Here is a 72,089-nt window from a genome sequence, read left to right on the forward strand (position 1 = left end):
TTGTTAACAATTTCAGAATCTGGTGTCTAGTGTGCAGTATCACCTTCTGATGAGTCACAATGTCCTCGGTAATCTTTACAGCCCACTCTGCACTGTCGCATATCAACAGGCACGGATGCTGTCCTGCCATTGAAACAGGAATAGGAGCAGAATAATATCCTACCATCCCATAGGAGTTTCTTCCTGGAACCCTTTGACCCAGGGCCGCTGAATAGGATCGAGTTCCCACCCATGTCCATAGATGGAACGGCCTGCTGGCATCGGCATGACGTAATGCTGGGGAGGAAGCAAGAGTTTCTTTGATACTCACAAACGCCTCCTCCATCTCCTCAGTCCAGTCGATTAGCTCCGATCCAGGTTTTCCTCCTTTCAGCGCCTCTGTGAGTGGTTTAGAAAGTTCAGTGTATTCAGAAACATACTGGCCAGTAACCGTGTTTGGTTTTGGAAGTTCAATGATAGCTTTAACTCGTTCAGGAATGATGCGTCTGCCGTGCACACCCACAATTTGCCCCAAATAAGTCACTTCAGGCAGTGCTAGCTGTGCTTTCTTCAAGTTCACTATGAATCCCCCGTTTTGGAGGGCATTCAAAAAAGTCTGTACAGCAGTCAAATGTTTGAACTTGGTTGGACTATCAATTAAAATGTCATCCACATATTGTAGGACAACAGATCCGTCATATTCAATTTGTTTTCTTACCGGATCGATGAAGGATGCTAGTACCTGATGAAACAGCGTGGGTGAGTTGCAGAAACCTTGTGGCAAACGACTCCATGTCCATTGGCGACCCCTGCTGGTGAAAGCAAATCTGCGTTGGTCCTCCTTGGCTAGGGGACAAGTCCAAAAACTGTTAGAAATGTCTAAAGCAGTAAAAAGACAATGTTCAGATCCTATCTCGTGTAGGATAGTTGCAGTGTTGGCCACCAGAGGGTGCATTTTCTCAGACACTGAATTCAGAGAAGTGTAATCAATGGTCAAATGCCAGCACCCATCCGGCTTTTTGACAGGCCACATGGGAGAGTTAGTGGGAGAGGAGCAGGGAATCACAATCCCCCATTTGCATAGTTCATCTACAACAGTGTCAGCTCCCTCTCGAGCCTCATTTTTCAAAGGATATTGTCTTCTGGCTTCATGCAAAGGACCTGGGATGCTCAGTGGCTGAATCTGTGCTAAACCACAATCATATTTATCTTTTGCCCATACATCAGGAAATTTGGAAATTATAAACTTCCACTCAGGGCGAGTTTCAGTTAGACTAGCAGGTTCAGCCACTGCACATCTCTGCTCATGGTGGGGGCCACTCTGAGATAAGCGAATTGTTTCATTGCAGCCAAGCACTAGCTTATCTTGAGAAAGCAAAACATCAGCTTTGAGTTCTTTCAGAAAGTCAACACCAATTAGAGTCCCTACAGTATCTTTCCCTACCCAAAATTCAGTCCAATAGACTTTTTCAGAGTTAGAAATGGTTAGAGGGATAAGAACAGATTTATGATATACATTTGTGCCATTTAGACCTTCTATATACAAAGTTTCAGAAGTGATCTCAAGATCGAGATCTGTAATTGATACAGTCGCGCCCGTGTCAATCAAAATAAGGCATTGCCGGCCTCCTAACAACGCATGTATGAATGGGCGGGTGTCTGCATAATTACATGAACCGGAGGCCGCTGACCCCTATTCGTCCCCTATCAGCTGCCTCAGCTTTTTGAGCTCAGCTGTAGTCAGAGAGTTAAGCTTCGGAGCATCACTGTTGACAGAAACATCATTTTTAGGACCTTCCTTTTTCTCATTTCTGTGATTTTTTTGTTTACCACTACGACAATGTCTAGCAATGTGGCCCTCTCTGTTACAATTTCTGCATCTGGCAACAGGCTTGGTACAATCTCTAGAGGTATGACCTCTCTCGTCACAATTATAGCAGGTTATGTTATTGCAGGGACTCATTTCCACTTCAACTGACACAGCAGATACTTTACCCACATTAACATCATCATCACGTGTTTGCAAATGGCTCCAGCTTACAGAGCACCAACGAAGCAAACCTCCCAATATCTGATGTCAATGGCACTGTTCAACAACATGTCTCGGTATTGTTTATTCAATCCGCCTGTAGCGGATTCTATCACTATGGCAGAATCAAGATCTTCTGCGTTGTTGTTTGCAGCACAGTACGTTTCATAGGCTATGCGAAAGCGCTCAATGTATTCTAAGGGGTTTTCGCCAGCCCTCTGTTTAATCTGTGTCACACTGGTCCAGGGAAAAGACCCCTGACCCAAAATACCTTTCACGCGTAACTTGTAATCTGAGTAAGCTTCACAAAACTCAGGCCAATCTGTGGGGACTCTGGGGTGGAAAGGAGCAATCTGAACCGCCCTTAATTTGCTGGTGGGAACCAAACCCTCAACCAAAGACTGTATATCTGCTATCCCCAGATTCTGTTGCCTAGCAACGGCCTCTAGCCTGTCCCATAGAATTTTGTTTGGGTTATACAACTTAAAAGGTTCCAACCCTGCAAGCAAACTGTTTTTCTCAGCCGCTGTGAGTCTGACCCATTGACCATCCTCCCAGCCAGCACCCATCTCAGTATTCAATCCTCCCCAAGCCTGATGTCGGATTGGGGCGGCGAATGCTGTCTCAATGGGTTTAGACATTTCTCTGGGGGACAAGTTAAGATTTCCGACCCCCGGTTTTTGCTTAATCTGCTTTGCTTGCACGGCAGGAATCTCCGAAATGTCATAAGGTGGGGGGCAAGAAACAGCCACATTCAACAATCCGCGCGCCTCAGCATATGGCCCATCGTTCTGATTATCAGTCTGATCAACCGCGCTGAAAGCAGCAGCTGCCTGAGCAGTCTGAGAAGAGAAGGTGGGGGCCAAGGGAGCACGGGGAATGGTCTCATTTTTCATAGCATTTTCTGCCTTCTCACAAACAGCCTCGAAACCCTTACTCAAACTACACAGATCACAGTCGACTTCCTGCCCAATAATTTTTGCCACTCTATCATGCTGGGCTATCAAACTAGACCATCCGTCCATCATATTTGGAATTGCCTTTTCATGGCTTAAAGGTATACCACCCAGTTTACAAATCCATGAATAGGCAAACACGGATAGATATTTGGCCCTATCAGCGTCTTTTTTGTTCTGCAGCCAGTCAATCTGCTGCATGACGTTCCAATCAGAATCAAACCCCTGACTGACCATTTTCTTAATGAGCTGTGCACATTTCTTTGATTTGAGCTCGTCAGAGCAGAGCTGTTTACAGCGTGTGCCCTCCTCGTTTTGGTCAGAACTACTCAGAAAATTCCCTTTATCAGTCATTTTTCTTGGTCACAGTTGAAAATCACTACCGAAAAGATTTTAGCAGCAAATATTTTACACGGCTAAATTAACTATAGCAGCAACAATACTGGATTTCTACACAATACACCACAAAGTATTCTTCACAAACATCCTGGTCACATATACTGATCCATACCAATTCGGTCATAATTTATTTATTTACTTGGGACCGCTCCTGATGCATCCCTGGCAAAACAATCCCTATTGTATTTTATTTTATTTTATACCTAATATCTGAATCCCTAACTGCCTGATTCACTAAGCTCGGGTACCCCTATCTGAGGTGGAAGAGATTGAGCAGGTTTACGGTGCCACTGGACCTCCCGTCCGGGGACGCACTCTGCCGGGGTGGTGCTACACCAATGCCCACCTGGGCCCCCCACAGAGCACGCTTCACTTGCGCTGTTTGCTGTTTTAACCCTTAACAGCTCTCTCAGCGACTTCTTATACTTTCAGTAGTATAATTAAATTACTCTTCACTCGCCTCATCGGAGTGAAGCTCTCCCGCTCCCCTTCAAAATCTCTTCCAGTCAGACAGCCCTAACAATTAATAAAAGCTTCCTACCTTGTTTGCTGATTTGCCAGAGATGTCACCACGGAGTGGCTGCCCGCATCCTCCACCAAACTGTTAGGGGTATAACAGTTTGACCCGGACCAGATATGGAGAAAGAAGACCAGGAGTCGAGAAGTTCAATTAAAGAATCAAAAATTTACTGAAGTATAGTCTGCAGTGAAATTGGTAGAGCCAGCGGCAAAGTCTCACGAGGAGATCGAAAGCCAACTCGTACCTTACACAAAATCTTACATCAATTATACCATTTGCAAGGACGTACATTCCATTATTTTACTCCTGATTGGCTAAAAGACCATAAAGTCACAACATATAGACAGCTATGCGGCCTATCAACATTAATCAGCGCACTTGTCGTCCGAGCCCGAGATTTACATCTGAAGTGACCTCGCAGATGGTCGCGGGGCGTCTTCGAGTCGGCCTGGTGTGCATCCCTGGGTTCAAAACCTGGGTAGAAGGTCAAACGCACACACAAAACACTGACGAACGACAGTTCTTCTCTGGGCACAAGAGAGCCAGAGCAAAATGTTATCAGGCCATTTAAACCAAAACAGAGAGATAAAATATTCACTCCTCGGGCAGAGGAGACGGGTAGAAATAACATACATTTCTTCCCTAAAGAAATAATAAGAGAAAATCACACTTCTACTATTCAGGTATTATTACATAGGACTTTAAACCATATAATTAGTCATGGAAAGGTAACAATCAAACACAGAATACATCTGGAACCTATGTTTAACGCTGAGAGGCTGGAGAGCATCACAGATAAGCTTATCCCCAAAAGACCTTCAGCCTACGTGCAGGACAGAGAGAAAGACTCTGGAATGTTCCTAAAAGAGACTAGTTAGCATTCAACACACATATGATTCAAAGTATATTTCAGTTATGCATAAGAAAATAGAATTGATTATGTGATCATGCATATAGTTAATTCATCACTTTATTAAAGAAGTTAAGCAACAGAATACAGATAGATATTGATATAAAAGGTTATATATATATATATATATATATATATATATATATATATATATATATATATATATATTGCTATATCTGAAGAGACAAGGGATTTTGACCCTCACCCTTCAGTATATATATATATATATATATATATATATATATATATATACATAAATCCAACGAGTCTAACAGCCAGCATTGTTTTGGATGTTTGGCAAGTTCCGTCGCAAAATATAAAGCTGTCCAATCAGGTTGTGAACTTATCCTTGCGCCTTTTGTTTTGTATCTTTAGGTTTGGTGTTAAGAATGACATTGTGAATGCTAACTTTGAACCAGGACAAAATGTATCATTTTCTTTTTTGGTCCGGACCAAGAGAACTGAACTACAAGTGTGAACACACCTTTAAAGGTGTAGTTCACCCAAATATTTTAATTCTCTGATAATTTACTCACCCTCATGCCATCTGAGATGTGTATGACTTTCTTCTGCAAAACACTTTTGAAGATTTGTAGAAAAATATCCAGACTCAGCAGGTCCTTAGAACGGGAGAGGATGGTAATAAGACATTTGTGGTTCCAAAAAGCACAGATAGTCCACATAAAAATTATACATCCTGTCTCCTGCGGTGACATTCATGTCTTCTAAAGTGAATCGATCACTTTGTGTGCAAAAAAGAATGAAGTTTAAGCACTTTTTAACATAAAAGATCACTTCCAGTCAGGTGTTGATTAATAGCAGAGTGCTCCTGTGACGTAAGCACAATGGCACATGAACTGACACATACACACAGTGAATCAAAGGAACGTGCCAAATGCGCCTGCATCACAAGTGTGTTTTATCAGAGAATTTAAAATTGTTGGTGAACTATCCCTTTAAAAGGGGTTAAGTATTATTTAATAAATTATAGGGAGTTGGTACCCATGCAGGAAACCTCTAACCTTCCAGGCTTAATTACCTCATTATCATTATGTTTGATTGTTTATGCAGATTACAGCCAATTCAACATCAACATTATTTTACTTAATTTGAATTCAGATTTAATTTGTTGAATCCTTGGATAGGTGTATCATATCTTTCAAAGGGGGTGAACTGAATTTGTTGAATTAATGTTAAATACTTGGATGGCTGTGACATGTCATTCATTGGGCATGTTTTGTGTTTTTGTTTTTTTACATCCCTTAAGTATTAAGTACTGGTATTTAAAGGCTTAGTTCAAATCAAATTTTCTTCCCGTGATGAGTCGTCAGGTGAATCCTTTGTTTGTTTGTTACTGTGTAATTACTGTGTGTTTCACAGCTGACATTTCATTCCTCTTACTGACAGACACGAGCGCTACTGAATATGCATGTGCCAGTATAAAATTGTCATATCATAATTATTGCTTAAGTGTTTATTGTGGGATAAGGTATTATCTTACAATCTTAACTCATATTTGCCAATGGAACAATGGTGCTAATCCCTGTGCAGCTGACGACTGAGTACCTTACATGCATTCTTGCATTGTCCCATGCCCCCGAACAGACCCCTTGACATGCCTCCATCTTAAGCAAAAGGGCACAGGTGGTTCAGTACCCTCCTTTGCAGAATGCAGTAGAGCATTCTCCTCTCAATGTTGTTGTCTCAATTAATGGCGCATAATTGGAAAAGGAAAACAGTCAATTTGTGTTTCTGTGGACATGACAAAGTTGTAGACATGCTCTGTTTTCTTCTAGAGAGTAAAACCACTGACCAAGCCAGGATGATGATGTTTATGCTCCGTTAGCATACTTAGCGGAAGCTTAGCTTTGACTTCCCTCATTTTGTTGATTTTATCCCCTCCATCTGTCCAGTGCAGGAATTGTAAATTTTGGTCTAGGAAGTCCCTCCTCCTCAAGTTAGAGAAGTTCCCATTCTAAACCCAAGGAGGGAGGCTGAATCAGACTTTGAAAAACTTTTCCTTCAAAATGGTCACTCAAAATATATTCTCTTGGTTGTCCATCCAGGAGACTGGTTTGTGACTGATGACCTGAAGTTTTATTTCCAATTTCCGATTTAATCTTCATAACAGGCTAAGATGCTTAGGTGCTGGATTTTGGCATTCTGACTGTCTCTATCCAAGTAAACAAGGAGACAGTTCTTTTGGTGACACTTTTGTGGCTCAACCAGTTGTGGTTTCTGGATATAATTGCATTGCGGGATGGTGCTGCTAGGGAAATCCCTCTTAGGGATCTGCTCTCTCAAGTTCACGATATGCCATCTGCAGCCGGAGAAGTGAAAACTACACGTTTGATCCCTGAATGGCTCCCATTAAAGGACAAGGGTTTGACGTATTCGATCATTGACACAACTGCATTCCCATGCTCCCACTAGGTGGTGGCGATATGCTTTCAGTGGCGTCCATTTGCCATTTGTCCATTTTAGTAGTATTTCTCACAATGAAGACCTACCTGACTGCTCTGTGCAAAGTATTTTTCACTTCTTTAAGAAGCATTTGGATGCTGATCTGACATGTCCACACTTGTTTGCAGCAGTAGCCATGGTTCAGGATGTGGTGGATGTTTTTCAATTGATAAACATCCATTGTTGGCTAGGTTTATAAAGGTGGCATGTTCCATTCTATCTTGGCCAATGTGTGTTACTGTGTGGGACCTATCTATTTCGCTAGAGACGATTGTGGCTTCTCTGTTTGAGCCTCTGGAGTTAGTTTGCTTACGAATACCCTCTCTTTGGACTTGTTGCTGCTGGTTCTTGCTTCAGTGAAGACTTCGGGGACTTACAGGCTTTGTCTGTGAGCAGCTCTTGTCTTGAGTTTGCCCCCGAGTCTTCTTCAAAGTATTGTTTAGGCCACAGGTTGGTTATGTGCCTAAAGTGCTTTCCACCCCTTTCGGTCACAAGCCTTGCAGGCCTTTTTCCCTCCTCCTTTTTTAGTCAGATGAGGAGTGATTGTTACGGAGTAATTTTTTTACGGAGTAGCATTTAAAGTAATTTTTAAATGCTAGTAACCATAATGTTATTGTTTTCTTTCAAAACTTTTTTGTCATCATATCAAAGACCAAATGGTTTATCACAGTAAATCTTCTGAGATAAACCACTTCCTGTTGCCCGAAAAAGAAAAAAAAAAATATATATATATATATATATATATATATATATTTAGTAGGGCAGTCTATTTAACATGTTAATTCAGTGTGATACATTTTATTCAAAATAACGCGTAAAAAAAAATAACGCAATTAATCGCAATGCCCCCGGACCATAATAAGGTAGATTCAGTAATTTAATTTCCAGCTGTGTGGCAACACGCAGTTTATACAGTGAAGAAAATAACCATCCAGCAGACAGCGCAACACATACATGTATTACGTTCTTACGTTCAAAAAACTTGATGGAGCTCTAATTCGAACTAAGAGATCTCAAGATGTAAGTATTAAACTATATTTAACTTGACACAGTGACCTAAAAATTGTATGTTTATGACACATCGTACCCGAGATGCTACACAAGCATGTCTGACGCAGGTGTAAATTGACGGGTCCTTAACCCTCTGGGGTCTGAGGGAATTTTGGGCCCTGGAGAAGTTTTGACATGCCTTGACATTTGTGCTTTTTTCAGTTGCTTAAAAATATATTAATGGCTAAAGTCTGATAACACTGTATTCAGCACAAACTGAGCTACAATAATATGTGAGCAACATGTATGTACAGGTTTGTATTTTTGAGAAAATAACATTTATTCATGGTTTTTGAAAAAACTAACATTTTAAGTCACTGAAATAAGGCCATATAACGCATACTAAAAATGTGTCCACAAGACTTTTGAGAACTGGATCTTGTAGCCTAGAGTTTTTGCTACAAAATGATGTGAAAACCATCCTGATCACTCATTCATACAAAACAATATAGTAATTTAACTTTTGTAAGACAATTTAGTGTTGAAAGGTAATATGCGAGGAGGCGTGAATGATCATGAATATTCATTGTAATTCAAACATGCGAGACAAAGACCCTTCTCCTGGGCCTATCAATGAGGAATAGAGAATGAATGTGAGGAGACTTAATGATCCAAATCAAGTTTTAAGTTAAAAGAAGTAATTTGACTATATATTTTCTTTACACAAAGACTTTACTTAATTTTAGACCTACACTACCGTTAAAAGACGTCTCTTCTGCTCACCAAGACTGGATTTATTTGATCCAAAATAGAGAAACAACATTGATATTCTGAACTCTTTTTACAATTTATAAGAACAGTTTTCTATTTAAATATATTGTAAAATGCAATTTGTGATCAAAGCTGAAGTTTCAGCATCATTGCTGCAGTCTTCAGTGTCAGAATGTATCCTTCAGAAATCATTATAATATGCTGATTGTCTAATATGGGCATATTTAAATCATTTTACTAATTTAACCCTAAAACATATTTGTAAGCACAAGCTTTGTTGAAATATAATCTAAACATTCATATTATTTTTATATCATATTACATATCATATTTATATTATACAGCATACAATTTAAATTTAGCCGAAACAGCATTTAAATGTAACTAAAACTTGCTTATTAGGAGTCATATTTCAAATGTCAATACTCTGAATCCTGGCTGGCAAGTCTGGAAACAGTCCCACTAGTAAAATATGTACATGTTTATATAAAATAGCATGTCAGCTAATGAAAACTAAATTACTTACTCGTCCGAAAATGTATCAAGTCTCTCTTCAAAATACAAACGTTCATCGGAGTCCCGCTCTTCTTCTGAGGAAAATGTTAACTCTTCCATACTATCCTGGAGCTTTCTCGCCTGTGTATCATTGCAAATGAGCAGAAAATGTGTTTACAACCTCACTGTTGGGGGCGACAATTTGCATTGATCGTCGCAGCACATTAGCGTATGAATGGATAATTAGATAGCAAAGTAAAAGCTATACATCACTTTGTTTCATGCAGATTGCATTGCAGGAGAATATTTGAATTGTTTTATTTAAAAGTAGAAATATTAAGCTTTCTTTAGACATATGTTTCATGTTTGTGGGATAAGTATTCGCAGAGTTTCAGTTAATTTTTGTGACGTGTTTCTGAAATATGCTCGTGAACACAGAGACTGCTGAAAGCTCACCCCCTTTTTATTTTCTTTATTTTACAAAAGCACAAGATTTTGTTGTTATTGTGAGTGTGCACAATTAAAAATAGACCCTTTATAGTCTCTAATGATGTCTTGCACTTATCTGTATACCCAAAAATGACTGAGTATTTTAAGTTGTTTCTGCTGTAATGATGAAAATATCCAGCAGGACGCGCCGACCCCAGAGGGTTAAATAACCCTCGTAATTAATCTCAAACTGATTAACAAATTCACTTGCGAAATGGATTGCTGTGAACTGTATGTCAATGATTGGCTTATGTTCAATAATATGGTAGTAAACAATACACTGTCAGAGGTGGTACCATCCTGATCATGTGCACACATATGTACACTTGTCCCATGCCTTCCTCCGGCTGAAGCAAACACTTACAAGCAACATATTATAGGGGTTTAATAATTAGATGATTGAAAAAAAAAATGACAATTATCAATTTATAGCATATTTAATAAAAAAATCTAACCTGTTCAACACTAAATTAATTAAATATAACATAACAGCTAATGTGTTCATTTATAGCTAACAAACAGCAAACTCGATTAACCTCTTAAACCGATAATAAGATCATCTCTGATCTCAGGTATGTGGGTGGGTATGGTGGGAAGGGACGATGTGGAAAGAACAATTGGCCACTTTTTAACCATTTGGATTGGACTGATCGCTTAGATTGACAGGTCTTGTTTTACCATGCGCACAAATGCAACAGTGCTGGATCTTATTACTTGTTACTTATCCTAAGTAAATATGTTTCTGGTTTATTGTGGTATTTACAAATGTAAGTAGTTCTTAGGTTCAGTAAAACCCTCAGATCACTTGTTTGAAGTTTTTGTCTGAGTTTTATTTACTTTTGATAAAAAAGGCTACCTTGGTTCCAAATGCCATAACTTGCTTTGAGATACCAATACAAATTTTTGCCCAGATACAGCTGACACGATTGTAGTCATGTCAATCATGAATAAAAAACTGCATCACTTTCTCAGCAGTGTTGTAACATAAGAGCCTCCAAACATGAGATGTACCCTTGAATTTTTGAGAAAATCAAGATTATGCATGGTTAGTCATTTTTAAGTCACTGAAATAAGGCCATGAATCACATAATAGATTTTGTAGACTCCAGTTTTCGCTCACAAAATAAACTTTTGTGGGACACTTTTGTGTTAGAAAGGCCGTATCGGATCACACTCACCTTCTAAATGTAAATTCACAGCGTGTCTTCTTCCAAAAACGATAATGAGCTCAAACAGGAAAGACTGTACCTCTCGTTGGTTTCATACGGATTACACAATCAGAGAATAATTGTTTTCAATTTAAATTGGTTAATTTTAAAGTAGACAGTTCAAGCTTTCAATAGACATATTTCTCATGTCTACGAGGCAAGCATACGCTGAGTTTTGGTTTATTTTCGTGACGCGCTCCAGACAGAAATTCACAGAGACACAGAAAGCGCATCCTGTATGATTTCTTTATTTTACAAGACCACAATGTTTTGCTGTTATTGTCGGTGTAACCTTTAGTAAACCCTTTAAAGTTTAGAATGATATCTTACTCTTATCTGTATGACCAAAAATGACGGAGTATTTCTTTCTGCTGTTATCAGGGAAAAAGTCAGGTGTTCCCGCCGGCGCCTCCGGTGACCACAGAGGATTGACTATGTTATGTTATATATATATATATATATATATATATATATATATATATATATATATATATATATATATATTAAAACAGGAGCAATTCAAATATTTAATTTTGCGGGCATTTCCGACCCTGCACGATACTATTTTGAGGCAATGCCTGATAAGCTTTCTTGTTGTTAAGCTTAATAAAGTTCTGCTCTATGGAGATTTTTTTATAGTGGTTTAATTTCACAGCAGTGTCAAACAATGTCGAAGTTTAGGGCAAACATTATCCTTACCTGTCTGTCACAAATGAAGGCTGGTCAGGTAGACTTCAAAGTTGTGTGGAGGCTGTGACCAGAGATGGACTGGGGAGAGATATCGGGCCAGGAATTTACATAGCAACTGGCCCAAAAGTTTGGGGGGGTTCGCTGTCCATTTCTGCATAACGCGGCGCCGCTGACCCACCGGCACATTCTCCCAATGGCCAGTCAACCCTTGTTCGGCCCCAAAGTGCGTCGTCCCACCAGGAAAATGCCCAGTATGCCAGATTACCAATCCAGCCCTGGCTGTGACAAAGAATGTCAAAGAGGGGAGGGGCAGGTGCTCATGCAGTCTCGCAGAATTGCAATTTAAATGCAGATGTCGGGCACATGATTAATTGAGAATTGATGCCAAGGGCCAAATTTAAATAAAAACTAAAATATACATTAAAAATGTAAGAAATTACTTTCAAAAAGGGCGATTATCTTGTGAAAGAAGGTGGGTGCTTGAGCACCACTTGGGGTCTGTCTGTGCACGTTACTGCCTGCCTGAGTTTTGTCAACAGTCGGAGGCGGCACAAAATTTGACTGAGGCGGTATATTTTTCAATATTCTAGTATGTTTTTATATATTTTCAATATTCTAGTATGTTTTTATATATCAAAATACTTATATGAGTTTCCAGGCCTTTGTGTGACCCAGGAGAGAGCATATGAGGTTACTAAAAGTGTTGATGCTGCAGAGAACACAAAGAATGGTATATAACCTTGAAAAACAGGTGTATTTCTTCAAAAACAAAATCCGGCTTTTCTCTCTCATAATAATTTTCTGTTCAACATATTAAGCATGTTCTTTGATCCTGAAGGAAACTGCTGCATCACACATTTCTTTGCTAAATTGTACATTGTGGATGTACTGTAGCCCTCCGTGACATGCTGAATACTTTTTTGACAACTATATACTTATAATTTCTACATATTTATGCATATTTAATACAGATGAAGTTGATTCAGAAAATAACATGGTCAATGCATTTTTGAACACTTTTCTCATGTTTTTGATAGGGAGATAGCATGACTATTGTACTTTCATTCTACATAACAGAATAAATAGCAACTCAAGAAAGGAGTTAGAGGGTGTTTTGTTTGTTATTTTTGACATATTCCCCCATTAATCTCAATTTAACCAATTACTTATAATGATTAATGAAGTATATCTTTATTACAATGTACCTAATCAAGTAGAAGTAGTGTTGCTGATGATTATGTTTAAGCAAAATATGGATGTGAAACAATTGCCAAGAGAAGACATGTGAGGAACATATGTGAAGAAAGGAGCGACGAGCACCTCAGTGCTTGGCTGCAAGAGCAAATAGACTCAACTGGTGGTTTAAAAACTCGCTGTCTGCTCCAACACACCATCAGATAGCGCTCCAGGCTATCGGAATTGTCTGTGAGTTCCTCTGGCAACGAAGGATGAATATTACTATGTTACTTTTACTAGTGTTTTGTTAAGCTTATATATATCTTCTATTTAATGGATAATCAGTTGTACTCTACATCACGCAAGGCTTCACATTTGCATGCACATGCTTATTACAAATGAGTTGATTTTTGTCACCCGCCCCCAGGAACAGTGAAAGCTAGAGGACTGGGATCTTTTACTCCTTCCTAGCCAAGTGTGGAGGGAGAGGTTTGGTCCCAAGTTCTGCAGAGTGCAGCCCCATAAAGATGGCATTGGATAGTGGACTGAGTGGCCTACTTTGGCTACATGATGAAATGGGACAGGCTGGCTTGTGTGACTGCACTCTGGTTTGAGGGAAATAGAGTGTGAGACTTTTATAAGTCTCAGAGGTGGGAGTATATAGTATATTTTTCAATATTCTAGCATGTTTTTATATATTTTCAATATTATAGTATGTTTTTATATATCAAAATACTTATATGAGTTTCCAGGCCTTTGTGTGACCCAGGAGAGAGCATATGAGGTTACTAAAAGTGTTGATGCTGCAGAGAACACAAAGAATGGTATATAACCTTGAAAAACAGGTGTATTTCTTCAAAAATTAATATGTATTTCTTCAAAGACAAAATGTGTTTCTGTTAATCAATAGTATACTGATGAGAGTCCTTGGTGTGTTTTTTTTTTTGTGCTGGCATGTATCTTTTCAAAGATACTTTTAATCAGTTATTATATGAATGGTGTCTTGTTCTAATAAGCTGAATGTATGATATATTTGCAGCTGGTGTTTTGCTTTTTCTGATAATCAGCAGTATTCTAACATACTGTATATCCTTGACGATATCTCTTATATGATATGTTTCTGCCATGGTGTTTTGTCTTGATGAGTTAAATATCTTTGGAGCTTGCATTTTCTTTCATTAATCAAATGATAATGTGAAGGAACAAACAAGGCCGCGAAACAAACAAGGCCGCCTCATTGTAAGGGTTTCCATGAACTATGACATATGTCCAAAATATGTGAAGTTACCAGCTGATGTATGTTTTTAAAAAATAGATAGGTGGGGGATTTTCCACCAATATTTAATTAATGAAGGAGATAAAACATATTGGTGGCGAGGGAAAGAGACAAGGGCAATAATCCTTCTCAGTAAATCTCATCAAGTTCATCCACTCCTGGCCCAATGGTACAGTATCTAGTTTCTAGCCCTGTCCCCGGTGGTAGCATTGAAACAGTTACCGTTTGTTTAGCCACGGTTCTAGCTACGGTTCTAGTCATTATTGATTTCAGAATGGGTATAATACAACAAAACAATAATGCAAATAGGGTAAGTCCTATAACTATTATTATACCTATTTTCATTAGCCCCATCTTCCATGAACCAAAAAATCATCAAACCATTGCCCAAACAGCTGATCTCTCCCTGCATTATTAGATTTAACTTCCTTTCGCAGGTCATGCAGTTTCTTCATTGCCTGGGTAAATGCTCCTTCTGGGGAGGTATTATTTGGTATGTATGTACAGCAATCTGCTCTGAACATAACACATACTCCTCCTTTATCTGCTAATAACTAATTCAGTGCTTGACGATTTTGCCATGCCATTTTACTAGTGGCTGCTAATTGGTTTCCTAATGCCTCCAGTGCCTCGTCAGAATACTTTATAAATCACTGTTGGTTATAGAAAATATAATTAATCCATTCTAAATTTTTGTTGGGTGTTACCCATATGAACACTGACTCAAAGCCTGATTTAATCTCATCTCTAGCTTTAAATGTTTGAGGTATTCCTCTTGGTTGGCCAATTGCATCCAAGTAGACATCATGATCTGGGGTGTACGCTCTTTTCACCCTTTGTTGTGTACTAAAGGTTTTGGTGCAGTTTGGATTTCAGAGGGGTCCCATTCTACTATAGTTACTTCTTGTAATTAGCCTTACTCTAGCGCACAGTCCTTTCCAGACTTTAGTAGTGCAGGTTTCAATTGACCTCTCCCACATAACCAAAAATAGTCTGCTATAGTTTACCACAATTTTTGGCATAATATTAAGCGCAATGCTTATAATCATACTGATTCGGGACTACTACCAATTTTTTCAATGGAGATGGTGAGCACATTACACAGTTTGTAATTTTTGCTTGCTTAGCTGTATATCTGGCCCATTTATACCAGTCATTTTGAGTTGCGTGTTCTAATAGTTCCTCTGTTCCTGCTGACTCTATGGGTTCCATATCATTTTCAAAATGTATTGGCTTTTTCAGTCTTTGGGTGATTATTTTGTCAGGTGTCTTTTTAGGCGGATTATTCGGTTTGTTCTGCTTGGCCAAATTGCTTATCCAGATTCTTTGCTTTCTGGGTTCACCTTTGTTTAGTGATCCAAGTGTTTGATTCTTTCTGATTTCTATGTTATCTAGTCTCTGCTCATTCGGGGAAATAATATTGAAGGTCTGAGATGTCAATTGTAGGAAATTAATCATACCATGGTCGTTGTGACAGTCCTTCTTCGCCTGGGGAGTCTGGGCCTTCCTGGATCTCCTCTCCGGTAGGCCCTATATGGGAGGCAATACCTGTCCCAAATATGTTAGTAACAGCATCATCCACACTAATACCTCCTTGAGCTTCCATCTTTCCTCCATGTCCCACAACACTTCGAAGTGCTTGTTGGCCTGTTGCATTTCCTTCAGTTGCTTCTGTATCTGTTTCAGCAGGAAGATCACTTTCTTCTTGTCTTTCTCCTTCCTCACCTTCCTGGTCCTGTTCCTCTTTGACATGTAATTCCGTCTCACTTTCTATGCTTTCCTGCTCTACTGCGGCACTTACTTTAATCCCTCTTTCTGCCACAGCGTGCTCTTCCCCTACTTGCTTTTGTCCTTCTTCTACTTCCTCTTCTCTTTCCTCAGATTCTGTAGCCGGTTCCTGCTGATCTTCTTCTTCCTCGGGTTCTTAGTTTTGTGCTTACTGCTCTTCTTCGTCTGAATCTTGCCTCGTATTCATCGTTGGGAATCCATATTCATAGATACTTCAATACAGTCCATCAAGTGCTCTGTACTTTCTGAATTCACTTTCTGGAGTATTTCGTTTTAGGTCAGCTTCACTGGAAAGGCCATCCAAGATCCCCAAGGCTGATTGTAGGGAACCCACTCTGCAGTATGCTTTCTTAGAATTGTTCATCTGGGAATCCTGGTCCTTCTTGGGACGTTTCTCTGGTAGGCCCTGTACTTGTCCCAAGTATGTCAGTAATAACATCCATATTAATATGTCTTTCTTATTCATTGGTATTGTAGGCCGCAATTGTTTTCCACCTTCTCTCCTTCAGTGGGTCATCCTGTCCTAACTTGCTTCAATTTCATTTTATATGCAGAAAGCACACTGTAATCACCTCATATGGTTACATGTTTTATATTAACTAACAATCATTACTTTCTGCATTCATTTGGTTAGTATATTAAATGATTTCCCTTATTACAGTCATTTGCTACACACACATTTGTTGCATCTCATTTCTAGCACTAAATAACACATGGGTCCTCTCCCTCCTCCAGGTGTTCCATATCTTAAAACTCCCTACTTATTCACTTATCACATACATTTCATTTCCTCCTGTTTCCCAAGGTCTCTCAATGTCTGTATCACATTAATTAATTTTCCGTGCAAGCTAAGCTGTTTTTCATAGTTTCAGACAACATCAGAGTAATTCAGAGTATTAAATCAATAAAATAATTATCAAATATATAACATATCATTTGAGTTATCAGTTTCCTCCCAGTTTGGTCTTTCTGTTGCATTGGACCATTGTCATTAATCAGTACTTCATCTGTTTTTTTATTTAATCAATGGTAACACACAATATAAAATTATTCCCCTCTCAAGAATTGTTGTTTCAATTATTATACCAATTGTAGCCAACCCTGCACCCTATTTCTTAATTAATTCCATTTATATTGTTACAAACAAACAAGACAAGCAATCTTAATCTTTAGTCACCACCATGTATCTTTTCCATTCTTCATTACTTTTAAAATGTACATGAGTTCAATTAAAGCATAAGTAAAAGTAATAAATCATCTTCCAATCTAAATTAATTATCAAACATTCCCATGTTTGTTTAATACTTCTATAAATAGTCAAGCACTCCTTTGTCTGCAACGGTTCTCAAAACTTTACCCCCAAAACCAATCTATAAATCCTCTACACAGGGTATGATCCCCTGACAACACAGTGACAGAATGCTTGGTATTTAACACTGTGATAAGTTATTTTAGTAAAGTGGTTATTAAAATGCAGTCGGGTTCAGTGGAACTTTCAATTTTTTTAGGCAGGTCTCTTCTAGACCTCCCTTTTGATGCTTCTGATCTAAGAGCATTCATCCACTTCCTTAAACCCCTTTCAAACCTTCTTGGTCAGGTCTCCAGGGCAGTGACGCCCCTGCCTTAGCCTTTTCTATTGCTTAACCTTTTATGCCATTGTCAAGTCTTACCCGTCATTGGGTCGTCACCTCTTGCCACTGGTCTTGATACTGCTCTGTCCTCAATCCTTAATAATTTGGTGTCAGTAAACAGATATTTTCTTTTTCAGGGAGTATCACCAGAGAACCGACACAGCCAATGGAACATCTACAAATGCTTAAATATGGAGACAATTCAAAACATGGTTAAATTCAAAAAAGCATTATTAAAAATTCATCAATCTATTAAAATTGTCCAAAGTAAAAGTAAAATATGCTACAATTGAACTCATTTATAGATCATTAATTTCCATTCAGATTTTATTTCTGCTACTTTAGCAAATGTTACACAAAACTATGTATCATGGTGGGGACTAACATCAGATCAAAGCCCTGTCAAGCTTCTAGGAAGCTTAATTTAAAAACATCACCTTAATTCAATAATAGTCTCTAGATAGTTTTTGAACCTACATTTATTCTTTTAGATGAATTTTCAACTTAATCTGCTGTCTTCAGTATAAACCCTTAACTTTAGATTGCCCTCTGAATATATAAAATCTTTAATCATTGATGAGGAGAGCTGTCCCAATGGTACAGTATACATATAAAAATCAAACCAAAATAAAATAAAATAAAACAACTTAGGGATATTTCTTCAAAATCTGCTCTTGTGTTTCTGTTTCAAGCAGACACTTATCAATTTTAGATTGAGAGTGGGAGGGGGTTATTCCACTCCCTCACACTGTTTCTAATCTCATTACAGTTATTTCTTATTTTTTCATTTCACAATCTCACAATAATATATTTAATTTATTCTTCAACAGTAAAAATAGTGATATTTATAATAACTGATTATATTAACTGCTTTCAAACTTTCTCATTTCACACCATTTAAAAACAAAAAAATACTCTCAACTTACTTTCTTCCGTCCATTCAAACAACATACAAATAACCTTCAAATCTTTAATAAAACAGAACACAATGTATTTTTTGACATTCTCTATATAATCAATTCAACTTATTTTTAGCCTTCTGTTCATGCAGAACTTTACATTTACAACACTGGTAGAAATAGGTCTACATCTCAGCTCTGTCCAAGAGGAAAATGCTGAGTTGAGACATTCCATTCTGAATACATTATCAAACATCTGTTTTATGTTAGCATGGCGCTCTCTCTCTCTCTCTCTCTCTCTCTCTCTCTCTCTCTCTCTCTCTCTCTCTCTCTCTTTCTCTGTGTCTATACATTGTGTCTGCGTGTACTTTGTACGATTGTGTATGGAGAGGTCCGGCAGGCTACCATGGAACTTGGAGCCTTCGCCATATGGAATTGTTATCTATGAGGTAATGTCTATTTCTATTGGTTTAGAGATGTGAACTCCCTTCAGTATTGTCATATATATTTGTATGTTATCCAGGAGAAAGCGAGATGCATACTTTGCTCCCCAACATTGGTTTCATTACTTTGTATTGATTCATTCACGACTCAATAAAAGACGGAGAGAAAAGGCACTGCTATCGTTTAGAAGACTCTTTATTTCTAACAAACACCTATCTTATTATTAACATATTATAATCCCTTTTTTATTGTTAAGTAATAATTTGTTATTACTACTTTCTCCATTTCTTACACTTTCTCAGGTGAAGGTACTTCCATTCTATCTAATAAAATAATATAAATCAAGTTTTTAACTAACAGAAAAGTAAAAGTTTAAACAGAATAAAGTCTTAAAGACAAAGATATCTAAAAACACATCTCTTTTCTTGTGTTTAGAAATAATTGCTCAGTAAGTTACACTACGTACTTTTAATTTCTCATGACTCAAATGTTAAAACATGACTCAAATGATAAAACAAATGTTTTATCATCTTTTAACAGTTATCACTATTATACCTCTAAAATGATACTTTCATGTATTAACTATGGCAAATGGAAATAGTAGTAATAGACACTCGATCAACACTTTGTAGCACCCACTATACATTTTTTGTTAATTTCTTTATTATGAGGGTACTCTCTGGGTATCCAATAGGTAACTCTATAACTTTGCCATACGTTTGTAATATTTACTCTTCAAATCAATAAATCAGTGGTTGTAACGATCTAGACACAAAACAGGCAGAGACGATGACGAAGTGGAGATGAACCCAAGTGCAGTTTATTCTGAGAACGTGAAACCAGGATCCCGAACTATAAATGTGAAGGGAGACAAAACAAGAAACCAAGGACCAAACTAATAATGACAAAACTGGAAACGACATGAAATAACTAAGGCAAGGGCTAAGGCTAAGGCTGGACAGGACTGGAACAAAACTACAAGGTACATGGATACAGACTGGACTAAACTAGGCTAGACAACAAAGTTACATGTACACAGGTGAGACTAAACTATGGGTGAACAAGGTACACAAAGACAGGCTAGACTAAACTATGGAAGAACAGCAAGGTAACAAGTACAAAGGCTAGATAGACTATGGGTAAACAACAAGGTGACATAAACACAAAGGCTAGACTATGGCAGAAAGACAAGGTTACAAGAACAATACCTGACAAGTTACAAAGGCAAACATGAGGGTTTAAATACAAAAGACATGGGTGAAAAAGGCCAATAAACAAACTCTAAAACAAGATATCAAGACAATTAACTAAAACCTATGACAAACCAGAACTGAATCAAAGTAATCACAACGAGATGTTGTGTCGCTGAGTTGACACTAGGGGTCGCTCTTGCGGAGCACGGCCATCTCTGATTTTGAGAAAAGGCCAATGAGAATTGGCGTGTGGAATTTGCATGCCACTCCCCCGGACATACGGGTATAAAAGGAGTGACCCTGCAAATACACATCAGGTATCGCATTGAGGAGCCAAGCCAAAGACCCGCTTTCAGCGGATGGTTCAGGATTGTGGCTAGCGGGAACACAACGTCTCGTTCCCTCCATCAGGGAACGGAGGTTACGTCAGTAACCGAGACGTTCCCCGTCTGTCACTCAGTCGACGTTGTGTCGCTGAGTTGACACTAGGGGTCCCATGGAAAACGCCACAGAGCTGAACCGAGTTACGCAGACAAGCGGTGCGAGATGGGCAAACCTCTGTGTGTCTCGTAGCCAGTGCAGCAAGCCATCGCATAACTACCCCAACACACTGGCAGGCATGAAGCGGTCCCCTGCACCTAGGGGGAACAGCTAACTGCTCAGAAGTATAAGGACTGGCTGGCCCGGGGCCTTCTCTCTATTTTTCTCCCCTGTAAAAGGAACGCAATCGTTCGGCTGGGGGCCAATTATAAATGGTCCAAGCTGGGGGGTGTCCCTCCAAAGAGGAGGACACCGCGGAGACCACACCCGGCCCCGAGAGGGGGGGGTTTAGGTGGAATACACACACGGTCTTACCAGCCAGCAGCGGAAGCACATCGTGTGGAACGGCGCCGTGGTAGACCCTACCCAAAGGTGGGGAGTGGTTACTACAAACACGGAAACCCGGGGCCGAGGACCCTCTGTCCAAGGAAGACGCGGTTTGCCGGTAGGGAAACCATTTTGCGGGATATACGTCACACGGGGTTGCCGAAGGGGGCAACCAGCACATGTGGAGCACTTACCTCAGTACGGGGGCCTGGTGACGCCCGTACCGGGGCGGCAGTGAGCCTCTCCGCAGACTCAACGGCCGCTAGGCTAGGGAGGAAGAACGTCCAGGGTTCACACTTCCTGCGAACGCAATTGGGGAAAAGAGCGCACGTCTTCACCTCAAGGGAGGGGAAAGGCGCTATGCACAAGCGATACACCCGGCCGGCTGACCCGAACTTACCTGTTTGTGTCACCTGATAACACATGGGACAAAACTGGCTCAACCCTGAGGTTATAGAACCTTGCAAAGGTGTTAGGTGTTGCCCAACCCGCGGCTCTACATATGTCTGCAACGCCCCTGGTAGAATGGGCTCGTAGGCCAGCAGGGGGCGGCACATGCTGGGCGTGGTATGCCATCGTGATGGCATCAACGACCCAGTGGGCGATCCTCTGTTTGGAGACAGCGCTTCCCTTCCGCTGTCCGCCAAAGCAAACAAAGAGCTGCTCGGAGCTTCTGAAGCTCTGCGTGCGGTCCAAGTAGATGCGAAGAGCACGCACCGGACACAGCAACGTAAAGGTTGGGTCTGCCTCCTCCAGGGGCAGCGCTTGCAGGTTCACCACTTGATCCCTAAAGGGGGTCGTGGTAACCTTGGGCACATAGCCCGGTCGGGGTCTCAGGATGACGTGAGAGTAAGCCGGACCGAACTCTAGGCACAGTTCGCTAACAGAGAACGCCTGCAGGTCCCCTACCCTCTTGGTGGAGGTGAGCGCCGTCAGGAGGGCGGTCTTCAGAGAGAGCGCCTTTAGCTCTGCTGACTCAAGGGGCTCAAAGGGAGCTCCCCGAAGGCCCCGAAGGACCACGGAGAGGTCCCACGATGGAACGAGGCACGGGGTTTAACCTCCTCGCGCCCCTCAGGAACCTGATGATCAAGTCGTGCTTCCCTAAATACTTACCTTCCACTGCATCGTGATGTGCCGATATAGCGGCTACATACACCTTCAAGGTGGAGGGGGACAGCCGTCCCTCCAACCTTTCCTGCAGAAAGGAAAGCACTGATCCAACTGTGCATCTCTGGGGGTCTTCACCATGGGAAGAACACCACTGAGCAAACAGACGCCACTTCAGGCCGTAAAGACGCCTCGTTGAGGGGGCTCTCGCCTGAGTGATCGTGTCTACCACCGCGGGTGGTAGGCCACCTAAGTCTACCACGTCCCGTCCAAGGGCCAGACATGGAGATTCCAGAGGTCTGGTTGCGGGAGCCAGATGGTGCCCTGACCCTGAGAAAGAAGGTCCTTCCTCAGGGGAATTCGCCAGGGGGGGGCTGTCGCGAGGAGCGTGAGGTCCGAGAACCAGATCCGGGAGGGCCAATAAGGGGCCACTAAGAGGACCTGCTCCCTGTCCTCCCTGACTTTGCACAACGTCTGTGCAAGTAGGCTCACTGGGGGAAACGCATACTTGCGAAGCCCCGGGGGCCAGCTGTGTGCCAAGGCATCTGTGCCGAGGGGGGCCTCGGCCAGAGAGTACCAGAGTGGGCAATGGGAGGATTCCGGGGAAGCGAACAGGTCTACCTACGCTTGGCCGAATCGACTCCAGATCAGCTGAACCACCTGGGGGTGGAGCCTCCACTCTCCCCTGGATGTAACCTGCCGCGACAGCACATCCGCTGTGCTGTTGAGGTAACCTGGGATGTGAGTGGCCCGCAGCGACTTGAGTCGGTGCTGACTCCAAAGGAGGAGATGGCGGGCAAGTTGTGACAAGCGGCGAGAGCGTAGACCGCCTTGGCGGTTGATATACGCCGCCGTGGCTGTGTTGTCTGTCCGGAGCAACACGTGCTTGCCCCGGATCAACGGCAAAAGCCTCCTCAGGGCAAGTAATACTGCCAGAAACTCGAGGCAGTTGATGTGCCAAGACAGTCGCGGGCCCGTCCAAGGGCCAGCGACTGAGTGCCCGCTGCACACGGCACCCCAGCCCCGTTTGGAGGCATCTGTCGTAACCACGACGTGCCTGGAGACCTGGCCTAGGGGAACTCCTGCCCGTCAGAACGCTAGGTCTGACCAGGGGCTGAGAGAGCGGCAACACATCTGCGTGACAAGGACGCGGTGTGTGCCGTGGCGCCATGCTTGTCTCTCGACTCGGGTCTGCAGCCAGTGCTGGAGTGGTCTCATATGCATCAAACCAAGCGGTGTAACCGTGGCTGATGATGCCATATGCCCCAGGAGCCTCTGAAAGGATTTCAGTGGGACCAACGTGTTCTGTCTGAATGTACGCAGACAGCTCAGCACTGACTATGCGCACTCGCTGGTGAGACGTGCCAACATTGAGACCGAGTCCAACTCCATACCGAGAAAAGAGATGCTCTGAACCGGGACGAGCTTGCTCTTTTTTTTTTTTGCTCCGCCGCCTTTTTTGGGTACGATGAAGTAGGGGCTGTAAAACCCCTTCTTCATCTCGGCTGGAGGGACAGGCTCTATCGCGCCCTTCTGTAGAAGGGAGGTGATTTCCGCACGCAAGGCAGCGGCGTTCTCGCCTCTCACCATGGTGGGGCGGACGCCGTTGAACCTGGGCAGGCGCCTGGCGAACTGAATCGCATAGCCGAGTCGGACTGTCCTGATCAACCAACGCGACGGGTTGGGGAGCGCAAGCCACGCCCCCAAACTCCGAGCGAGAGGGACCAAGGGGACTATAGCGTCGGACGTACCGGCAGGCGGGGCCTCGCGACGGGGCGGAGCCCGGGGTGCTGAGTCTAGGGACATTGAAGCACTTACCTGGCTCCTTGTGACCGCTCCCAGAACAGCCTGGGACGGGGGAGGAAGAATTTCGTCCTCGTGGCCCGCGGAGACCGTCGGCTCGGGGGCGGGGTTGTGTTGGGCTGGACGCGTGGAAGTGGAAGACCCGGTTCCAGGGCGCTGTACCTGCCAAAGAGAACCGGTGGCCGGCAGTCGTTATAACGACGGACGGGGAGACCGGAAGTGGAGCCCGGGGGCTGAGGAAACTGCTCTTTCTTTGAAAATGTGGGTACCGCAGCCCGTTGGGCGTGCGGTGAAATAAATTTCAAAAGGAAATAAGGATTCTCCACCCGCCCCTACGGCGGGGGAGGGAGTGGTCTGCTTACCAGCTCCCGAAGTGCAGTTCCCAGAGTCCCAGGGCTGCCCGTCTCAGGGGCGCTTTGAAGCCTTCTTAGGGTTCTTGGCGGCCGGCCGTGAGGCGGGGGGCATCGCCGTCCTGCGGGTAGCTCCGCGCCTGTGGCGAAGCTGGTGTTGGTACCGCAGGGGGACGCGCTGGGCGACGAGCAGACGGGGTGCGGGGCCTGTAGCTCCGCCTGGGCAGGATATGCTGTATAGCCTCCGTCTGCCTCCTTACCGTTGTAAACTGCCGGGCGAAGTCTCCAACGGTGTCGCCAAACAGCCCAACCTGGGAGATGGGGGCGTCAAGGAAACGAACCTTGTCAGCCTCTCACGACTCGACCAGGTTGAGCCATAGGTGGCGCTCCTGGACCACCAAGGTGGACATCGCCTGCCCGAGAGCCCGCGCCGTGACCTTCGTTGCCCGGAGGGCGAAGTCGGTCACCGAACGCAGCTCCTGCATTAAACCCGGTCAGGACTACACTCGTGTAGTTCTCTAAGTGCCTTGGCTTGGTGCACCTGCAGGAGTGCCATGGCATGTAAGGCGGAGGCGGCGTGTCCAGCAGCGCTGTAGGCTTTAGCCGTCAGAGACGACGTCAGCCTACAGGCCCTGGACGGAAGCGTCGGGCGGTTCTGCCAGGTGGAGGCGTTTTGCGGGCATAAGTGCACCGCGACCGCTTGGTCCACCTGGGGAATCGCCGTGTAGCCCCTTGCCGCCCCGCCGTCGAGGGTAGTGAGAGCGGAGGAGCTTACCGCTCGTGTGCGGGCAGTGAAAGGCGTGCGCCATGAGCGCGTAAGCTCCTCATGCACCTCCGGGAAGAAAGGAACGGGGGCAGAGCGTGGCCGTAAGCGGCGCTCTGGCCCCAGGAATCAATCGTCGAGCTGCGAGGGTTCGGGGGGAGCAGAGGGTTCCACTCCAGCCCGACACTCGCGGCTGCCCGGGCAAGCATGGCTGTCAGCTCCGCGTCAGCCTGCGACTGAGCCGCCGCACCCGAGAGTGGGAGCTCAGCCGAGTCTTCAGCGTCAGACATGACAAACCCGCTCTCTGATGGCGCGATCGAAATCTCATCGTCGTCAGACGCTCCGAACGTGATCGTGGGTCCGCTATGAAGCGAGCCGGCAACCGCGCCCCAGCGCTCGGTTGGAGCATACGAGCGTGGCGGGGAGTGGGAGGTCCGTGGTGTTGTACCCGGCGGAGAGGTTCCCACTGAGGTCCCCGTATCACCCCCAGCGCTAGCCGACACCGCCTCATACCCATAGGTAGAAGGACCGAGTCGGGGAGCGGCTGGGGTGCCCCGCGCTCTTACGAGTGCGAGGCGTGACCGCAGCGTAGCCATGGGCATGCTCTCGCAATGAGAGCATGAACCATCCACGAACGCTGACTTTGCGTGGGTAGCACCCAGGCACAAGAGGCAACGATCGTGGCCATCAGACGGGGAGAGAGAACGACCGCAACCAGGAAACACACACAAACGGAAAGACATCTTGAAAAAGACGCTTCACCGTTTGTGCCACTCTTTAATGTTTTTTATATTATATATATATATATATATATATACACGAGAGTATAAATGTATATATAAACGAAGTTATTCACTCCGTAACTCTTTTATCAGCTGCTGAAGCCCAGGGGTGTATGCTCAGCACAACGTAGTATGCGAGGGGAGGACCGCTGGAAAGCGCCGTAAAGCCAACAGCTTGCAGAGATGACTGGAACAGCAGAGGAGTTCAGCTCTATGACTGCTCTCTCGGCTCCGAAAAAGATATCTGATGTGTATTTGCAGCGTCACTCCTTTTATACCCGTATGTCCGGGGGAGTGGCATGCAAATTCCACACGCCAATTCTCATTGGCCTTTTCTCAAAATCAGAGATGGCCGTGCTCCGCAAGAGCGACCCCTAGTGTCAACTCAGCGACACAACGTCGACTGAGTGACAGACGGGGAACAGGAATTGACAAGACTAGGAAACAGGAACTAAACAGGAAATTTCAAAATAAAAGTACAAAAAAACAAAAGTCAAATGAGAATGTTACAGTGGTTAGCTGCTGGATTTAAATTTAGACCCTCAGAACAATTTAGACATGGGCATTGAACCCCATTGATGGCATTCTGGAAAATCATAAAGTGATCGTACAAGACTGAAATAAACTTTTCCAGAGAAATTTGAATCCACATTATAAATGGCAAATCAATAATGATTACCAGCAGTAATGAGTGCAGGAGGATATATCAGATCAATCACATCATTTTCAGTCTTCTTTGTCTCCGGATTTCCTCCTGCAGCATTAGTAACTTCTACAAAATCATCTTTCTCAGCCATCTGCAATGGTAAGAAACTAGTTCCAGAATGAGTTAGTGAAACAACACACATAATAATAACAAATGAAACACAGAATAGACACATGAATATGAAGTTATTAACATTCATATTTGAGGAAGTTATAATGTTCAATTTAATCTTAACCTTTCTCCATGGGCTTCACCTGCCCCAAAGACCAATTTTTAAATGATCCAAATCATTCTTAAATTTATTTTCCTTTAATTTTAGTCTCAAATGCATCATTTCAGTGTACCCATGATCAACCAAGACCTATTCTGTGTACTCTCTGAGGGTACACTATGTTTAAAAATAGTGTTTAGATGGCCAGTTTTTATAAAAAAATATTTTAATTATTTCTGGGGATATGTTTTATATTAAAGATACATATATTAATAAGTTATTTTATATATTGTATTCTAAGCTTGTTATGAGTTTATGCTGATCCCCACACAGGAAAAATGTTTATAATTAATTTGTGCCTATTTTGTTGAGGCAAGTCAGTTATTTCGTGCTTTTTTTTCCAAACCAGTTTTCTTATTTGTGTTTATGCTTTTGGCAGACACTTATATCAAAAGTGACTTACAGTGCATTCAGTGTATACATTTTCTTTGTTAGCCCGTAAGCGTCTCTTCGACCGGCGGCATCATTGAATAAACCTGTGTCTCAGCACCCATGAGACGTTGAGCGTACGTTTTTTTCTTTTTTTTCTTATTATTTAATTTATTTATGTTTTTGTCAATATGTGTTTCATATTGTCACCAGTATCAACAAATACTAGGTCTCATGGCGTCTGTGTCCACGGTGATCCCTTTGGGCCTGCTCCATATGAGACCGTTTCAGCTGTAGCTAAAAGCCAGGGGATTTCATCCAAGGGCCAGTCCCAGTGGGGCAGTGGTGGCTCAGTGGTTGAGGCTCAGGGTTACTGACCAGAAGGTTGGGGGTTCAAGCCCCAGCACCACCAAGATGCCACTGTTGGGCCCTTGAGCAAGGCACTTAATGCCAGGTTGCTCCAGGGGGATTGTCCCTGTAATAAGTGCACTGTAAGTCGCTTTGGATAAAAGCGTCTGCCAAATGCATAAATGTCTTAAATGTCCCCTAGGGCTAATAAGGGTTACGTGCTTCGTTCCCTTATTATGTGTTTCAGACCCCGGTTTCTTACCTTGGGTCCCACTCTAGGTGTGTCTCGTCGTCGCAGGCTGCTAACGACAGGTGCCTCCCTGACAGGCTGGGTAGCGGTCTTAAGTGGTCGTCCAGCTCAAGGGGATGGGAGGGTCGTCAGCTCGGTTGTCACAGTAACTGTCTCAAGTTGATGGCTTTATTTCTGGCTACCATGTCTTGGTGTGGGCGGGCAATACAGCGGTAGTCTCTTACATAAACCATCAAGTAGGTCCACGTTCACGTCAGCTAAATTTCTGGAATATCGGATTCTCCTTGGGGCCCAGGGCAAGCCCCTGTCACTCAGGGCAGTTTATATTCCAGGATGCCCGTATGTGGGAGCAGATTTACTGTCCAGACAGAAAATACCGACGGGTGAGTGGAAACTCAACCCCTAGGTAGTGGAACAAATCTGGGTGAGATTTTACAGGGTAGAAGAGGACCTCTTCGCCTCTATGAACAGCACAATGTCTCCTCTACTTCTCCCTGAGTGACCCAGCCCCCCCTGAGTCTGGACATGATGGCGCATACATGGCCCTGAATGCGTCTGTATGCGTTTTTCACCGGTTTCTCTGCTCCCGGGAGTCTTGGCCAGAGTTCGCCAGCAAGGGTCTTGCCTCTTACTGATAGCGCCATGCTGGCCGAACAGGGTATGGTTCTCTGAGCTAAAATCTCTCCTCGACGGCTCGCCTTGGGCGATTCCAGACAGGAGGGACCTTCTGTCTCTGGCGCAGCGGACGATATTTCATCCCCGGCCTGAATTGTGGAAACTTCATGTTTGGCCCCTGAAGGGTACCAACTGAGGGACACAAGGCTGTCACCTGAGGTTATTGAGACCATTCTTAGTGCTAGGGCTTCCTCTACCAGAAGAATCTACACCAATAAATGGGGTGTCTTCGAAAAGTGGTGCAGTTCACATGGTGCAGATCCAGTTCACTGCCAAATTGTTTCAGTTCTGGACTTTCTGCAGGAAAAACTGTCAGCAGGCATATGCCCTGCTACTCTCAGGGTTTATGTGGCCGCCATTTCGCCATGCCTTGATGGACGGGGTGCCTTTGGGGAGGCATCCTCTACTCGCTCTCGTCATTCGTGGAGCCATGCGACTGAGGCCTCCTGTTAGGACCAGAACTCCTTCATGGGACTTAGCAATAGTCCTTGAGGGTCTGGTTGAGACCCCTTTGAACCTCTAGAGTCAGCGTCTGACAGACTTCTAACTCTCAAGATGGTCTTTCTTATGGCGATTACCTCTCTTAAGAGGATTGGGGATCTACAGTCCTGTTTTGCCGGCCTGTTTAGAATTTTACCTAGGTATGGCCAAATCTATTCTGCATCCTCATCCTGACTACCTTCCTAAGGTGCCTTTTTCGACACTATGTCCTGTCACTCTTGAAGCCTTCTGCTCCCCACCGTTTTTAACACCTGAGCAGGAAAGACTTCACAGACTCTGCCCAGTCCGTGCCCTTCAGACTTATGTCCACTGCACTAGCCAGTGGCGTAAGTCAGGGCAATTATTTGTCTGCTATGGGGGATGCAACAGGGGGTGGCCGCCACCAAGCAGACTATGTCACATTGGGTGAGGGATACTATTGCCCTGGCCTATGAGGCGCGTGGTCAAGCTTCGCCAGTAGGTGTCAGGGCTCACTCCACCAGAGGGGTCGGCTCCTCTAAAGCCTTGGCTAGAGGGGTCCCTCTGCAGCAGGTTTGTGATGCGACAGGCTGGTCCTCTCCGCACACATTCATTGAACTTTATGGGTTAGATGTTCATGCTACTCCGGGCTCTTACGTCCTTGAGTCGACATCTCAAGCTCACGTCTGAACAAGTTTGTGATGCAGCAGGCTGGTCCTCTCCGCACACATTCATCAAATTTTATGGTTTAGATGTTTATGCTACTCCGGGCTCTTACGTCCTTGAGTCGACATCTCAAGCTCATGTCTGAGACCTCTCGCGTTCTTGTGAGCACACTTCACAACCGTAGGGGTCCGGACAGCCCCAGAGTGGCGGCGTGGGTATTGCGTTCCCAAAAGCGCTTAGCAAAGCGCAGCATCATAGTGAAGCTTTTTGTAAAGGGAACATCTCGGGTTACATGTGTAACCCTTGTTCCCTGAAAAAAGCGGAACGAGATGCTGCGCTTCTTTGCCGCACTGGGACGTCCCAGGACTGCTCTTCAGCAAAAGATATCTGACGACACGCTGGTGACTATTTATAGCTTGGCCACAGGTGCATCTAATGATCTCACCAGCCGAGGCTATAAATTCCGGTCAATGTTCATTGACGTGTTACACACATATTCACAGCTGGTCACAATGTAGGAGTGTTCCCAAAAGCGCTTAGCAAAGCGCAGCATCTCGTTCCACTTTTTTCAGGGAACAAGGATTACACATGTAACCTGAGACGTTTTCCTGATTAACAACTACTAATGAACCACTTACAAATCTAATACTCTAAACATTGCATTATCCATCAATAACTTAATCCGATGCAAATGAAATGCAAATTTTGTAGACTGCCACCACTGTGGGTCACATCTTGGATCAAACATGTATCTGTGTGGTCTCTTTCAGACAGAATTTTGCATTTTATTTGAAATAAATCTCTCTAAAATATATCATGATTTTTTCTCTCTCTCTCTCTCTCTCTGCTCAGTGTTATGGCATATGCCAAGTTCTCCACAGAGAGGCTTCTCTTATACAGTATTCTGAAAAACGTATCTAATTATTTATCTGCCTCCCAATTATATTTCTTTGAAACAAATTGATTTTTTCTTCATATTGATGTTTTTCTTATTATTCTTATGTGAACATATGTGATGTAATATCACCTGACATTTGCCTCAGGAGCACTTTAAACAAATGCAAATGTAATGGTTGAAATGTCATAATAAACTGTAACTAAGTTTATTGCCATGACAACTATAATTCTTCCATTTAAGCAGAGTAATCCTTCTGTACTTCCCCTCATTATTGCAACATGACTGGGTATTATTGTAATTGGAGAGAGAGTGGAAGATGGGTTGGAATGGAAGGAGAGGGGGTTTATTTGAGCATTCAATAACCCTTCCTTTATTTCTGCCTGCTTGATTGATGCCCTGAAACTGCCTGATATGCTTCTGATAACAATATAAAGGAGACAACAACAAAAAAAAGAAACAAAAAAACAAGAGGTAAATACTCAAGAGCTCAGAGAAGAGGTGCCCATTTATTTATTTTTAAGTTATCAAGGGCGATATGTAGAAAACGACCAAATTTTCAAGAAGAGCTTGATGTTTGTCATCACAAACATGGCATAGTGACAGTTTTACATTAAAGTGGTTAATTATATTACCCCGCTGTCACCCAAGATGACATTTTTAAAAAGTGACACCTTTACAGCCTGATAAATCAAATTTATGCTGAATAATGTACGTTGTGGCTGTCAGCGACACCCCCATTCTCCGAAGAGCAGTTGCAGTCATGCAGTATCTACATTTAAATTTCATCCTATTAGCATTTAATTTCTCTGTAGTCCTACACACTATTATAAGACCAATACACAGCAGCCCTTCCTGCATTCAAGAGCAATCTACAGTAAGCCCTTTAAATCTTCTTTCCCTTTAATTCTTCTTTTTTGAAAAATAAGAGGGTAAAATCTTGTAGTGGAGATATTGGAATTATTTCCAAGCCTTCTTTCGGTGTTCCTGTCAAATTTCTATGTTCTGACCTCATTGCATGTTGACACACATACACATGCACACACACACACACACACACACACACACACACACACACACACACACACACACACACACACACACAGACATCATGGTTTGCTGAGATTTTTTTCCATTTGTAAGATGTGATTTCATCAAGGAATTATTTATTTATTTTTTTTCAGTTTTAACCCTGTTTCTTAAATGCTTAATGTTTTTTGTAGCATCTTAATGAAATGTTCGGAGAGCGGAATGTCAGATTGTGGTTGACTTTTATAATCTTATTTCCTCCTAAACAAGGGTTAAGGCAAATCCATAATCAGTTTCTCTCTTTTCTAGACTCCGACGGAACAGGCAAATGCATGACTCCAGCAGGTGCTCCAAGCTGCAGGTATGATACCGTTTTTGATACACTCTTATTTATACTAATGAGTTAAAAACAAGCCCATGCTCCTTAAAGAGTTCTCAAATCTCCATTCATCAGTACACACCTCAATCGTTTACTGTGAACATGTGTTCTTTGAAGGGGGAGATCAGTACCTGTGCTGTTCTAATATTACTGTCACCGAGTCACAGGTTGTGGCTGTTGAAGGATGATATTCTACTACTACTACTACTTCTTTCTACTTATTTTCATTATCCAACAGAAATGCACCATAGGTACTGAACTTTTTATTTTTCCAGTTTAATGAATGAACAGGGTTGGGAGGGTTACCTAAAAAATTTGATACTGATGAGATACTCATACTAATGTTATTAGAATACTTTTAATTACCTCAAGGTCATTTAGTGAATAAACTAAAGAAAAAAAAGCAATATGATCTCGAATACTTTTTAATTATGCCTTCTGGATGCAAGCAAAACATGTTTGAATAATGTTATGAGTAATGTAGCTATTATGATATATGATTTAATATATATTATTATATAAGACAAAAACATGAAAAAGAGACACTGCCTCCTTAATTGGAAAACGAAATATATTCAAATGTAGAGCAACTCATGTGATTCTTCTTTCTACTTCATGTGGCGAAGTGAGCGGATCAAGGATAAAAAAAAACCCAAAGAGAGTCCTCAGATGATACACCTCTCAGGAGGTTTACCTCTACAGCAAATAGCGACTACGCCACCCTGGTCTAATTACCCAGGGAAATACCCAATAAGGGCACACAGGTTCGGTTTCTCTCACATAGACAATGAGACATGGATATGTTTATACCAAAAATATATTTATTCAATCAAAATAAAATAATTTAAAACACAGAAGAAAAGGGCATTCAATATGATGTAACAGGAATAAAGTCCCAATATAAAAATGCAAACAGCACAAAGCTGCTGTAATAGAACATCACAATACAAATTTACAAAATAACTCTTGAGCTGGGGCTTACCAGTAGCAAGGCAGGCTAGATACAGGGCTTTAATAATGCCCGCAATAATAAATACCCACACGTGCACCAGATCTCTCTCTCTCACACACACACACACACGCACACTCACACACTCCAGTGAGATTCACTGCAAAGGTATGCACACAGCACTCAGTGAAAAGATAAACACCACCACATGGGGACGACTAGCCTGACCACTCCAGACCCCCAGCTCCTGGAAAGACAAAAATAAAAACACAAATTAAGCTCAAAAGCCAGCAGAAACAAAACATAAAAACATTTAAAGCAACCACAACACTGAAACAAAACACTGAAACCCAAAACAGTAAAACAAAGCAAAGCAAAACAGTTAAACAAAAACAAAGCAAAGCAATTAAACAAAACCCCTAAAACAAAACAGCAACATTGATGCTTCAAGCCATGCAGCGACAGAGCAGGAAGAGATGTGCTAATGGGCTGATTTATTCACCTAAAATGTAAGGCAACATTGAAAAATTATCCACATACCTTTAAAGGTGGCCATAGAGACATAAGTGGATTTTACATACCAACATGCAGAGACCATACCATCTATCCAGCAGCAGATACTTCAATGTTCACTGAACGGGAAATTAATACACAGATCATGCACCTCAAAACCTGCGCAACATACTGAACACGCCCATAATAATAAACTGAGGATACACTTACCGAGCAGGAGAGCAGCAGTCACCGAACAACACACAGCATAAGAGCATTCATTATTGCGTAACGATCCGTCTCTAATGAGCAGCGATCAGCTGCACTATATGGCACAGCGAGCACACCCAAGCAGGCACCAGCTTTCCCAGCTAACTAAACGTTACAATTAGCGATATACAATAAGCAAACACATACCTCTGATGCAGAGCAGCGATCAGCCGCTCTATGCCGCACAGGAAACACTCCCTTGTGGACACCAGCTCTAACGAGGAGCAGCAGAAACAGCGATCAGCCGCACCATGCAGCACAGCAAACACACCTGAGCAAACACCAGCTCTAACACAGAGCCTTAGAAATCCGGAAACAGCTATAAGCTGAACAAGTGACGCACCGTCTAGCTGACCTGGTGACGCCTTTTTTATACCCCCCTAAATGCGGCTCAATAATAGATAAATGCCAAAGGGGTGTGGGCATCAAACAGCCTTAAAGATAGAGGCAAATAACTACATTTCACCACAATCTACCCCCCACTTTTGCATCGCCCGACCCGGCAATGGACTAACCAAATGATGACCACAGGAGTCAATTCCAAGGCCTGAAGATAGCAGTCACAGAGTTAGATACAAAATTAGAGGGGAGTAAAGCCCCCACTGTACGAGGAAGATGATGAAAATTAGTGGCGGCCAGCAGTTACTCGCCCCGTCTGTCACACCACAGTCTCACCTACTGCAGATTGCTCTACCGACAACAGGATCGATCCAGATGCGGAACTTACCTCTAACACCTCTGACTCACCGGGAGAATTTTCTGGTTCCACATGAACCAAGTCTGAAGTTGGTACCCTTCAGGGGCCAAGCATGAACGGTTCCACAACTCGGGCTGGGGATGAAATATTGTCCCCTGTGCCTGAGAAAGAAGGTTCTTCCTGTTTGGAATCGCCCAAGGCGAGCCATTGAGGAGAGATATTAACTCCGAGAACCATACCCTGTTCGGCCAGCGTGGCGCTATCAGTAAGAGTAAGAGTTCAGCCATCGCGTCCAGACCCAGGGGGGGCTAGGTGACTCAGGGAGAAGTAGAGGAGACATTGCGCTGTTCATAGAGGCGAAGAGGTCCTCTTCTGCCCTGTAAAATCTCACCCAGATTTGTTCCACTACCTCGGGGTGGAGTTTACACTCCCCCATCGGTATTTTCTGACAGTAAATCTCCTCCCACATACGGGCATCCAGGGATATAAACTTCCCCGAGTGACAGGAGCTTGCCATGGGCCCCAAGGAGAATCCAACGTGCCAGAAATTCAGCTGACGTGAACGTGGACCTCCTTGATGGTTTATGTAAGAGACTACCGCTATTGCCCACCCGCACCAAGACATGGCAGCCTCTGGAGGAAGTATTTCAGAGCCAGAAATACAGCCATCAACTTGAGACAGTTACTGAGACAACGAGCTGACAACCCTCCCATTCCCCTTGAGCTGTACGACCACTTAAGACTGCAATCCAGCCTGTCAGAGAGGCGTCTGTCGTTAGCAGCCTGCGACGACGAGACGCACCTAGAGTGGGACCCAATGTATGAAACCGGGGTCTGAACCACATAGAAAGGGAATGAAGCCCGCGGCGTGTAACCCTTATTTGCCTTAGGGGACCGGCACTTGGATGAAACCCCCTGGCTTATAGCCACAGCTGGAATGGTCTCATGTGCATAAGGCCCGAAGGGATCACCGCGGACGCAGATGCCATGAGACCTAGTATTCGTTGATACTGACGAGCCGTGCAACCTTGACCTAGTCTGACATTGCTCAGGGGGTTCTGAATAGAAATGATTCGTGCAGGAGACAATTGTGCCTGCATCGTGATCGAATTCCATATAACCCCCAGATAAGTGATTCCCTGGGTGGGAGAGAGAACGCTCTTTTGATGTTGAGTCTCAGACCCGGAGAAACCAGATGAGCTAAGACAATATCCCCGTGCTGAACTGCCAGTTCTTGGAACGGCGCTAGGATCAGCCAGTCGTCTATGTAATTCAGAATGTGGATGCCCCGGAGTCATAAATTATCCAGTGCTACATCCATGCATTTCATGAATGTTTGGGTTAATAGGGCTAGGACGAATGGAAGAACCCAATACTGGAAGGCTTCACCCCCGAAAGCGAACCTCAGGAACTTCAGGAAAATTTCTATATGAAGATATGCGTCCATGAGATCGATGGTGAACAGCCAAATGTGATGTTGGGCTTGTGACACGATCGTTTTGATAGTTAGCATCTTGGACTTGAACACCCTGACTAGGCACCCTGACTAGGCAGTTCAAGCCTTGAAGATCTAAGGTCGTATGTAACCCCCCACACTTCTTGGGAACCAGAAAGTATTCGCTGTAATAACCTGATTATTTCACTGGAAGGGGAACATGATCTACTATTTCACAGTTCTTTCGACAGTAGAAATGCCTGCTCCGGTTTAAGGTAGTGGGGACCAAGCCGTTGAAACACGGAGGGAGGCGAGCTAATTGAATTCTGTAGCCCTTTTCTACTGTTCTTAGGACCCACATAAAAATATCTGGTAGAAGTTTCCACGCTGCCAGGTAATCTGAGATGGGTATTAATTTAAGACTTCCTGTTGAGGGGGTGTTGAGTGTTCCGCGTCCTGGATAAATGCAGGAAGCAGCGAAAGACCCAACTTTTTGATGGAAGTCTCTACCTCCCGAAACACCAGAGGTGGCTGGAATGGAGAGGTTTCGTGGGGTACTGGAAGGAGCGAAGAGTGCGCGCCCCGTTCCAAGGGGAGCTACTCCCACAAGATTAAGTGCAAGACCGTCAGGGTTTCTTTCTCTTAGAAATTAGTGTCCTGAGGTCTTGCTTTGGGGGCTGCTGAGGGCGCGAGACTGTCCCCAATCTTTGCAAGGGGGAGCACGACTCGCCACGCTTTGCTTCTGAGCCTCCCTTCTAGAAGGACTGAGGCAGGTCTGGGTGGCCGACGGGCCCACCCCCTGAGTGCGGCGAGGAAGAAACTGCCCAACAGCTTCTTCGTGGCTTTCCGCCTCCTGGAACCTGGAGATAACTGTGTTCCCCGAATAGGCCAGTAGGCGAAGCGGTACCTGCACAAAGGTCCTTCAGCAGGTGATCCTGGTACGCCTGTAACACTGGCATCGTGTGCAGAGCAGCACCAGCCTGACCCACTGCTTGATAAGCCCTCCCCACTAAGAGTTAATTCTGCAAGGCTTTGTGGGTAGAGAGGGTTTTTTTTTATTTATATTTATTTTTAAGTGACAATGCCGAAACCGGCGAGAGATAACCCGCAAGTGTTTCTTCTACCGGCGGCATCACCGAATCCCCTGATCTTCAGCACCCACGATAGTCGAATATGTCAACGCCGAGGGCACGAAGACACAGGAAGTATAAGGATTCCTCCATGAATGAGAATACTTGTTATGGAGGTCATGGAGAAAAAGGAAGGGACTGATATAGCGTTCCCTTCCCTCTTTTATTTATTCATTTTGGCCACCAGACAGAAATGTGTCCTTCTTGTTTGGAGCGTTTGGGGGTGGGGTCTGTTGTTAGCCGCTTTATTATTGTGCGTGGAACGTACAGAGATTCAGCACCCCCCCTCATGAACTGAAGAGGCGCCGAGGTGCGCTTCAGGCTTACGAGAAGGATCAGCTGGATCTGGGGAGAGAGCATGGGAAAGGGACAAACCCGTCTCTAGCTCCTCAGCCAGATCCATGAGAGAGCCCCATGAATGAAGTGTGGGCGCTGACTCCCGGAAGTAAGCGAGGCGAGCGCGAAGCATTTTGACCAAAAACAAATCGCAATGCTCCCACCTGCCGCGCTCCAACGCGAGAGCAGCATGCTCTTCCCCCAAACAAACAAAGCAAAACTGATGCATGTCCCTCTCGGCCATAGAGCGTAAAAAAGGGAACACGCATCGTTTGCTCTGACTTTCAGTCATTCTCTCTCGCTTTTTTTTTTAAGAAAGAAGTGAAAGGAGAAAAGGTTCACTGCGCACTGCCTAACCAATTCTAACTCCTAACAGAGGAAAGAAAGTTTGACAGGCTTGTATAAACACACACACACACACACACACACACACACACACACAGAGTGATCTCTGAAGACAAAGAATCTGACGATGCTCCGGCCAGCCCCAGGTGCATCCAATGATTACACTGGCAGAGGCTATATATTCCGGTCAATGTTCATTGACGTGTTACACACATATTCACAGCTGGTCACACGCATGAAGGTGTTCCCAAAGCACTTCCAGCGCAGCATCAGAAGTGTAGCTTTATGAAAAGGGAACTGCAATCTGATTACATAGTTTTTATGTAACTGTAATTGATTACAGTTTCACATTTTTGTATCCTTATACGTAATAATATTACAAGTATTCCATTATTGCCCAAGACTTCAAATGTGAACAATATCAACTGTGATCTTCTTGACAAACATTCTTGCCTCATTTAATAAAAAAGGAAAATTCACTATAAGATGTAGTAGCATAAGATTTATGCTACTACAATGTATAAAAAAATTCACTAAAACAATATACACAAAATTTTATAAATATTATGAAGTATACAGTATTTCAAAGTCTTAAACAGTACACCATCCTACACACACACAACATTTGAGTTTATTTGCATAATATACATAAACGTCAGGGTTACTGTTGTAACCTCTGTACCCTGAGGGAGGGAACAAGACGTTGTGTTGAATGAAGTGACACAAGGGGTCTTCCTTAGGAGCCTTGCATACCTCTGAACTTGAGAAAAGGCCAATGAGAAATTGGCAAACAGAATTTGCATGTCCCACCCCTGGACATATACTAACTGCCTATTAGCAATTGATAGTATAGCTGTATGTCAACTGTAGCACGCCCGCCGTCCGACTGGCGTTGCTGCAGTGAATGAATTCTGTTTGGTAAAACAATGAGACAGACAAAGTTGTGCTGTTATCAGTAACGAGTCGCTCTTGTAATGGCGGCTTCTTCTCCGCGACTCAAAGTTACTCCGATAATCTCCGATCAGCACACTGTCTCCCCCTACTGTCCACTGAGTGTATTACTCATCACAAATCCAGCATAATAACAGTAATTGAATCAATATCATAAACATAATAAAATAAATCAAATACATAAAGAAAAATAGAATTATTCCTGTGACTATACATACAGGCTGTCACACAACCAACAGACTAACTGCCCATTAACAATTGATTGTATATTTGTACGTGTCCACCAACAGACTAACTGCCCATTAGAAATTGATTGTATAACTGTATGTCCACCAACAGACTAAATAACAATTTCCAATTGATTGTATAGCTGTATGAGTCCACCAACAGACTAACTTCCCATTTCCAATTGATTGTATATTTGTATGTGTCCACCAAAAGACTAACTGCCCATTACCTATTGATTGTTTAGCTGTATATCCACCAGCAGACTATCTGCCTATAAGCAATTGATTGTATAGCTCTATGTGTCCACCAACAGACTAACTGCCAATTTCCAATTGATTTCATAGCTGTATAGCCACAGGCAGAGTGGCTATACACAGGCAATTGCCCATTTGCAATTGATTGTATAGCTGTATGTAAGCCAACAGAGTAAATAACCATTTCCAATTGATTGTATAGCTGTATGAGTCCACCAACAGACTAACTTCCCATTTCCAATTGATTGTATATTTGTATGTGTCCACCAACAGACTAACTGCCCATTAGAAATTGATTGTATAGCTGTTTGTCCACAAGCAGACTAACTTCCCATTTCCAATTGATTGTATATTTGTATGTGTCCACCAAAAGACTAACTGCCCATTACCTATTGATTGTATATCTGTATGTCCACCAACAGATTAACTTCCCATTTCCAATTGATTCTATATTTGTATGTGTCCACCAAAAGACTAACTGCCCATTAGCAATTGATTTTAGAGCTGTATGTCCACAAGCAGACTAACTTGCCATTTCCAATTGATTGTATATTTGTATGTGTCCATCAAAAGACTAACTGCCCATTAGAAATTGATTGTAGAGCTGTATGTCCACAAGCAGACTAACTGTCCATAAGCAATTTATAGTATAGCTGTATGTCCACCAACAGACTAATTACCAATTACCTATTGATTGTATAGCTGTATATCCACCAACAGACTATCTGCCCATAAGCATTTTATTGTATAGCTGTATGTGTCCACCAACATACTAGCTGTCCACTAGCAATTGATTGTATATTTGTATGTGTCCACCAAAAGACTAACTGCCCATTAGAAATTGATTGTAGAGCTGTATGTCCACAAGCATACTAACTGCCCATTTCCAATTGATTGTATAGCTGTATGTGTCCACCAACAGACTAATTGCCCATTAACAATTGATTGTATAGCTGTACGTCCACCAACAGACTAATTGCCCTTTTGAAATTGATTGTATAGCTTTATGTCCACCAAAAGACTAACTGCCCATTTGCAATGTATTGTATAGCTGTGAGTCAACCAACAGACTAACTGCCCATTTGCAATTGATTGTATAGCTGTATGTCCACCAACAGACTAACTGCCCATTAGCAATTGATTTTAGAGCTGAATGTCCACAAGCAGACTAAATTCCCATTTCCAATTAATTGTATATTTGTATGTGTCCACCAAAAGACTAACTTCCAATTTCCAATTGATTTAATAGCTGTATATCCACAGGCAGACTAACTGCCCATTTACAATTGATTGTATAGCTGTATGTCCACCAACAGACTAAATAACAATTTCCAACTGATTGTATAGCTGTATGAGTCCACCAACAGACTAACTTCCCATTTCCAATTGATTGTATATTTGTATGTGTCCACCAAAAGACTAACTGCCCATTACCTATTGATTGTTTAGCTGTATATCCACCAGCAGACTATCTGCCTATAAGCAATTGATTGTATAGCTCTATGTGTCCACCAACAGACTAACTGCCAATTTCCAATTGATTTCATAGCTGTATAGCCACAGGCAGAGTAACTGCCCATTTGCAATAGATTGTATAGCTGTATGTAAGCCAACAGAGTAAATAACCATTTTCAATTGATTGTATAGCTGTATGAGTCCACCAACAGACTAACTTCCCATTTCCAACTGATTGTATATTTGTATGTGTCCACCAACAGACTAACTGCCCATTAGAAATTGATTGTATAGCTGTTTGTCCACAAGCAGACTAACTTCCCATTTCCAACTGATTGTATATTTGTATGTGTCCACCAAAAGACTAACTGCCCATTAGAAATTGATTGTAGAGCTGTATGTCCACCAAAAGACTAACTGCCCATTACCTATTGATTGTATATTTGTATGTGTCCACCAAAAGACTAACTGCCCATAAGAAATTGATTGTAGAGCTGTATGTCCACAAGCAGACTAACTGTCCATAAGCAATTTATAGTAGAGCTGTATGTCCACCAACAGACTAATTACCCATTACCTATTGATTGTATAGCTGTATATCCACCAACAGACTATCTGCCCATAAGCATTTTATTGTATAGCTGTATGTGTCCACCAACAGACTAACTGCCCATTTCCAATTGATTGTATAGCTGTATATCCACCAACAGACTAACTTCCAATTTCCAATTGATTTAATAGCTGTATATCCACAGGCAGACTAACTGCCCATTTACAATTGATTGTATAGCTGTATGTCCACCAACAGACTAAATAACAATTTCCAACTGATTGTATAGCTGTATGAGTCCACCAACAGACTAACTTCCCATTTCCAATTGATTGTATATTTGTATGTGTCCACCAAAAGACTAACTGCCCATTACCTATTGATTGTTTAGCTGTATATCCACCAGCAGACTATCTGCCTATAAGCAATTGATTGTATAGCTCTATGTGTCCACCAACAGACTAACTGCCAATTTCCAATTGATTTCATAGCTGTATAGCCACAGGCAGAGTAACTGCCCATTTGCAATTGATTGTATAGCTGTATGTAAGCCAACAGAGTAAATAACCATTTTCAATTGATTGTATAGCTGTATGAGTCCACCAACAGACTAACTTCCCATTTCCAATTGATTGTATATTTGTATGTGTCCACCAACAGACTAACTGCCCATTAGAAATTGATTGTATAGCTGTTTGTCCACAAGCAGACTAACTTCCCATTTCCAACTGATTGTATATGTGTATGTGTCCACCAAAAGACTAACTGCCCATTACCTATTGATTGTATATCTGTATGTCCACCAACAGATTAACTTCCCATTTCCAATTGATTCTATATTTGTATGTGTCCACCAAAAGACTAACTGCCCATTAGCAATTGATTTTAGAGCTGTATGTCCACAAGCAGACTAACTTGCCATTTCCAATTGATTGTATATTTGTATGTGTCCACCAAAAGACTAACTGCCCATTAGAAATTGATTGTAGAGCTGTATGTCCACAAGCAGACTAACTGTCCATAAGCAATTTATAGTATAGCTGTATGTCCACCAACAGACTAATTACCCATTACCTATTGATTGTATAGCTGTATATCCACCAACAGACTATCTGCCCATAAGCATTTTATTGTATAGCTGTATGTGTCCACCAACATACTAGCTGTCCACTAGCAATTGATTGTAGAGCTGTATGTCCACAAGCAGACTAACTGCCCATTTCCAATTGATTGTATAGCTGTATGTCCACAAGCAGATTAACTTCCCATAAGCAATTGATTGTATAGATGTATGTCCCCCAACAAACTTACTGCCCATTAGCAGTTGATTGTATAGCTTTATGTCCACCAAAAGACTAACTGCCATTTGCAATGTATTGTATAGCTGTGAGTCCACCAACAGACTAACTGCCCATTAGCAATTGATTTTAGAGCTGTATGTCCACAAGCAGACTAACTTCCCATTTCCAATTAATTGTATATTTGTATGTGTCCACCAAAAGACTAACTGCCCATTTCCATTTGATTGTATAGCTGTATATCCACCAACAGACTAACTTCCAATTTCCAATGGATTTAATAGCTGTATATCCACAGGCAGACTAACTGCCCATTTGCAATTGATTGTATAGCTGCATGTCCACCAACAGACTAAATAACAATTTCCAATTGATTGTATAGCTGTATGTGTCCACCAAAAGACTAACTGCCCATTACCTATTGATTGTTTAGCTGTATGAGTCAACCAACAGACTAACTGCCCATTTCCAATTGATTGTATGTTTGTATGTGTCCACCAAAAGACTAACTGCCCATTAGAAATTGATTGTAGAACTGTATGTCCACAAGCAGACTAACTTCCCATTTCCAATTGATTGTATATTTGTATGTGTCCACCAAAAGTCTAACTGCCCAGTACCTATTGATTGTATATCTGTATGTCCACCAACAGATTAACTTCCCATTTCCAATTGATTCTATATTTGTATGTGTCCACCAAAAGACTAACTGCCCATTAGAAATTGATTTTAGAGCTGTATGTCCACAAGCAGACTAACTTCCCATTTCCAATTGAATGTATAGCTGTATATCCACCAACAGACTATCTGCCCATAAGCATTTTATTGTATAGCTGTATGTGTCCACCAACATACTAGCTCTCCACTAGCAATTGATTGCATAGCTGTATGTGTCCACCAACAGACTAACTGCCCATTTCCAATTGATTGCATAGCTGTATGTCCTCCAGCAGATTAACTGCCCATAAGCAATTGATTGTATAGCTGTATATCCACCAGCAGACTATCTGCCTATAAGCAATTGATTGTATAGCTCTATGTGTCCACCAACAGATTAACTGCCCATTTCCAGTTGATTGTATAGCTGTATGTCCACCAACAGACTAACTGCCAATTTCCAATTGATTTCATAGCTGTATATCCACAGGCAGAGTAACTGCCCATTTGCAATTGATTGTATAGCTGTATGTAAGCCAACAGAGTAAATAACCATTTCCAATTGATTGTATAGCTGTATGAGTCCACCAACAGACTAACTTCCCATTTCCAATTGATTGTATATTTGTATGTGTGTCCACCAACAGACTAACTGCCCATTAGAAATTGATTGTATAGCTGTTTGTCCACAAGCAGACTAACTTCCCATTTCCAAATGATTGTATATTTGTATGTGTCCACCAAAAGTCTAACTGCCCAGTACCTATTGATTGTATATCTGTATGTCCACCAACAGATTAACTTCCCATTTCCAATTGATTCTATATTTGTATGTGTCCACCAAAAGACTAACTGCCCATTAGCAATTGATTTTAGAGCTGTATGTCCACAAGCAGACTAACTGTCCATAAGCAATTTATAGTATAGCTGTATGTCCACCAACAGACTAATTACCCATTACCTATTGATTGTATAGCTGTATATCCACCAACAGACTATCTGCCCATAAGCATTTTATTGTATAGCTGTATATCCACCAGCAGACTATCTGCCCATAAGCATTTTATTGTATAGCTGTATGTGTCAACCAACATACTAGCTCTCCACTAGCAATTGATTGCATAGCTGTATGTGTCCACCAAGAGACTAACTGCCCATTTCCAATTGATTGTATAGCTGTATATCCACCAACAGACTAACTTCCAATTTCCAATTGATTTAATAGCTGTATATCCACAGGCAGACTAACTGCCCATTTGCAATTGATTGTATAGCTGTATGTCCACCAACAGACTAAATAACAATTTCCAATTGATTGTTTAGCTGTATGTGTCCACCAACAGATTAATTTCCCATTTCCAATTGATTCTACATTTGTATGTGTCCACCAACAGACTAACTGCCCATTTCCAATTGATTGCATATCTGTATGTCCACCAACGTGTGTCCACCAACAGACTAACTGCCCATTTCCAATTGATTGTATAGCTGTATGTCCACCAACAGACTAACTGCCAATTTCCAACTGATTTCATAGATGTATATCCACAGGCAGACTAACTGCCCATTTGCAATTGGTTGTATAGCTGTATGTAAGCCAACAGACTAACTTCCCATTTGCAATTGATTGTAGAGCTGTTTGTCCACCAACAGACTAAATAACCATTTCCAATTGATTGTATATTTGTCACGAATGAAGCTCGGAAGCAAGTTGCAAGTGACACTAGGTTTATTAACAGTAATTGTGAAACAAGGGAAAAAAATCCAGGGTGAAGGTCTAGTGACGCAGGGACTCCAATGGTCAGATGAATGAGGTGAGAGAAGTGACGAGGAGTGCTGAACAAACACAACGAATCCAGATAACATCCAACGGAACACGAAACAGGAACCACGAAGGCACCGGACTGGAACTCAGAGGGATCAACACAACCGGACATCACAAACAACGATCTGACAAAGGAGATGAGAAAGTGGTGAGTATTTAAAGGGTAATGGAATGAGTTGCAGCTGGTGAAGAGGAGTGATTGCAGCTGATAGTTGATCACGTAAACGAGTTGTCACGCCCACCACATCCACAGACATGTAATGGACAAAGCACGAGACAAGGAAGAGACGTAGGATTTATGACAGTAAATCCGTGACAGTACCCCCTCCTGGCGTTCCCAGGCTCCCTTACCTGCCGATTGTAGTTATCGATAAGGGAGTGATCCAGAATGTCTCTGGCCGGTACCCAAATTCTCTCCTCTGGACCGTAACCTTCCCAGTCCACCAGGTACTGAAATCCGCGTCCCCTTCGTCTTGAGTCCAGAATACGATTGACCGAATAAGTAGGTTCCCCATCTACGAGTCGCGGTGGGGGGAACCGGAACTGGCGGATTAATGCGGGAATAAAAAAACGGGTTTTATTTTGGATACATGAAAGACGGGGCAAATTCTCCTGTACGCCGGAGGAAGGTTGAGGCGGACTGCCACCGGACTAACAATCTTGGTGACAGTGAACGGGCCAATGAATTTGGGTGCAAGTTTATTAGATACGGAGCGGAGAGGAATGTTCTTAGTAGAAAGCCACACTCTTTGACCAGCGACGTATACGGGAGGCCTAGACCGGTGGCGATCGGCCTTGGCCTTGGTACGCGACTCCACTTGGAGTAGAGTCTCACGGACCTTAGTCCAAGTGCGGTGACACCTCTGGATGAAGGCGTGAGCGGAGGGGACCTCGACCTCGGATTCCAGACAAGGAAAAATTGGTGGCTGGTAACCTACACTACACTCAAACGGAGATAGACCCGAGGATGACACTGGTAACGTGTTGTGGGCGTACTCCACCATAGACAGTTGCTGACTCCACGAGGAAGGATTCTTGGATACCAAACATCGTAACGTTCTCTCCAAGTCCTGGTTGGCTCGCTCAGATTGACCATTGCTCTGGGGATGAAACCCTGAGGACAGACTGACAGTCGCTCCCAGTAATTTACAAAACTCTCGCCAAAATTTGGACACAAATTGGGGTCCTCTGTCAGAGACCACATCTGTCGGGAGGCCATGTAACCGAAAGATGTGGTTAATGACAATCACCGCTGTCTCCTTGGCTGAGGGTAATTTGGGCAAGGGAATGAAGTGGGCCGCCTTCGAGAACCGGTCCACCACGGTTAAAACTACCGTGTGCCCCTGGGAGGGTGGGAGGGCGGTAATAAAATCTAGAGCGATATGGGACCAGGGTCTCGATAAAGCCACTGCGGTCTTCCATTCATCCCCCTCCCTGATGCGGACCAAATGATAAGCATTGCGTAAATCCAATTTTGTGAAGATAGATGCTCCCTGCAACCTCTCGAAAGCCGAAGACATCAACGGCAAAGGATAAGTATTCTTTGCCGTGATGCTGTTCAGCCCCCGGTAATCAACACAAGGTCGCAGAGATCCATCCTTCTTCCCCACAAAAAAAAATCCTGCCCCCGCTGGAGAAGAGGAAGGGCGGATGAACCCTGTAGCTAGAGCATCAGAAATATATTTCTCCATAGCCTCCCTCTCTGGAACTGAGAGTGAATATAACTTGCCCTTAGACGGAGACGTACCTGGCAATAACTCTATGGCACAGTCATAGGGACGATGTGGAGGGAGAGAAGCCGCCCGAGACTTACTGAACACCTCCTTCAGGTCCAGGTACTCCACGGGCACGTTAGATAAATTCACCGTCTCCTCCTGAAACACAGGGACAGAAACAGACGGACAGGCAGACACTAGACAAGACTATACATTGATTGTATATCTGTATGTCCACCAACAGACTAAATAACCATTTCCAACTGATTGTATAGCTGTATGAGTCCACCAACAGACTAACTGCCAATTTCCAATTGATTGTATATTTGTATGTGTCCACCAACAGACTAACTGCCCATTAAAAATTGATTGTATAGCTAAATGTTCACAAGCAGACTAACTTCCAATTTCCAATTGATTGTATATTTGTATGTGTCCACCAAAAGACTAACTGCCCATTAGAAATTGATTGTAGAGCTGTATGTCCACCAAAAGACTAACTGCCCATTACCTATTGATTGTATATTTGTATGTGTCCACCAAAAGACTAACTGCCCATAAGAAATTGATTGTAGAGCTGTATGTCCACAAGCAGACTAACTGTCCATAAGCAATTTATAGTATAGCTGTATGTCCACCATCAGACTAACTACCAATTACCTATTGATTGTATAGCTGTATATCCACCAGCAGACTATCTGCCCATAAGCATTTGATTGTATAGCTGTATGTGTCCACCAACATACTAGCTGTCCACTAGCAATTGATTGTATATTTGTATGTGTCCACCAAAAGACTAACTGCCCATTAGCAATTGATTGTTGGTTGACATACAGCGATACAGAATAATAGTCCATTTCCAATTGATTGTATAGCTGCATGTCCTCCAGCAGACTAACTGCCCATAAGCAATTGATTGTATAGCTGTATGTCCACTAACAGACTAACTGCCCATTAGCAATTGATTGTATAGCTGTATGTCCACCAACAGACTAACTGCCCATTTCCAATTGATTGTATAGCTGTATGTCCACCAACAGAATAACTGCCCATTTCCAAATGATTGAATAGCTGTATTTGTCCACCAACAGACTAACTGCCCATTTCAAATTGATTGTAAATTAGTATGTGTCCACCAACAGACTAACTGCCCATGTGCAATGATTGTATAGCTGTATCTGTCCACCAACAGCCGAACTGCCCATTTCCATTTGATTGCATAACTGTATGTCCGCCAACAGACTAACTGCCCATTAGAAATTGATTGTAGAGCTGTATGTCTACCAACAGAGTAACAGCCCATTTCCAATTGATTGCATAGCTGTTGGTCCTCCAGCAGACTAACTGCCCATTTGCAATGATTGTATATCTGTATGTCAACCAACAGACTAACTGCCAATGTACAATTGACTGTATAGCTGTATGTCAACCAACAGACTAACTGCCAATTTCCAATTGATTGCATAGCTGAATGTCCACCAACAGAAGAATTGCCCATTTCTAGTTGATTGTATAACTGTATGTCCACCAACAGACTAACTGCCCATTTCAAATTGATTGTTAATTAGTATGTGTCCACCAACAGACTAACTGCCCATTTCCAGTTGATTGTATAGCTTTATGTCCATCAACGGACTAACTGCCCATTAGCAATTGTTTGTTGTTTGATATACAGCGATACAGACTAATTGTCCATTTCCAATTGATTGTATAGCTGTATGTCCACTAGCAGACTAACTGCCCATAAAATATTGATTGTATAGCTGTATGTGTCCACCAACAGACTAACTGCCCATTAGCAATAGATTGTATAGATGTCCACAAACAGACTAACTGCCAAATTCCAATTGATTGTATAGCTGTATGTCCATTAACAGAATAACAGCCCATTTCCTATTTATTGCATAGCTGTTGGTCCACCAACAGACTAACTACCTATTAGCAAATGATTGTATAGCTGTATGTCCAACAGCAGACTAACTGCCCATAAGCCATTGATTGTATAGCTTTATGTCCACCAACAGCCTAACTGCCCATTTGAAATGTATTGTATAGCTGTAGGGTGTGAACAGGTCAGGTTTGGGGAATGTACAATTAATATTACTGATCGAAATCAGTGATTAATCATACAGTGTGACCTGAACACCCATACATGTAAAAACGCCTTAAACCTTAAAAGGAAGGCTTATATAGTCCAAGAGTCTGCTTCAAATATATATAGATAATTAAACACAACAAATTATGATTAATTAGGAATATACATCATATGCAGACAGGCTATATTAATTTTAATACCTCAATGGAATTGACCCGTAGGCTACCGCAACCAGTCAGTTCGTCCGCCGAACCACTTTATTTGGTACTTTTGATCAATTCTCCAGAGGGGTTATTCCTAGTTATAAGCTCATTCATCAAAAGCACGTTAACTTACTTTGATAATATCAGCTTGTAGCTTAAAATCGCACATTAAAGAGGCTTTGTTTTATGACCAACAAACACAGGCAATTACGCGTATAATTGAGTTTAATACAAGGCACTATGGTATATCACTTACACTTGACAAACATACATATAACACAGAATAAGCATAAAATAAACGAAATAAATGCAGTAAGGGACAGTGAAGAATTATTGGAGGTATGGCAAAACTTATTACAACAATTAACCCTTTAATAGCCAGCAACTGGAATTACACACTTTAACGCGTTGGAATTTCAGGTGAAATCATACTTGCACACTAGACCTTTTGTGTTGCTTGAGCGAGACTGCGTGTCCTCGTGGCGTTCTTGAGACAGAGGACTTCGGTGCGGTGTTTCCAGAGCGTGGAGTTGAATAGTTGACGAGTGTTCCGGGGAGTTGCAGAAGATCGGGAGAAGAAGTGAGAGAGTGTGAGATGGCTTGAAGAGATCCAGGGGAAGTCCAAGGGAGGTCCAGAAGTGAAGTTGGGAGTTGGAAAGACAAGGCCGTAGCCTGGCGCACGCTTGGGAGTCCTTGAGGGCTTCCTAGTTCAGCATCATTCAGCAAGAGGGCAGGAAGCAAGAGAGAGAGAGGAAGAAGATCAGAGCGTTCGAAGAAGAGCTCGAAGATAAGAGAGAGAAGGTCCGTTGTTGGTGCAATTTATGCCCTTAGAAAATGTGTCCCACCTCTCATTGGCTCGACCAATAAGAAGAGTGGAAGTTTCAGGCGGGAATTTGGTTTATTGCCCCTTTGTTCGGTCACGGCTCATTTGCATACTTCATGATTTGGTCAGACCTTTGCTTTGAACAACTCAAAAGATGGTAAAAACCTAACAGAACACAGTTCTAAGGTGATCTTATATTTATATTCGGCTAGGGCAAGTCGTAAGGTTTAATTTGATACCAAGAAAAGTATATTTGGTACCTTTAAAAGTGGGTTTAACATTCTTACACTCAGGCTATTAAATATAAAGCCTCTTATTAAATATAATGAGTTTTACTACACTACTAAACAATTCTACTAATTTTGATCTAACACCAAAGATACACAGTACACAGGGATTAAAACATATTTCATTAAAAATAAGCCCTTTTAGGCTTTATAAGAAAGACACACACATTTTTACGTTCAAAGTATCCCCCTTTCTTTCCACATGATAAGCACGTGGTGAGCATGCGGATGTCACATGCGGTTCTCTGTCAATAGCTCTTTGTCCTCTTTGTCAACAGTTCATTGTACTAACGCAGACCATTTCCGTGATCTTACAGAGGCTCTTTTGTCTCCAAAATAGCCGAGTCCATGATTGTCCGTTCATTGATTCCTCCAGATGCTACAAGCTGTATGTCCACCAACAGACTAACTGCCCATTTCCAATTGATTGTATATTTGTATGTGTCCACCAACAGACTAACTGACCATTTCCAATTGATTGCATAGCTGTATGTCAACCAACAGACTAACTGCCCATTAGCAATTGATTGTTGTTTGACATACAGACTAACTGCCCATTTCCAGTTGATTGTATAGCTGTATGTCCACCAGCAGACTAACTGTCCATTAGCCATTGATTGTATAGCTGTACATCCACCAGCAGACTATCTGCCCATAAGCAATTGATTGTATAGCTGTATGTCAACCAACAGACTAACTGCCCATTAGCAATGGATTGTATAGCTGTGAGTCCACCAACAGACTAACTGCCAATTAGCAATTGATTGTTGTTTGACATACAGACTAACGGCCCATTTCCAGTTGATTGTATAGCTGTATGTCCACCAGCAGACTATCTGTCCATTAGCCATTGATTGTATAGCTGTATGTGTCCACCAACATACTAGATGTCCACTAGCAATTGATTGTATAGCTGTATGTCCACCAACAGACTAACTGCCCATGTCCAGTTGATTGTATATTTGTATGTGTCCACCAACAGACTAACTGCCCATTTCCAATTGATTGTATATTTGTATGTGTCCACCAACAGACTAACTGACCATTTCCAATTGATTGCATAGCTGTATGTCAACCAACAGACTAACTTCCCATTAGCAATGGATTGTATAGCTGTGAGTCCACCAACAGACTAACTGCCAATTAGCAACTGATTGTTGTTTGACATACAGACTAACTGCCCATTTCCAGTTGATTGCATAGCTGTATGTCCACCAGCAGACTAACTGTCCATTAGCCATTGATTGTATAGCTGTACATTCACCAGCAGACTATCTGCCCATAAGCAATTGATTGTATAGCTGTATGTGTCCACCAACATACTAGCTGTCCACTAGCAATTGATTGTATAGCTGTATGTCCACCAACAGACTAACTGCCCATGTCCAGTTGATTGTATAGCTGTATGTCCACCAACAGACTAACTGCCCATTAGCAATTGATTGTTGGTTGACATACAGCGATACAGAATAATAGTCCATGTCCAATTGATTGTATAGCTGCATGTCCTCCAGCAGACTAACTGCCCATAAGCAATTGATTGTATAGCTGTATGTCCACTAACAGACTAACTGCCCATTTCCAATTGATTGTATAGCTGTATGTCCACCAACAGACTAACTGCCCATTTCCAATTGATTGTATAGCTGTATGTCCACCAACAGACTAACTGCCCATTTCAAATTGATTGTAAATTAGTATGTGTCCACCAACAGACTAACTGCCCATTTGCAATGATTGTATAGCTGTATCTGTCCACCAACATGCCGAACTGCCCATTTCCATTTGATTGCATAACTGTATGTCCACCAACAGACTAACTGCCCATTTCCATTTGATTGTAAATTAGTATGTGTCCACCAACAGACTAACTGCCCATTTGCAATGATTGTATAGCTGTATGTCCACAAGCAGACTAACTTCCCATTTCCAATTGATTGTATATTTGTATGCGTCCACCAACAGACTAACTGCCCATTAGAAATTGATTGTATAGCTGTATGTTCACAAGCAGACTAACTTCCAATTTCCAATTGATTGTATATTATTATGTGTCCACCAAGACACTAACTGCACATTAGAAATTGATTGTAGAGCTGTATGTCTACCAACAGAGTAACAGCCCAATTCCAATTGATTGCATAACTGTTGGTCCACCAACAGACTAACTGCCTATTAGCAAATGATTGTATAGCTGTATGTCAACCAGCAGACTAACTTCCCATAAGCAATTGATTGTATAGTTGTATGTCCTCCAGCAGACTAACTGCCCATAAGCAATTGACTGCATAGCTGAATGTCCACCAACAGAAGAACTGCCCATTTCTAGTTGATTGTATAGCTGTATGTCCACCAACAGACTAACTGCCCATTTCCAAATTATTGTATATTTGTATGTGTCCACCAACAGACTAACTGACCATTTCCAAATGATTGCATAGCTGTATGTCAACCAACAGACTAACTGTCCATTAGCAATGGATTGAATAGCTGTGAGTCCACCAACAGACTAACTGCCAATTAGCAATTGATTGTTGTTTGACATACAGACTAACTGCCCATTTCCAATTGATTGCATAGCTGTATGTCCACCAACAGACTAACTGCCCATTTCTAATTGATTGAATAGCTGAATGTCCACCAACAGAATAACTGCCCATTTCTAGTTTATTGTATAACTGTATGTCCACCAACAGACTAACTGCCCATTTCCAATTGATTTTATAGCTGTATGTGTCCACCAACAGACTAACTGCCCATTTCCGGTTGATTGTATAACTGTATGTCCACCAACAGACTAACTGCCAATTTCCAATTGATTGCATAGCTGAATGTCCACCAACAAGACTAACTGCCAATTTCCAATTGATTGTATATTTGTATGTGTCCACCAAAAGACTAACTGCCCATTAGAAATTGATTGTATAACTGTATGTCCACCAACAGACTAACTGCCCATTTCCAGTTGATTGTATAGCTTTATGTCCACCAACAGACTAACTGCCCATTTCCAATTGATTGTATAGCTGTATGTCCACCAACAGACTAACTGCCAATTTCCAATTGATTTCATAGATGTATATCCACAGGCAGACTAACTTCCCATTTGCAATTGATTGTAGAGCTGTATGTCCACCAACAGACTAACTGCCAATTTCCAATTGATTGCATAGCTGTATGTCCACCAACAGACTAACTGCCCATTTCTAATTGATTGAATAGCTGAATGTCCACCAACAGAATAACTGCCCATTTCTAGTTTATTGTATACCTGTATGTCCACCAACAGACTAACTGCCCATTTCCAATTGATTGTATAGCTGTATGTGTCCACCAACAGACTAACTGCCCATTTCCAGTTGATTGTATAAATGTATGTCCACCAACAGACTAACTGCCCATTTGCAATGATTGTATAGCTGTATGTCCACCAACAGACTAACTGCCCATTAGCAATTGATTGTTGGTTGACATACAGCGATACAGAATAATAGTCCATTTCCAATTGATTGTATAGCTGCATGTCCTCCAGCAGACTAACTGCCCATTTCCAATTGATTGCATAGCTGTATGTCAACCAACAGACTAACTGCCCATTAGCAATTGATTGCATAGCTGTATTTCCACCAACAGACCCATTAGAAAATTATTTTAAAGCTGTATGTCCACCAGCAGGCTAACTACCCATTTCCAATTGATTGTATAACTGTATGTGTCCACCAACATACTAGCTGTCCACTAGCAATTGATTGCATAGCTGTATGTGTCCACCAACAGACTAACTGCCCATTTCCAATTGATTGTATAGCTGTATGTGTCCACCAACATACTAGCTGTCCACAAGCAATTGATTGCATAGCTGTATGTGTCCACCAACAGACTAACTGCCCATTTCCAATTGATTGTATAGCTGTATATCCACCAACAGACTAACTTCCAATTTCCAATTGATTTAATAGCTGTTTATCCACAGGCAGACTAACTGCCCATTTGCAATTGATTGTAGAGCTGTATGTCCACAAGCAGACTAACTGCCCATAAGCAATTTATAGCATAGCTGTATGTCTACCAACAGACTAACTACCCATTACCTATTGACTGCATATTTGTATGTCCACCAACAGACTAACTGCCCATTTCCAATTGATTCTAAATTTTTAAGTGTCCACCAACAGTCTAACTGCCCATTTCCAATTGATTGCATAGCTGTATGTCCACCAACATGTATGTCCATCAACAGACTAACTACCTATTAGCAATTGATTGTATAGCTCTATGTCCTCCAGCAGACCAACTGCCCATAAGCAATTGATTGTATAGCTGTATGTCAACCAACAGACTAACTGCCAATGTTCAATTGACTGTATAGCTGTATGTCAACCAACAGACAAACTGCCAATTTCCAATTGATTGTATAACTGTATGGCCAACAACAGACTAACTGCCAATTTCCAATTGATTTTATAACTGTATGTCCACCAACAGACTAACTGCCCATTTCCAGTTGATTGTATAGCTTTATGTCCACCAACAGACTAAATGCCAATTTGAAACTGATTGTATAGCTTTATGTCCATCAACCGACTAACTGCCCATTAGCAATTGTTTGTTGGTTGACATACAGCGATACAGACTAATTGTCAATTTCCAATTGATTGTATAGCTGTATGTCCACCAACAGACTAACTGCCAATTTCCAATTGATTGTATAACTGTATGTCCACCAACAGACTAACTGCCAATTTGAAATTGATTGTATAGCTTTATGTCCATCAACAGACTAACTGCCCATTAGCAATTGTTTGTTGGTTGGCATACAGCGATACAGACTAATTGTCCATTTCCAATTGATTGTATAGCTGTATGTCCACTAGCAGACTAACTGCCCATAAAATACTGATTGTATAGCTGTATGTGTCCACAAACAGACTAACTGCCAATTTCCAATTGATTGTATATTTGTATGTGTCCACCAACAGACTAACTGCCCATTTCCAATTGATTGTATATTTGTATGTGTCCACCAACAGACTAACTGCCCATTTCCAATTGATTGTATATTTGTATGTGTCCACCAACAGACTAACTGACCATTTCCAATTGATTGCATAGCTGTATGTCAACCAACAGACTAACTGCCCATAAGCAATGGATTGTATACCTGAGAGTCCACCAACAGACTAACTGCCCATTTCCAATTGATTGCATAGCTGTATGTGTCCACCAACAGACTAACTGCCAATTTCCAATTGTTTGTATATTTGTATGTGTCCACCAAAAGACTAACTGCCCATTAGAAATTGATTGTATAGCTGTATGTCAACCAGCAGACTAACTGCCCATAAGCAATTGATTGTATAGCTCTATGTACTCCAGCAGACAAACTGCCCATAAGCAATTGATTGTATAGCTTTATGTCCACCAACAGACTAACTGCCCATTTGCAATGATTGTATAGCTGTATGTCAACCAACAGACTAACTGCCAATGTTCAATTGACTGTATAGCTGTATGTCAACCAACAAACTAACTGCCAATTTACAATTGATTGTATAACTGTATGTCCACCAACAGTCTAACTGCCCATTTCCAATTGATTGCATAGCTGTATGTCCACCAACATGTATGTCCATCAACAGACTAACTGCCCATTTCCAATTGATTTCATAGATGTATATCCACAGGCAGACTAACTTCCCATTTGCAATTGATTGTAGAGCTGTATGTCCACCAACAGACTAACTGCCAATTTCCAATTGATTGCATAGCTGTATGTCCACCAACAGACTAACTGCCCATTTCTAATTGATTGAATAGCTGAATGTCCACCAACAGAATAACTGCCCATTTCTAGTTTATTGTATACCTGTATGTCCACCAACAGACTAACTGCCCATTTCCAATTGATTGTATAGCTGTATGTGTCCACCAACAGACTAACTGCCCATTTCCAGTTGATTGTATAAATGTATGTCCACCAACAGACTAACTGCCCATTTGCAATGATTGTATAGCTGTATGTCCACCAACAGACTAACTGCCCATTAGCAATTGATTGTTGGTTGACATACAGCGATACAGAATAATAGTCCATTTCCAATTGATTGTATAGCTGCATGTCCTCCAGCAGACTAACTGCCCATAAGCAATTGATTGTATAGCTGTATGTCCACCAAAAGACTAACTGCCCATTTCAAATTGATTGTAAATTAGTATGTGTCCACCAACAGATTAACTGCCCATTTGCAATGATTGTATAGCTGTATCTGTCCACCAACATGCCGAACTGCCCATTTCCATTTGATTGCATAACTGTATGTCCACCAACAGACTAACTGCCCATTTCCATTTGATTGTAAATTAGTATGTGTCCACCAACAGACTAACTGCCCATTTGCAATGATTGTATAGCTGTATGTCCACAAGCAGACTAACTTCCCATTTCCAATTGATTGTATATTTGTATGCGTCCACCAACAGACTAACTGCCCATTAGAAATTGATTGTATAGCTGTATGTTCACAAGCAGACTAACTTCCCATTTCCAATTGATTGTATATTATTATGTGTCCACCAAGACACTAACTGCACATTAGAAATTGATTGTAGAGCTGTATGTCTACCAACAGAGTAACAGCCCAATTCCAATTGATTGCATAACTGTTGGTCCACCAACAGACTAACTGCCTATTAGCAAATGATTGTATAGCTGTATGTCAACCAGCAGACTAACTTCCCATAAGCAATTGATTGTATAGTTGTATGTCCTCCAGCAGACTAACTGCCCATAAGCAATTGACTGCATAGCTGAATGTCCACCAACAGAAGAACTGCCCATTTCTAGTTGATTGTATAGCTGTATGTCCACCAACAGACTAACTGCCCATTTCCAAATTATTGTATATTTGTATGTGTCCACCAACAGACTAACTGACCATTTCCAAATGATTGCATAGCTGTATGTCAACCAACAGACTAACTGTCCATTAGCAATGGATTGAATAGCTGTGAGTCCACCAACAGACTAACTGCCAATTAGCAATTGATTGTTGTTTGACATACAGACTAACTGCCCATTTCCAATTGATTGCATAGCTGTATGTCCACCAACAGACTAACTGCCCATTTCTAATTGATTGAATAGCTGAATGTCCACCAACAGAATAACTGCCCATTTCTAGTTTATTGTATAACTGTATGTCCACCAACAGACTAACTGCCCATTTCCAATTGATTTTATAGCTGTATGTGTCCACCAACAGACTAACTGCCCATTTCCGGTTGATTGTATAACTGTATGTCCACCAACAGACTAACTGCCAATTTCCAATTGATTGCATAGCTGAATGTCCACCAACAAGACTAACTGCCAATTTCCAATTGATTGTATATTTGTATGTGTCCACCAAAAGACTAACTGCCCATTAGAAATTGATTGTATAACTGTATGTCCACCAACAGACTAACTGCCCATTTCCAGTTGATTGTATAGCTTTATGTCCACCAACAGACTAACTGCCCATTTCCAATTGATTGTATAGCTGTATGTCCACCAACAGACTAACTGCCAATTTCCAATTGATTTCATAGATGTATATCCACAGGCAGACTAACTTCCCATTTGCAATTGATTGTAGAGCTGTATGTCCACCAACAGACTAACTGCCAATTTCCAATTGATTGCATAGCTGTATGTCCACCAACAGACTAACTGCCCATTTCTAATTGATTGAATAGCTGAATGTCCACCAACAGAATAACTGCCCATTTCTAGTTTATTGTATACCTGTATGTCCACCAACAGACTAACTGCCCATTTCCAATTGATTGTATAGCTGTATGTGTCCACCAACAGACTAACTGCCCATTTCCAGTTGATTGTATAAATGTATGTCCACCAACAGACTAACTGCCCATTTGCAATGATTGTATAGCTGTATGTCCACCAACAGACTAACTGCCCATTAGCAATTGATTGTTGGTTGACATACAGCGATACAGAATAATAGTCCATTTCCAATTGATTGTATAGCTGCATGTCCTCCAGCAGACTAACTGCCCATTTCCAATTGATTGCATAGCTGTATGTCAACCAACAGACTAACTGCCCATTAGCAATTGATTGCATAGCTGTATTTCCACCAACAGACCCATTAGAAAATTATTTTAAAGCTGTATGTCCACCAGCAGGCTAACTACCCATTTCCAATTGATTGTATAACTGTATGTGTCCACCAACATACTAGCTGTCCACTAGCAATTGATTGCATAGCTGTATGTGTCCACCAACAGACTAACTGCCCATTTCCAATTGATTGTATAGCTGTATGTGTCCACCAACATACTAGCTGTCCACAAGCAATTGATTGCATAGCTGTATGTGTCCACCAACAGACTAACTGCCCATTTCCAATTGATTGTATAGCTGTATATCCACCAACAGACTAACTTCCAATTTCCAATTGATTTAATAGCTGTTTATCCACAGGCAGACTAACTGCCCATTTGCAATTGATTGTAGAGCTGTATGTCCACAAGCAGACTAACTGCCCATAAGCAATTTATAGCATAGCTGTATGTCTACCAACAGACTAACTACCCATTACCTATTGATTGCATATTTGTATGTCCACCAACAGACTAACTGCCCATTTCCAATTGATTCTAAATTTTTAAGTGTCCACCAACAGTCTAACTGCCCATTTCCAATTGATTGCATAGCTGTATGTCCACAAACATGTATGTCCATCAACAGACTAACTGCCCATTTCCAATTGATTGTATAGCTGTATGTCCACAAACAGACTAACTGCCAATTTCCAATTGATTTCATAGATGTATATCCACAGGCAGACTAACTTCCCATTTGCAATTGATTGTAGAGCTGTATGTCCACCAACAGACTAACTGCCAATTTCCAATTGATTGCATAGCTGTATGTCCATCAACAGACTAACTGCCCATTTCTAATTGATTGAATAGCTGAATGTCCACCAACAGAATAACTGCCCATTTCTAGTTTATTGTATACCTGTATGTCCACCAACAGACTAACTGCCCATTTCCAATTGATTGTATAGCTGTATGTGTCCACCAACAGACTAACTGCCCATTTCCAGTTGATTGTATAAATGTATGTCCACCAACAGACTAACTGCCCATTTGCAATGATTGTATAGCTGTATGTCCACCAACAGACTAACTGCCCATTAGCAATTGATTGTTGGTTGACATACAGCGATACAGAATAATAGTCCATTTCCAATTGATTGTATAGCTGCATGTCCTCCAGCAGACTAACTGCCCATAAGCAATTGATTGTATAGCTGTATGTCCACCAAAAGACTAACTGCCCATTTCAAATTGATTGTAAATTAGTATGTGTCCACCAACAGATTAACTGCCCATTTGCAATGATTGTATAGCTGTATCTGTCCACCAACATGCCGAACTGCCCATTTCCATTTGATTGCATAACTGTATGTCCACCAACAGACTAACTGCCCATTTCCATTTGATTGTAAATTAGTATGTGTCCACCAACAGACTAACTGCCCATTAGAAATTGATTGTAGAGCTGTATGTCTACCAACAGAGTAACAGCCCATTTCCAATTGATTGCATAGCTGTATGTCAACCAGCAGACTAACTGCCCATAAGCAATTGATTGCATAGCTGAATGTCCACCATTAGAAGAACTGCCCATTTCTAGTTGATTGTATAGCTGTATGTCCACCAACAGACTAACTGCCCATTTCCAAATGATTGTATATTTGTATGTGTCCACCAACAGACTAACTGCCCATTTCCAATTGATTGCATAGCTGTATGTCCACCAACAGACTAACTGCCCATTTCTAATTGATTGAATAGCTGAATGTCTACCAACAGAATAACTGCCCATTTCTAGTTTAATGTATAACTGTATGTCCACCAACAGACTAACTGCCAATTTCCAATTGATTTTATAGCTGTATGTGTCCACCAACAGACTAACTGCCAATTTCCAATCGATTATATATTTGTATGTCCACCAAAAGACTAACTGCCCATTAGAAATTGATTGTATAGCTGTATGTCAACCAGCAGACTAACTGCCCATAAGCAATTGATTGTATAGCTCTATGTCCTCCAGCAGACTAACTGCCCATAAGCAATTGATTGTATAGCTTTATGTCCACCAACAGACTAACTGCCTATTTGAAATGATTGTATAGCTGTATGTCCACTAGCAGACTATCTGCCCCTAAAATATTGATTGTATAGCTGTATGTGTCCACAAACAGACTAACTGCCAAATTCCAATTGATTGTATAGTTGTATGTCCATTAACAGAATAACAGCCCATTTCCAGTTTATTGCATAGCTGTTGGTCCACCAACAGACTAACTACCTATTAGCAATTGATTGTATAGCTCTATGTCCTCCAGCAGACCAACTGCCCATAAGCAATTGATTGTATAGCTGTATGTCAACCAACAGACTAACTGCCAATGTTCAATTGACTGTATAGCTGTATGTCAAACAACAGACAAACTGCCAATTTCCAATTGATTTTATAACTGTATGTCCACCAACAGACTAACTGCCCATTTCCAGTTGTTTGTATAGCTTTATGTCCACCAACAGACTAAATGCCAATTTGAAACTGATTGTATAGCTTTATGTCCATCAACCGACTAACTGCCCATTAGCAATTGTTTGTTGGTTGACATACAGCGATACAGACTAATTGTCAATTTCCAATTGATTGTATAGCTGTATGAACAGACTAACTGCCAATTTCCAATTGATTGTATAGCTGTATGTCCATTAACAGAATAACAGCCCATTTCCAATTTATTGCATAGCTGTTGGTCCACTAACAGACTAACTGCCCATTTCCAATTGATTGTATATTTGTATGTGTCCACCAACAGACTAACTGACCATTTCCAATTGATTGCATAGCTGTATGTCAACCAACAGACTAACTGCCCATAAGCAATGGATTGTATACCTGTGAGTCCACCAACAGACTAACTGCCCATTTCCAATTGATTGCATAGCTGTATGTGTCCACCAACAGACTAACTGCCAATTTCCAATTGATTGTATATTTGTATGTGTCCACCAAAAGACTAACTGCCCATTAGAAATTGATTGTATAGCTTTATGTCCACCAACAGACTAACTGCCCATTTGCAATGATTGTATAGCTGTATGTCAACCAACAGACTAACTGCCAATGTTCAATTGACTGTATAGCTGTATGTCAACCAACAAACTAACTGCCAATTTACAATTGATTGTATAACTGTATGTCCACCAACAGACTAACTGCCAATTTCCAATTGATTGTATAGCTGTATGTCCACCAACAGACTAACTGCCCATTTCAAATTGATTGTATAGCTGTATGTCCACCAACAGAATAACTGCCCATTTCTAATTGATTGAATAGCTGAATGTCCACCAACAGAATAACTGCCCATTTCTAGTTTATTGTATAGCTCTATGTCCACCAACAGACTAACTGCCTATTTGCAATGATTGTATAGCTGTATGTCCACTAGCAGACTAACTGCCCATAAAATATTGATTGTATAGCTGTATGTGTCCACAAACAGACTAACTGCCAAATTCCAATTGATTGTACAGCTGTATGTCCATTAACAGAATAACAGCCCATTTCCAATTTATTGCATAGCTGTTGGTCCACCAACAGACTAACTGCCCATTTCCAATTGATTGTATATTTGTATGTGTCCACCAACAGACTAACTGACCATTTCCAATTGATTGCATAGCTGTATGTCAACCAACAGACTAACTGCCCATTTCCAATTGATTGCATAGCTGTATGTCCACCAAGAGACTAACTGCCCATTTCTAATTGATTGAATAGCTGCATGTCCACCAACAGACTAACTGCCCATTTCAAATTGATTGTATAACTGTATGTCCACCAACAGACTAACTGCCAATTTCCAATTGATTGCATAGCTGTATGTCCACCAACAGACTAACTGCCAATTTCCAATTGATTGTATATTTGTATGTGTCCACCAAAAGACTAACTGCCCATTAGAAATTGATTGTATAGCTGTATGTCAACCAGCAGACTAACTGCCCATAAGCAATTGATTGTATAGCTCTATGTCCTCCAGCAGACTAACTGCCCATAAGCAATTGATTGTATAGCTGTATGTCAACCAACAGACTAACTGCCAATGTTCAATTGACTGTATAGCTGTATGTCAACCAACAGACTAACTGCCAATTTACAATTGATTGTATAACTGTATGTCCACCAACAGACTAACTGCCAATTAACAATTGATTGTATAACTGTATGTCCACCAACAGTCTAACTGCCCATTTCAAATTGATTGTAAATTAGTATGTGTCCACCAACAGACTAACTGCCCATTTCCAGTTGATTGTATAGCTTTATGTCCACCAACAGACTAAATGCCAATTTGAAATTGATCGTATAGTTTTATGTCCATCAACCGACTAACTGCCCATTAGCAATTGTTTGTTGGTTGACATACAGCGATACAGACTAATTGTCCATTTCCAATTGATTGTATAGCTAAATGTCCGCCAACAGAATAACTGCCCATTTCTAGTTTATTGTATATCTGTATGTCCACCAACAGACTAACTGCCAATTTCCAATTGATTTTATAGCTGTATGTGTCCACCAACAGACTAACTGCCAATTTCCAATTGATTGTATATTTGTATGTGTCCACCAAAAGACTAACTGCCCATTAGAAATTGATTGTATAGCTGTATGTCAACCAGCAGACTAACTGCCCATAAGCAATTGATTGTATAGCTTTATGTCCACCAACAGACTAACTGCCAATTTCCAATTGATTGTATATTTGTATGTGTCCACCAAAAGACTAACTGCACATTAGAAATTGATTGTATAGCTGTATGTCAACCAGCAGACTAACTGCCCATAAGCAATTGATTGTATAGCTCTATGTACTCCAGCAGACTAACTGCCCATAAGCAATTGATTGTATAGCTTTATGTCCACCAACAGACTAACTGCCCATTTGCAATGATTGTATAACTGTATGTCCACCAACAGACTAACTGCCCATTTCAAATTGATAGTAAATTAGTATGTGTCCACCAACAGACTAACTGCCCATTTCCAGTTGATTGTATAGCTTTATGTCCACCAACAGAATGTCAATTTGAAATTGATCGTATAGATTTATGTCCATCAACCGACTAACTGCCCATTAGCAATTGTTTGTTGGTTGACATACAGCGATACAGACTAATTGTCCATTTCCAATTGATTGTATAACTGTATGTCCGCCAACAGACTAACTGCCAATTTCCAATTGATTGCATAGCTGTATGTCCACCAACAGACTAACTGCCAATTTCTAATTGATTGTATATTTGTATGTGTCCACCAAAAGACTAACTGCCCATTAGAAATTGATTGTATAGCTGTATGTCAACCAGCAGACTAACTGCCCATAAACAATTGCCCATAAGCAATTGATTGTATAGCTTTATGTCCACCAACAGACTAACTGCCCAATTGCAATGATTGTATAGCTGTATGTCAACCAACAGACTAACTGCCAATGTGCAATTGACTGTATAGCTGTATGTCAACCAACAGACTAACTGCCAATTTACAATTGATTGTATAACTATATGTCCACCAACAGACTAACTGCCAATTTCCAATTGATTGTATAGCTGTATGTCCACCAACAGACTAACTGCCCATTTCAAATTGATTGTATAGCTGTATGTCCACCAACAGACTAACTGCCAAATTCCAATTGATTGTATAGCTGTATGTCCATTAACAGACTAACAGCCCATTTCCAATTGATTGCATAGCTGTTGGTCCACCAACAGACTAACTGCCTATTAGCAAATGATTGTATAGCTGTATGTCCAACAGCAGACTAACGGCCCAAAAGCAATTGTTTGTATAGCTGTATGAACACCAACAGACTAAATTCCCATAAGCAATTGATTGTATAGCTGTATGTCAACCAACAGACTAATTGCCCATTAGCAATGGATTGTATAGCTGTTAGTCCACCAACAGAATAACTGCCCATTTCTAATTGATTGAATAGCTGAATGTCCACCAACAGAATAACTGCCCATTTCTAGTTTATTGTATAACTGTATGTCCACCAACAGACTAACTGCCAATTTCCAATTGATTTTATAGCTGTATGTGTCCACCAACAGACTAACTGCGAATTTCCAATTGATTGTATATTTGTATGTGTCCACCAAAAGACTAACTGCCCATTAGCAATTGATTGTTGTTTGACATACAGACTAACTGCCCATTTCCAATTGATTGTATAGCTGTATGTCCACCAACAGACTAACTGCCCATTTCCAATTGATTGTATAGCTGTATGTGTCCACCAACAGACTAACTGCCCATTTCCAAATGATTGTAAATTAGTATGTTTCCACCAACAGACTAACTGCCCATTTGCAATGATTGCATAGCTGTATGTCCACCAACAGACTAACTGCCCATTTCCAATTGATAGTATATTTGTATGTGTCCACCAACAGACTAACTGCCCATTAGCAATTGATTGTATAGCTGTATGTCCTCCAGCAGACTAACTTCCCATTAGCAATTGATTGTATAGCTGTATGTCCACCAACAGACTAACTGCCCATTTCCAATTGATTGTATAGCTGTATGTCCACCAACAGAATAACTGCCCATTTCTAATTGATTGAATAGCTGAATGTCCACCAACAGAATAACTGCCCATTTCTAGTTTATTGTATAACTGTATGTCCACCAACAGACTAACTGCCAATTTCCAATTGATTTTATAGCTGTATGTGTCCACCAACAGACTAACTGCGAATTTCCAATTGATTGTATATTTGTATGTGTCCACCAAAAGACTAACTGCCCATTAGAAATTGATTTTATAGCTGTATGTCAACCAGCAGACTAACTGCCCATAAGTAATTGATTGCATAGCTCTATGTACTCCAGCAGACTAACTGCCCATAAGCAATTGATTGTATAGCTTTATGTCCACCAACAGACTAACTGCCCATTTGCAATGATTGTATAACTGTATGTCCACCAACAGACTAACTGCCCATTTCAAATTGATTGTAAATTAGTATGTGTCCACCAACAGACTAACTGCCCATTTCCAGTTGATTGTATAGCTTTATGTCCACCAACAGACTAAATGCCAATTTGAAATTGATCGTATAGCTTTATGTCCATCAACCGACTAACTGCCCATTAGCAATTGTTTGTTGGTTGACATACAGCGATACAGACTAATTGTCCATTTCCAATTGATTGTATAACTGTATGTCCGCCAACAGACTAACTGCCAATTTCCAATTGATTGCATAGCTGTATGTCCACCAACAGACTAACTGCCAATTTCTAATTGATTGTATATTTGTATGTGTCCACCAAAAGACTAACTGCCCATTAGAAATTGATTGTATAGCTGTATGTCAACCAGCAGACTAACTGCCCATAAACAATTGCCCATAAGCAATTGATTGTATAGCTTTATGTCCACCAACAGACTAACTGCCCAATTGCAATGATTGTATAGCTGTATGTCAACCAACAGACTAACTGCCAATGTGCAATTGACTGTATAGCTGTATGTCAACCAACAGACTAACTGCCAATTTACAATTGATTGTATAACTATATGTCCACCAACAGACTAACTGCCAATTTCCAATTGATTGTATAGCTGTATGTCCACCAACAGACTAACTGCCCATTTCAAATTGATTGTATAGCTGTATGTCCACCAACAGACTAACTGCCAAATTCCAATTGATTGTATAGCTGTATGTCCATTAACAGACTAACAGCCCATTTCCAATTGATTGCATAGCTGTTGGTCCACCAACAGACTAACTGCCTATTAGCAAATGATTGTATAGCTGTATGTCCAACAGCAGACTAACGGCCCAAAAGCAATTGTTTGTATAGCTGTATGAACACCAACAGACTAAATTCCCATAAGCAATTGATTGTATAGCTGTATGTCAACCAACAGACTAATTGCCCATTAGCAATGGATTGTATAGCTGTGAGTCCACCAACAGACTAACTGCCCATTAGCAATTGATTGTTGTTTGACATACAGACTAACTGCCCATTTCCAATTGATTGTATAGCTGTATGTCCACCAACAGAATAACTGCCCATTTCTAGTTTATTGTATAGCTGTATGTGTCCACCAACAGACTAACTGCCCATTTCCAAATGATTGTAAATTAGTATGTTTCCACCAACAGACTAACTGCCCATTAGCAATTGATTGTTGTTTGACATACAGACTAACTGCCCATTTCCAATTGATTGTATAGCTGTATGTCCACCAACAGACTAACTGCCCATTTCCAATTGATTGTATAGCTGTATGTGTCCACCAACAGACTAACTGCCCATTTCCAAATGATTGTAAATTAGTATGTTTCCACCAACAGACTAACTGCCCATTTGCAATGATTGCATAGCTGTATGTCCACCAACAGACTAACTGCCCATTTCCAATTGATAGTATATTTGTATGTGTCCACCAACAGACTAACTGCCCATTTCCAATTGATTGTATAGCTGTATGTCCACCAACAGAATAACTGCCCATTTCTAATTGATTGAATAGCTGAATGTCCACCAACAGAATAACTGCCCATTTCTAGTTTATTGTATAACTGTATGTCCACCAACAGACTAACTGCCAATTTCCAATTGATTTTATAGCTGTATGTGTCCACCAACAGACTAACTGCGAATTTCCAATTGATTGTATATTTGTATGTGTCCACCAAAAGACTAACTGCCCATTAGAAATTGATTGTATAGCTGTATGTCAACCAGCAGACTAACTGCCCATAAGCAATTGATTGCATAGCTCTATGTACTCCAGCAGACTAACTGCCCATAAGCAATTGATTGTATAGCTTTATGTCCACCAACAGACTAACTGCCCATTTGCAATGATTGTATAACTGTATGTCCACCAACAGACTAACTGCCAATTTCCAATTGATTTTATAGCTGTATGTCCACCAACAGAATAACTGCCCATTTCTAATTGATTGAATAGCTGAATGTCCACTAGCATCTAACTGCCCATAAAATATTGATTGTATAGCTGTATGTGTCCACAAACAGACTAACTGCCAAATTCCAATTGATTGTATAGCTGTATGTCCATTAACAGAATAACAGCCCATTTCCAATTTATTGCATAGCTGTTGGTCCACCAACAGACTAACTACCTATTAGCAATTGATTGTATAGCTCTATGTCCTCCAGCAAACTAACTGCCCACAAGCAATTGATTGTATAGCTGTATGTCAACCAACAGACTAACTGCCAATGTTCATTGACTGTATAGCTGTATGTCAACCAACAGACTAACTGCCAATTTCCAATTGATTGTATAACTGTATGTCCACCAACAGACTAACTGCCAATTTCCAATTGATTTTATAACTGTATGTCCACCAACAGACTAACTGCCAATTTCCAATTGATTTTATAACTGTATGTCCACCAACAGACTAAATGCCAATTTGAAATTGATTGTATAGCTTTATGTCCATCAACAGACTAACTGCCCATTAGCAATTGTTTGTTGGTTGGCATACAGCGATACAGAATAACAGCCCATTTCCAATTTATTGCATAGCTGTTGGTCCACCAACAGACTAACTGCCCATTTCCAATTGATTGTATATTTGTATGTGTCCACCAACAGACTAACTGCCAATTAACAATTGATTGTATAACTGTATGTCCACCAACAGACTAACTGCCCATTTCAAATTGATTGTAAATTAGTATGTGTCCACCAACAGACTAACTGCCCATTTCCAGTTGATTGTATAGCTTTATGTCCACCAACAGACTAAATGCCAATTTGAAATTGATCGTATAGCTGTATGTCCATCAACAGACTAACTGCCAATTTCCAATTGACTGTATATTTGTATGTGTCCACCAAAAGACTAACTCCACATTAGAAATTGATTGTATAGCTGTATGTCAACCAGCAGACTAACTGCCCATAAGCAATTGATTGTATAGCTCTATGTCCACCAACAGACTAACTGCCCATTTGCAATGATTGTATAGCTGTATGTCAACCAACAGACTAACTGCCAATGTTCAATTGACTGTATAGCTGTATGTCAACCAACAGACTAACTGCCAATTTACAATTGATTGTATAACTGTATGTCCACCAACAGACTAACTGCCAATTTCCAATTGATTGTATAGCTGTATGTCCACCAACAGACTAACTGCCCATTTCAAATTGATTGTATAGCTGTATGTCCACCAACAGAATAACTGCCCATTTCTAATTGATTGAATAGCTGAATGTCCACCAACAGAATATCTGCCCATTTCTAGTTTATTGTATAACTGTATGTCCACCAACAGACTAACTGCCAATTTCCAATTGATTTTATAGCTGTATGTGTCCACCAACAGACTAACTGCCAATTTCCAATTGATTGTATATTTGTATGTGTCCACCAAAAGACTAACTGCCCATTAGAAATTGATTGTATAGCTGTATGTCAACCAGCAGACTAACTGCCCATAAGCAATTGATTGTATAGCTTTATGTCCACCAACAGACTAACTGCCTATTTGCAATGATTGTATAGCTGTATGTCCACTAGCAGACTAACTGCCCATAAAATATTGATTGTATAGCTGTATGTGTCCACAAACAGACTAACTGCCAAATTCCAATTGATTGTATAGCTGTATGTCCATTAACAGAATAACAGCCCATTTCCAATTTATTGCATAGCTGTTGGTCCACCAACAGACTAACTACCTATTAGCAATTGATTGTATAGCTCTATGTCCTCCAGCAGACTAACTGCCCATAAGCAATTGATTGTATAGCTGTATATCAACCAACAGACTAACTGCCAATGTTCATTGACTGTATAGCTGTATGTCAACCAACAGACTAACTGCCAATTTCCAATTGATTGTATAACTGTATGTCCACCAACAGACTAACTGCCAATTTCCAATTGATTTTATAACTGTATGTCCACCAACAGACTAACTGCCCATTTCTGTTGATTGTATAGCTTTATGTCCACCAACAGACTAAATGCCAATTTGAAACTGATTGTATAGCTTTATGTCCATCAACCGACTAACTGCCCATTAGCAATTGTTTGTTGGTTGACATACAGCGATACAGACTAATTGTCCATTTCCAATTGATTGTATAGCTGTATGTCCACCAACAGACTAACTGCCAATTTCCAATTGATTGTATAACTGTATGTCCACCAACAGACTAACTGCCAATTTGAAATTGATTGTATAGCTTTATGTCCATCAACAGACTAACTGCCCATTAGCAATTGTTTGTTGGTTGGCATGCAGCGATACAGACTAATTGTCCATTTCCAATTGATTGTATAGCTGTATGTCCACTAGCAGACTAACTGCCCATAAAATATTGACTGTATAGCTGTATGTGTCCACAAACAGACTAACTGCCAAATTCCAATTGATTGTATAGCTGTATGTCCATTAACAGAATAACAGCCCATTTCCAATTTATTGCATAGCTGTTGGTCCACCAACAGACTAACTGCCCATTTCCAATTGATTGTATATTTGTATGTGTCCACCAACAGACTAACTGACCATTTCCAATTGATTGCATAGCTGTATGTCAACCAACAGACTAACTGCCCATTAGCAATGGATTGTATAGCTGTGAGTCCACCAACAGACTAACTGCCCATTTCCAATTGATTGCATAGCTGCATGTCCACCAACAGAATAACTGCCCATTTCTAGTTTATTGTATAACTGTATGTCCACCAACAGACTAACTGCCCATTTCAAATTAATTGTATAACTGTATGTCCACCAACAGACTAACTGCCAATTTCCAATTGATTGCATAGCTGTATGTCCACCAACAGACTAACTGCCAATTTCCAATTGATTGTATATTTGTATGTGTCCACCAAAAGACTAACTGCCCATTAGAAATTGATTGTATAGCTGTATGTCAACCAGCAGACTAACTGCCCATAAGCAATTGATTGTATAGCTCTATGTCCTCCAGCAGACTAACTGCCCATAAGCAATTGATTGTATAGCTCTATGTCCTCCAGCAGACTAACTGCCCATAAGCAATTGATTGTATAGCTCTATGTCCTCCAGCAGACTAACTGCCCATAAGCAATTGATTGTATAGCTGTATGTCAACCAACAGACTAACTGCCAATGTTCAATTGACTGTATAGATGTATGTCCACCAACAGACTAACTGCCAATTTCCAATTGATTGTATAACTGTATGTCCACCAACAGACTAACTGCCAATTTCCAATTGATTGTATAACTGTATGTCCACCAACAGACTAACTGCCCATTTCAAATTGATTGTAAATTAGTATGTGTCCACCAACAGACTAACTGCCCATTTCCAGTTGATTGTATAGCTTTATGTCCACCAACAGACTAAATGCCAATTTGAAATTGATCGTATAGCTTTATGTCCACCAACAGACTAACTGCCCATTTCAAATTGATTGTAATAGCTGAATGTCCACTAGCAGTCTAACTGCCCATAAAATATTGATTGTATAGCTGTATGTCCACCAACAGACTAACTGCCAATTTCCAATTGATTGTATAACTGTATGTCCACCAACAGACTAACTGCCAATTTCCAATTGATTGCATAGCTGTATGTCCACCAACAGACTAACTGCCAATTTCTAATTGATTGTATATTTGTATGTGTCCACCAAAAGACTAACTGCCCATTAGAAATTGATTGTATAGCGGTATGTCAACCAGCAGACTAACTGCCCATAAACAATTGCCCATAAGCAATTGATTGTATAGCTCTATGTCCACCAACAGACTAACTGCCCATATTGCAATTGATTGTATAGCTGTATGTCCACCAACAGACTAACTGCCAATTTCAATTGATTGTATAGCTGTATGTCAACCAACAGACTAACTGCCAATTTACACTTGATTGTATAACTGTATGTCCACCAACAGACTAACTGCCAATTTCCAATTGATTGTATAGCTGTATGTCCACCAACAGACTAACTGCCCATTTCAAATTGATTGTATAACTGTATGTCCACCAACAGACTAACTGCCTATTAGCAATTGATTGTATAGCTGTATGTCCACCAACAGACTAACTGCCAATTTCCAATTGATTGTATAGCTGTATGTCCATCAACAGACTAACTGCCCATTTCAAATTGATTGTATAACTGTATGTCCACCAACAGACTAACTGCCTATTAGCAAATGATTGTATAGCTGTATGTCCAACAGCAGACTAACGGCCCAAAAGCAATTGTTTGTATAGCTGTATGAACACCAACAGACTAAATTCCCATAAGCAATTGATTGTATAGCTTTATGTCCACCAACAGACTAACTGCCCATTTGCAATGATTGTACAGCTGTATGTCCACCAACAGACTAACTGCCCATTTCCAATTGATTGTATAGCTGTATGTCAACCAACAGACTAATTGCCCATTAGCAATGGATTGTATAGCTGTGAGTCCACCAACAGACTAACTGCCCATTAGCAATTGATTGTTGTTTGACATACAGACTAACTGCCCATTTCCAATTGATTGTATAGCTGTATGTCCACCAACAGAATAACTGCCCATTTCTAGTTTATTGTATAACTGTATGTCCACCAACAGACTAACTGCCCATTTCCAATTGATTGTATAGCTGTATGTGTCCACCAACAGACTAACTGCCCATTTCCAAATGATTGTAAATTAGTATGTTTCCACCAACAGACTAACTGCCCATTTGCAATGATTGCATAGCTGTATGTCCACCAACAGACTAACTGCCCATTTGCAATGATTGTATAGCTGTATGTCAACCAACAGACTAACTGCCAATGTTCAACTGACTGTAAAGCTGTATGTCAACCAACAGACTAACTGCCAATTTACAATTGATTGTATAGCTGTATGTCCACCAACAGACTAA

The sequence above is a fragment of the Xyrauchen texanus genome, chromosome 36 (genome assembly GCF_025860055.1).
Source record: "Xyrauchen texanus isolate HMW12.3.18 chromosome 36, RBS_HiC_50CHRs, whole genome shotgun sequence".
Classification (NCBI taxonomy): Eukaryota; Metazoa; Chordata; class Actinopteri; order Cypriniformes; family Catostomidae; genus Xyrauchen; species Xyrauchen texanus.